This window comes from Pocillopora verrucosa, chromosome 3 (assembly GCF_036669915.1).
Source record: "Pocillopora verrucosa isolate sample1 chromosome 3, ASM3666991v2, whole genome shotgun sequence".
Taxonomy (NCBI): Eukaryota; Metazoa; Cnidaria; class Anthozoa; order Scleractinia; family Pocilloporidae; genus Pocillopora; species Pocillopora verrucosa.
In genome coordinates this window covers 8,574,247-8,644,387 of record NC_089314.1, presented here as the reverse complement: position 1 = coordinate 8,644,387, position 70,141 = coordinate 8,574,247, and the positions used below count along the sequence as shown (strand labels likewise).

At 37.8% G+C, this 70,141-nt stretch overlaps 4 protein-coding genes, 3 long non-coding RNA genes and 4 pseudogenes across 23 annotated transcripts in view; 7 read left to right on the top strand and 4 right to left on the bottom strand.

Annotated features, from left to right (window-relative positions):
• LOC131786769 (solute carrier family 15 member 4) overlaps positions 1-4,991 on the top strand; it is a 6,510-nt gene extending 1,519 nt beyond the window's left edge. For 4 of the 5 annotated variants that reach the window (XM_066163955.1, XM_066163953.1, XM_059103831.2 and 1 more), the window contains 4 exons: positions 1-218; positions 1,480-2,147; positions 2,881-3,268; positions 4,009-4,991. The exon at positions 1-218 is cut by the window's left edge. In XM_066163955.1, coding sequence (XP_066020052.1) covers positions 1-218; positions 1,480-2,147; positions 2,881-3,268; positions 4,009-4,343 — 1,609 coding nt within the window. In that variant the 3' untranslated portion in view covers positions 4,344-4,991. The remainder of the gene's footprint in view (positions 219-1,479; positions 2,148-2,880; positions 3,269-4,008) is intronic. The other variant, XM_066163956.1, reaches the window with a different exon arrangement.
• A 907-nt stretch (positions 4,992-5,898) lies between these two features.
• Positions 5,899-14,102, bottom strand: LOC131786782 (solute carrier family 15 member 4). Of its 3 annotated transcripts, none has more exons than XM_066164274.1 (5): positions 14,054-14,102; positions 12,216-12,522; positions 10,996-11,663; positions 9,831-10,218; positions 5,899-8,502 (listed from the first exon to the last, which is right to left on the bottom strand). In XM_066164274.1, exons 2-5 carry the CDS (start codon positions 12,499-12,501, stop codon positions 8,174-8,176), a joined length of 1,671 nt encoding a protein of 556 aa, XP_066020371.1. In that variant the 5' UTR covers positions 12,502-12,522; positions 14,054-14,102; the 3' UTR covers positions 5,899-8,173. The 3 variants fall into 3 exon arrangements, with proteins under 3 accessions (XP_066020371.1, XP_058959832.2, XP_058959834.2); XM_059103849.2 differs by lacking the exon at positions 14,054-14,102 and adding an exon at positions 13,248-13,319; XM_059103851.2 differs by lacking the exon at positions 14,054-14,102 and adding an exon at positions 13,248-13,271 and having other exon boundaries at positions 12,216-12,519.
• Positions 14,103-14,252: 150 nt separating this feature from the next.
• On the top strand, positions 14,253-22,516 carry LOC131786772 (solute carrier family 15 member 4-like). Its single transcript, XM_059103838.2, has 5 exons — positions 14,253-14,381; positions 17,383-17,680; positions 19,060-19,727; positions 20,098-20,485; positions 21,048-22,516. Exons 2-5 carry the CDS (start codon positions 17,395-17,397, stop codon positions 21,374-21,376), a joined length of 1,671 nt encoding a protein of 556 aa, XP_058959821.2. The 5' UTR covers positions 14,253-14,381; positions 17,383-17,394; the 3' UTR covers positions 21,377-22,516.
• Positions 16,853-23,156, bottom strand: LOC131786775 (uncharacterized). 7 transcript variants are annotated; one of them, XR_010716958.1, is made up of 6 exons: positions 22,534-23,156; positions 21,799-21,869; positions 20,934-21,279; positions 20,131-20,630; positions 19,921-19,989; positions 16,853-19,545 (listed from the first exon to the last, which is right to left on the bottom strand). It is a non-coding gene; the product is annotated as an uncharacterized lncRNA (long non-coding RNA). The 7 variants fall into 7 exon arrangements; XR_010716960.1 differs by having other exon boundaries at positions 16,853-18,630; positions 19,110-19,545; positions 19,921-20,630; positions 22,534-23,153; XR_010716959.1 differs by having other exon boundaries at positions 16,853-18,633; positions 19,110-19,545; positions 19,921-20,630; positions 22,534-23,152.
• Positions 23,155-27,802, top strand: LOC131786766 (solute carrier family 15 member 4-like; annotated as a pseudogene).
• Positions 27,803-28,706: 904 nt separating this feature from the next.
• On the top strand, positions 28,707-36,739 carry LOC136276939 (solute carrier family 15 member 4-like; annotated as a pseudogene).
• Positions 33,907-37,181, bottom strand: LOC136279745 (uncharacterized). The gene is made up of 4 exons (XR_010716965.1): positions 36,750-37,181; positions 36,154-36,224; positions 35,242-35,587; positions 33,907-34,041 (listed from the first exon to the last, which is right to left on the bottom strand). It is a non-coding gene; the product is annotated as an uncharacterized lncRNA (long non-coding RNA).
• Positions 37,182-41,672: 4,491 nt separating this feature from the next.
• On the top strand, positions 41,673-49,304 carry LOC136279743 (solute carrier family 15 member 4-like; annotated as a pseudogene).
• LOC136279744 (uncharacterized) lies at positions 44,835-49,846 on the bottom strand. Of its 4 annotated transcripts, none has more exons than XR_010716964.1 (5): positions 49,409-49,838; positions 48,813-48,883; positions 47,898-48,245; positions 46,284-46,713; positions 44,835-45,795 (listed from the first exon to the last, which is right to left on the bottom strand). It is a non-coding gene; the product is annotated as an uncharacterized lncRNA (long non-coding RNA). The 4 variants fall into 4 exon arrangements; XR_010716963.1 differs by lacking the exon at positions 44,835-45,795 and having other exon boundaries at positions 46,162-46,713; positions 49,409-49,611; positions 49,731-49,846; XR_010716962.1 differs by lacking the exon at positions 44,835-45,795 and adding an exon at positions 47,091-47,578 and having other exon boundaries at positions 46,162-46,713.
• Positions 49,847-54,626: 4,780 nt separating this feature from the next.
• On the top strand, positions 54,627-60,293 carry LOC131786774 (solute carrier family 15 member 4-like; annotated as a pseudogene).
• A 2,232-nt stretch (positions 60,294-62,525) lies between these two features.
• LOC131786773 (solute carrier family 15 member 4) lies at positions 62,526-69,926 on the top strand. 2 transcript variants are annotated; one of them, XM_059103839.2, is made up of 6 exons: positions 62,526-62,644; positions 63,041-63,123; positions 64,229-64,480; positions 65,885-66,567; positions 67,180-67,570; positions 68,344-69,926. In XM_059103839.2, the coding sequence occupies exons 3-6, from the start codon at positions 64,231-64,233 to the stop codon at positions 68,679-68,681; spliced, it is 1,662 nt and encodes a 553-aa protein (XP_058959822.2). In that variant the 5' UTR covers positions 62,526-62,644; positions 63,041-63,123; positions 64,229-64,230; the 3' UTR covers positions 68,682-69,926. The 2 variants fall into 2 exon arrangements, with proteins under 2 accessions (XP_058959822.2, XP_066020711.1); XM_066164614.1 differs by lacking the exon at positions 62,526-62,644 and having other exon boundaries at positions 62,954-63,123.
• Positions 69,927-70,141: the final 215 nt, after the last annotated feature.

Sequence of the window (70,141 nt, the reverse complement as noted above, 5' to 3'; positions counted from 1 at the left end):
TCACGGGCACCGTTGGAATGATGTGGAGACAGGTGCCTTCTTCCTTCATAGCAGCTTGAGTCGTCGGCAAAGGGTTGTGAACGCAATATGTATTCTAGTAATGAAGTTGTGTGAGCGCTTGACCCTCTTTGGAGTTGTTGCAAATTTGTTGTTATTTTGTAGGAATGTGTTAAAACTTGACTCGCCATGGCCGTCGACAATCGCCCTCTCGTTACAAGGTTGGTTCACGCTATCATCATAAAATTATTTAGAAGTTAGAGCGCCTTTCAATTGAGTGTCTTAAAACCAAACCAAACGAACCGATAAGAAGAGAGGAAAATACCCCAAAGAGGCAATGAGTAAAAACATCCAAACTACCTATAGTGCAGGAAAACGTGGACGACTAAGTCGTAATTGGTTTTAATTTTTCTTCGAATTGGTTCGGAAAGAGACGCGATTAGTTTTATGAACCAAGCACAGGGAATACCGAAGCAAAACCCAGAATACTTTTAACACTCAATTGAAAATTGCTGTAATGTCTCGGTTAAATCTGACTGTGCCAATGAAAGATTCAAATATTGCTATTGTTGTTGCTGTTTGATTTTTCCTGCGTTATACTGGTTTGAACCTAAGGGTAATGACAATTCATCGAGTAGTCTGATCTTCGATCAACACTTATTTAAGATGGTTAAACAGCGAACGAAAGGAGGAGAACGCTTATACTCCCTGATAGATCGATACTTACCAATCACGACCTATTTAGGCCACTCGAGTCTTCCAGCCGACAGGATCACGGTAGAACTGACTGATCAGTGAAAACGATCCAGGCTTAAAACAGTAAACTGTCTGACAACTCCTCACTGAACTCTGACGACAACTTCCCTAAAGGTTCTGGGAACGTCTGTCACCACTACCGACAACAGTCCTTCCTGGGACGATAAGGAAAATTTATGCTTTTTCGTCTCCCAAAATTGCTTGATGTCCCCTAACTTGTTTACCCCTTGGAGTATCCAACATCTTAGTTTTCCTTACATTAACACTAGCGAATTAAACATTGAGGTCTAAAGAATAAAGGTAAAGATCAATATTTTAATAAGCTCATGACTGTTCAGCAAGTTCTCCTAGTCACCTGAGAAAAGTACCAAAGGAAATGTATAGATAACAATTTAAAAACTTTCTATTCAAAAAGTTTTCGCGCCAACTAATTGACAATCAGAACTGTCTCTGTGTCGTATCATACAATTATCCTAGCCGTCAGGTGTGTTCATGTTGTCCTTTCTTCGTTTGATTTTCACGTACCTTTGTTTATTTGTTCGTTAAAATTTGAAAATCTATCGGTGCGTTCGCTACAACAATTACTGCACCCGGCCCTTCCGGACTGAACCTTCTTTAACGAGCTATCACCGGGGAAGGGAGGGGGAAAGTTTTAAAGAACAAGATTTTGAAAAGATGCCTTAAGGCATAGTTTCGACTGTCATTTTATTATTTTCCTTTTCATAGGAATGTGCTATCTTACTCCTTTACTCGGAGAATGGCTCGCTGACACTTACTTCGGTCGGTTTAACACCATTTATGGAAGCTCTTTATTGTATTTAGTTGGAGTCGTGCTTCTGGCTGCAGCATCAATGCCTGACGATCTACTGGGGGTAGAGTTTGATGAAACAGCGAGAACGGTGTACTTTGTCGTGGCCCTTGGGATTATAGCATTTTGCACGGGAGGAATCAAAGCCAATGTGTTAGCCTTTGGAGCAGATCAGTTGAAACAGGATGGTCCAAGAGCTGTCCAGACCTTTTATAGCTGGTTTTACTGGTTTATAAACATTGGAGCCTTAATAGCTTATACAGTAATAGTGTGGGTCCAGCAATCGGACGTTTTCTTTGGTTATGCCATCTTAATTGGTACAATATTCCTTGCTCTGGTTGCATTTGTTGCCCGTCGTAGCAAGTACGTGGTAAAGCCTCCACGTCGTAGCCAGCTGACGGAAACTGCAAAAATTCTATGGGAAGGTATAAAAAAACGAAGAAAGAACACAAGTCGCTGGATGGATGGAGCAAAGATAAGATTTGGCGGAAGTTTCAGTGATGCCCAGGTTGAAGACGTGAAGGCATTATTGAGAGTAGTACCAGTGTATTTTACATTCAGCGTCTACTTCGTAATTTTCTCTCAGGTGAGGTTTTTCTACCCTAACCCTCTATTCCCTAATGCATGCATTTACCATACTGTTCTCTATACATTTCCTAGGGCACTGACTAGGAGAATTTGCTAAACAATCAAAATCTTTGTTAGTTGGTGATCATTTCCTTGATTCTCTTGACCTTAATGAGTGATTCAGGGGTGACATTTTAAGGAGAAATAAGATGTTAACCACTCATAGGGGTCAAAGTGTTAACCATAACTATTTTGTATTTACTAATGTGGTCAGTCTACAGGTAGCTGGCAGTGTATACAACGATATCTTACATGCGCAGTTCATTTGAATTCAGCCATTCACTTAGTTTGGATCAGACTCAGCTTTCTTCATCCAGCTCTGATTGTAGAATGGGCAGAAGGACAGGGGGGCCGTCTGGAAGCATTCAGTTCATGGCTCTCTAAAGTTCATTGTTTCAAACATTATTATAGTGTCCCCCTTCCCCCCCCCCCCCCCGACTCTAAAATAGTGTCAGGTTTGACTCCAGGGTGAGAAGAGGCAATGCAAGAATATAGCATCCTTCTCAATACCTTTTTACTGGAAAATGTGCTGAGGTTTTAAGGAGATGTTTCGTCTTTGTCGCTGCCCATAGTAAAGGGGTTTTCTTTTTACCTACACCGTTCTTTCCTTCCAAATCGAAACATTGCATTTTCTTTTTCTTGCCTGGTATGCACGAATTCATTCGCATGATATCCTCTCTCTCTTTCTCTAGATGGGTACAACATTCCTTATCCAAGGTACCTTCATGAGGCTACAATTTGGAAGTTTTACCTTACCAGCAGCGTCTTTGGAGGTTTTTGACATAGTGATCGTTCTTGTACTAGCTCCCCTCATGGAACATGGTATCTATCCTCTTCTTGAGCGAGTTGGCATAAAGGTGACACCCCTGCGGCGCATAGGTGTGGGCTTCCTGTTATCAGCAGCGTCAATGCTTGTGGCTGGACTCGTTGAGACAAAACGACGGGAAGTATGGGAAGCTGGTGATGTTTGTAGACAGACCATTTTTGGGGAAGTTCACGATGCTTCATGTTTCAGTGTTTTCTGGCAGGCACCAGAGTTCTTGTTGATTGGAGTTAGTGAAGTGTTAGCGAACATCACAGGTTTGCAATTTTTTTTATCATTGTTATTGCTGAATAAATGTAGTCACCACAGTAGGTTGTAGAAACAGCTTACGCATTACGAAATTGACCCCATAAATGAATTTGTTTCATTTTTCATCTTACTCTTTTAAATGGATCATTTATTTTCTACAACAATTAAGTATCATGATCATATAAGTTGATACAGCGTTCGTCTACAAAAGAATCCTTCAGAATTAAAACAATCTAACCCCTTTGACTCCTTAGAGTGACTAGCATCTAATTTCTCCTGCCAAATCAACCCTAAATCAATCATCAAGGTCATGAGAATAAAGGAAATGATCACCAACAGGAGAGTATGAACTGAACTCAGTTTTTTTTTTCTCTTGTCACCGACTAAAGGAACTCTTGATTGTCAAACAATTTCTCTTTTCCAGCAACTTAGGACATTTATGGAGAGTACTATCGAAGATATGTTTGCTGATGTAAGAGCGAAAGGACTAAGCATTTTTGCTTCTCATGTCTACCCCATCTCATAGATTATGCAACTCCCTTTTCAATATCAAAGTGTAACTGCAAATGAAATGTAATTACAACCGCTTGGCCAAGGAAGGTCTGTGTACGAGACTAGTCCGCTTGGCCGTAGAAGGTCTGGGTACAAGACTAGTTTGGACCCATTTGATTCTCCCTCTGGCTCCACCACTGCTCAATATTTGTGGAAATGCAAAGTTCACCTTGAAATTTTTTTACTTGTTTTGCAGGACTTGAGTTTGCATACTCACAGGCTCCTGAGTACCTCAAGGGAGTTTTCATGGCCCTTTACATGGCTGCTTGGGGACTCGGAAGCTTCCTTGCAAACCTTCTTGTTGCTATCGTTACATCGGGAGGTAATAGTGATTGGTATCCTGAGAAAGATCCTAACAGAGGTCATTTTGAGTACTTCTTCTTTCTGGTAACTGTTCTGATGATGCTGGATTTTTTGTTTTTCCTGTTTATTGCATCTTCATACGAATACAAAGGATCGCCTCAACAAAGTGAGGAGACAGAAAAAGGCCAAGAATACAACGAATTAACTGTATCATCCGTGCGTGTGTAAGTGATGTGTCAGCATTTTCCCGTCATGCCGATTAAATTTGTTGTTGCTATGTCAGTAGCAATGACGTTTTTGGCGAATTGGGCTGAACTTTGAAAGTAGCGCAAATGCGGTTAAAGCATCTTTTTTAACATAATACTTCGGAAGTCAATAATTCAATTTAGTTTTTGGACATTGGCAGTTTTCGAAACCCCAGCTATATAAATAGTAAGAAGTAAATAATCTTAATAAGCAACAAAAAGGAATGAGCGTGAAATGAATACTGAGTTGGTGAGATTTTCTTCTGCTTCTACCTTCGAGGTAGTTTTTGAGGTCTTTAGCTTTCGATCCCTGAAAAGTGACTAGCATGTGAATTCTCTTTACAATATCAGCCCCAAATCACACATTAAGGTCACGAAAGTAAAGGAAAATGATCACCAACTGAAGAAGCTCTTGATTGTTAAACAAATTCTCCTTGTCGGCACCTCAGGATATGCATAGAGGACAGTATGGAGAATATGCATACTGATGTAACGAGTTGAGGTAATTCTAAAGGCGAGTATTTAAGGGGAGCTTCGTAAATTCCTGCAATCTAGTTTCTTTACAGTAACCAAGTTTTCGTTCGGCAAATACGACTGAAATCTAGTCATGATTCTGTCAACTGCTCCTTCAACGATGGTCTCCACATAGAATAAAGCAGAGCTCCATGATTGAGATTTAGTTTTGCATCATTATTTGCTTTCTAATTGCATTGTTGTATTACAAACGCCCGGTGAAAAATCTCACAGGTCGACAAACAATCTGGCTCTGGATGGTCAAATGATGAGTTGTCAAGACCTTCTGGATGTAATTGTGAACATGAGCTCAGTTAAACTAACTATCGAATACTGCTCAATATTCAGCAGCTTTATGTCTTTGTGACTGATCGCCTCATTTTGGTTTTTGTGGCCACATGTGGCAGCCATGATCAGCCACAGATGCCGGTGGTCTTTGACGCGCTCGTAGAAATTGGAGACCACCAAGCGGCAAAAGCGCACACAATATCTGCTATTAGATGCGAACAGTTGAGGCAGGCAATCATACTAAGCCTACTCAGCTAAATCCACTATGCACAGAATTAATCACAATAATCACAGCAACAACCACTTACCCTGAAAAACATAAACTGGGAAATTTCCAAAATGGAGGAATTTTTTTTTATTTTAGACATTGTCTCTACCGGAGATTTTTGTCGTATTGGTTGTTTCGGAAATTGAAACGGTTATGATTAATTGGTAACAGGACTTCTGTCGGTACTCATTCTCATGATTTAAAAATCGGTGAGCCAAGTAGCCCATCCAGCTGGAGCCCATTCCGCTTTCCCTGCCATGAAGGGATTAGTAATGCGTTTACTAACCCTTGCAAAGCAAGTCCATTGCTGGTTACCCCTAATTATGATACATTGCATATTTTTGCTCGCGCGTAATTGGTCTAAGCGCATTACGTGACTTAATTTAATTCAATATGACAGAAAATTTGATGGTTCTCGTCAAGAAGGGAAATATTTGTTTGTTCATATAGTTGTGCCAGAGAACACTGAAAAGAAAACACGCCTTGCAGCAAACACTACGAAAACATTTTTTTTTCTTCACACACGTTGCAAAATATTTGAAGGATAGAAAACACAATAAACTCTGTTTTCCCCGAAAGCATGCTATATTTGTCCTTGAGCATTATCTAGGTATGTTCCTCAAAGCTTACAGTCTTTCTCAAACCTCGCTCTCGGAAAACCGTTCCGATTACAGGTGTAGGATTACAGCCAACTGTACGATTACACTGTCCGATTACAACTGAGCAGAATGATTAGTGAAAAATAAAGCAGCTAATGCACCAATCACATTTTAGGAAACTATAATAGTTATGATTATAGTAGGAAGGCTTAATTGTGGGAAATAGTAGTAAAGTTCAAAATGACTTAAACGAAACACGCATGATTCCCTGTAACTCTAAGTTTCGTGCTTACGCACTCGTCAGACAGACTTAATGAAAAACATACTTGTAGGCTAATTTATATATATAAAAAAAGGTAGCAGTAGTAGGAAGGCTTATATTACTTCGCTCAGAGGTCTAGCCTTTACGAGAAAAGGGCAAAACTTCTTAAGCTTTTACTACCCACGCTCATCATTGCTGATCTTGATATGGCTTTGGCGGAGACAAAGAAGAAGTCATTGCTTCCACCATGAAATTACCATTGCACCCTTTAACTCCCAGAAGTGATTAACACATAACTTCTCCCAATAACATCCATACATTATTCCGCAAAAAGGTAATGAGAATACTCAGACTTATCAGGTTAAAGTTTTCATCTTGATCTAACACCAAATTCTCATAACTAATTTACAAGGAAATGCGTAGCAGCTAGAGGGGAGAATTAACAATCAGATCGTGGGAGTTAAAGGGTTAAATGTATAAAATAGGCCAGTTTTAATCACAAACCATGCTCAAATATGGAGTTTGAATAAAATTATGACAGTTTGACCGTCTTGGTAAAGATCTTTATAAGTTGGAAACTGAACACGTTCTGCCTCATGGAAACAAGTTCAAAAATTCGCAGGCGAATTGGCAACGCCGAGGCGAAGTTTTTGTTTTTAATAGGGCGAACTCGTAGACATAGAGGCAAAATTGTAATGGGTCGAAATCTTGACATACTGATATATAAGTTTCCAGAAGCAAGGCAAAAAAGAAAACTGTATGGGTGGACGTCTAGATGAATAGATGAAAAACCTCACCCATCTGCGGTAATTTTGTTAAATACTTCCCTGAAAAGAAAAAGGATTTTTCTAACCTAGTTTCGTACGGGAATGAATATGAAAGCGATCTTCGCAGTAATGACCACTACTTAAGCAGTAGTGAAAGTAAGGCCTGAAAAAAATTCAGGCCATTACGGGATTTGAACCCATTACCTATGCGATACCAGTGCATAATCAACTGAATTCACAAGCCATTATTGTCGCCGTCATTATGTTGGTTCGTCGTAAACCCGTGAGGTGATGAACCGATGACTGTGGATGTATGAAAATCATATATCATGGAACTACGGTTTATGGAATGGATATGAAAGCTATTTTCGCAGTAATGAACACTACCAAGGCAGTAGTGAAATTATATATATATGGGTTTTATGTTACAAAACTGAAATACTAACAATGGTCGACAAACATGTGGATGTACTTATCTTAGATGCATACTTCTTGTTTCAGGTGCTAAAACTGAAGTACTTTATCTAACTATTGATTTTTTTATGAAGTAGCTCATCAAGTAATGGGCTCCTGTTTATCCTAATTCATATTAATCTTTTGACTAAACCCTTACCGCAAATTGTACCTTCAGCCAAATTAATTACTTTCAAACACATAATGAGTAATTAGCCTTTATCACTGAAAAAAAGCAATACGAGTCCGATCGGTCTGCGTAGACTTTTTGCGATAGATGAAATAAATTCACACTATCACTTTTCTATTTAAACCTTCTTACATTTAGGGGTGCAGATCATGCAGAATCTGCGGCCACGTGGAGATGAGGAATTACCTTTGACTGTATTACCAGTTAATTTATCGCGCAATAGCAGTCCTGTTGATTGGTTATCAGACAGATGCGTCTCTTGAAATCTTCATCAAGTGACAAAAATCCACTTACAGTTCTTTAGAAAGACTTCTAGCGCTATTACCTATTATTTTTCTCACCCCTCGCATGGGAAGCTTCGCTTCCCGTTGGCGCTTTATTCGGAAAGGTTCGTTCGGTGAACAATGCGGAAATACAGACAAAACTAACTACTCTGCCCCTTAGCTTAGCTGAGGCATGCAGACATAAAGCGATCAGCATCGCATAGATTGAGTACTAACAGTTAGTTCATGCTCAAGCTGTTCTTTCTCACTCTCGTCACCTAGCTGAGCCGATACTTTGTACTTGTATGAAGACGCAATGTATAGGAATAACAGAAAATTTAGCATCATCAAACCAGACAACAGGAAGAAGAAGTACTCCATGTGGCCTTGGTTAGGATCCTTCTCAGGGTACCAATCGCTGTTGACAACAGCAACTAGAAGATTTGCAAGGTAACCACCAACACCGGTGGCTGCGAGGAACACACCCATGATCACTCCCTTAAGGTACTCGGGAGCCTGTGAGTATGCAAACTCAAGTCCTTCAAAAAAAAATATATAAACAAGTTTGAAGGTTAACTGCGCATTTCAAAAAATTATAATTTATACCACATGGAGGAGATTGCAAAGTCTGTAGATACTACAACTAATAACATTTATGATGGCGGACATAAATACGTTTTAGGACCGACTCAGACTAATTTTAGCCCGAGTCGCTCGGAAAGGGTTAATTCGTGCTTTAGGAACGGCCCCTGGACATAACAATGCCCACTTTGGAGGGAATTAAAAACATAAGAACCAAACATATGATAACAAAAAAAATCTGAAAAATGATGTGAGCATCTCTGGCTTTGTTAATACACCATCGAGCGAAGCTGGTGAGAAATATCGCCATTTGAATTTCAAAACATACGATAGGAAAATTCCATAAATGTCGGTGTCGAAATTAACTGTACAAGTATCGTTAAACTGACAGTTTGGCACAATTGGTTCAACTAAGCGTGTTTGGCTTGAAGCCGCCAAACCTACATGCACTTCGCCGACGACCACAGAACTTCTACAAGCGGCGTAATTTACAGAAGCCTCTCTTGAAAGAAACGGACGACTTTGAATGTTCGAACAAGCACATTTCACTGCAGCTGAGCACTTCTTTCCATAGGATATCAATCTTTGTTCGTTTTCATGCTTTCATGCGCAAATTTGCTTTTATTTTTTTCACCAAGGCTGCAGGAAAACGGCGCTAACGTAGCAATGGCTTCTCGATGTTAATTGACTGTACGATTGTTTGATTCTCACTTTTCATGGGTTTATCTCAGCGCGCTAAGAGCCTAATTCACCAAATTAGCCCCCAAAATGCGCCACAATGCCCGACAATGTGATAATAATTGGAGACTGACTTAGTGAACACTGACGTATCATGGAGAGTTAGTTCCTTCACTTTAAGAACGAAGTTATTTCTTTGTTTCCCCTCCTTTTAATAATTTTGGTGCTTTAATTCGTCTTTGATTACACACATTGTATATCACATTTCATTAACTTATATTTTTTGGTATATTACAAAAACATCCCTGCAAACGCAACTCTCCAGCCCCTCCAATGCGAATTCTATTGATCTTTTTCAGAAGAAGGCTGCTTGAAAAGCCGAAATATTGTACTGAGTTAAAAAAGCATTCTGCTTTACTTTGGTCTCTACTTTAAGATTTTTGTTCCCTTTACTTCACCCATTAAGTCGCCGCCTTAATTATACATAAACCAGCAGGATTATCTCCCCACTTAATCATGTCTTTCATACTTCAATCAAATTTTCGTGAAAATCTCTAGATTTGTTCAACATCACAACAAGGCACTGATATCATCAAAAATCTCATACCCGCAATAGCTGCAAGCACTTCACCGATTCCAATCAACATGAACTGAGGTGTTTGCCAGAAAATGCTGAGACAAGAAGCGTTGTGAATTTCCCCTAAAACCTCCTGTGTGCAGATATGACCATCTAGCCATAATTCTCGTCGCTTCATTTCAACCAGACCAGCAACAACCATAGATGCTGCTGATGACAGAAAGCCGGCACCAATGCGCCGCAAGGGAGTCAGCTTAATGCCCGTGCGTTCCATGAGAGGATAGACAACGTATTCTAGAAGAGGAGTTAGTCCAAGAACGAAGACAACAGTAACAGCCATTGACGACGTCGCTGGTATGGTCAAATTTTGCAATTTTAGGTTCATGTAAGCACCTTGAATAAGGAACGAAGTGCTGATCTGAAAAAGGAGAGAAAAGACCAGGATGGAATTAAAATCGTTAGTGTATAAAGCGGAAAAGTAAATGAGAACAACTCCTTTTATTTAATTTACAACTGTAGAGTGATTTCTTTAACATTGTCTTTCTCCATGGTGTGAATAAATTTGATTTACACAATAACACCTGCAGAGTATGATCTACAACATCATGATCACGTGCTGCGATAGGGGATCGATCTTTTTCTTGACAATACACAAGTAAAATTGGATGATATGCAAAATAACTGTACCAGTCACTATTTATCGTCTGTGATCGGGAGTCGGAGGTCGGAGGGTCGGAGGGTCAAGGGTCGGGGGTTGCATCACGATAAAATGCATCTGATCCTCCCAAAAGGCTCTATAATATTCTTATGGTCCACACCTCCCTAACTGGCAAGTAATTGGGAGTCAATACTCTGTACTGATTCTCCCCTTCAATACCCTATTGGCAACGGCCTATTCCCCCGTTCCCCCTGTAAACCACGCTCTGATAGCTTCCTGCATACTTTATAACAAAACCGAGTACAGTCAAGGCTTCTCTACTCGTTGATTCGACGTCATTTCCTCTTCTTGTTACACAATTAAATAGGTTTCCCGGTTCTTTTTCGAATACAATAATACCCTAAAAACGATCAAATCAAATGGTACGAAAAAACTTCAAAATGTTGAGTGTGGCAACTCTTATCACCTATAATGAATTTTTACCTAACTCACTTATTCTTGGATAGTATTGGCTAATACTGTTTTTATGATCCTTACCTGGAAGTAAATTGTAAAGAAAAAGATGAATGTGATGAACACTGGAAGTACTCTCAAGACTGCCTTGACATCTTCAACCTTTGCATGATTAAACTTTCCTCCAAATCTGCTCTTTGCTCCATCCATCCAGCCACCAGTGTTCTGTTTCCGATTTTTAATGGCATTGAGGGTTATTTTGGAAATTTCAGTCAGTTGACTACCCACCGGTGGCTTGACCAAGTACTTATTACGACAGGCAAGAAATGCAACCAGACCAAAGATAATTGAACCAGCATTTATAACATAACCAAAGAAAATGTTTGATTGCTGGATTCCCACTACAACTGTAACTGCTACTAAGCCTCCCGTGTTAATAAACCAGTAATACCAGCTATAGAAGGTCTGAACAGCCCTTGGACCATCCTGTTTCACCTGATCTGCTCCAAAGGGTGCTACGTTGGCCTTGATTCCTCCCGCGCAAAATGCTATCAACACAAGGGCAATAGTAAAATACACCAGTCTCGCTAATGTATCAAATTCTGAGGTCAGCATATCATCAGTAATTGATACCGTGGCAAGAAGCATGACCCCAACCAAATACCACAAACAGCATCCGTAAATAGTGTTGAAACGACCCAAGTAAGCATCCGCCAGCCAACCTCCAAGCAAAGGTGTAGCGTAACATGTCCCTATAAAAATAAAACCGATTAAAAAAATTATATTGTTGTTCAGCCTTCCCATACAGACAGTTCTACTTCTTCTTAAGCAAATCCAGACAAAATACAAGAATACAATTAACGCTCTGAAATCGAATTTTGAATTTCAATGCCTCTTTCTTGCATTCCCCTGTGTGCGTGTATGTGTGCGTTTTAGATATTTTCCGTCTGCGAACTTTTTTTTTTAATTGCCTTGCTTTTATGTTTTACCACGATCCTTCCTGCCGAGAACCATTTTTAAAGCTTATACCACTTTGTTCAAGATTGGTCCGAACAGAATTGTGAATAACTTGATTGGATTACCCGGTAGCCGACGTAGCTTGGTGGTTTTGTGTGCATTTTTAGGCGATGATACGCTAGGTCGGTCTCGAGTTTTTTTCTTTAGACGTATTCTGTCTAAATCAATCTTCGTTTCCACGCTTGACTCTCCAACGCGCATACAAAACTTTCCGGTACAGCTAGGCAGAGCTTCTGGCCCCAGTATTCTGTGCCTATGACAACCTCATGACAACACTACAAACTAACCTTGGAAGAAAAAAGTGATTGTTGATGGCCAAGGTGACTCAAGCTTTAAGACATTCTTAGAAAATAATACTAGATTCGCAGATGCTCCATAGAAGGTCAGGCGCTCACATGACTCTGTTACAAGAATGCACAATGCATTTAGGATTCTTTGCTGACGACTCAAAGCTCCATCGGACCGAGACACCAGGCAATTGGTATTTGTCTTTCCACGAGTTGAATGGCTCTTGCCGTATTGATCTTTTGAAATTAATGGTGCACGTTCACCTCCATCTTCAGTTGCTGACATTCTGCAGAAGTCCAAGAACTTCTAGACAAAATAAAGTAAGATAGTGGGAATAAATTTGTGTCCTGTGGAAATATCTTTTAGCAGGGGGCCACGTCTTGTACCCTCCGTGTTGTCTCGAGTGATTTTGCGCGGTTTTGTGACGGTTAGTTTCCCACTCTGCACTGACTCAAACTGACGCCCCTCCAAAGGCAAAGGAAAAACACTTGTGTTTATCTGACTGTCATTAAGCGGATTTTGGGATGAAATGTTACGATCTGCGGAATTTACGAAACATTTCTCGGGATCACTTGCGTCTTACCGAGATCGACCGTTGCAAATTACAAACAATGTAAGAGTTAAAATAGCGTATCAAATAGCTGAGTCACACGGCTTCAAACCCATAGTGTTGTCTGCATGTGGCACTCGGCATTGACCTCGATACGCTACATTATACCCAAAATTACGCTGACATTATTCATCTGACTTTACCCTAAGTTACTTCAAACCTTTTCAAGCCGCGGGTTGATTTACAAGTAAGCACTTATAAAACTCAGAAAAGTGAGTTTTACGAGGCCTGCTGGGCCAATTTTGGCCAATTCATCTCTAACTAAAATTTAGGGCTATGCAAAGCGAGGGGACGTCAAATTTTTCCGCTTCATCGGTTATGAATAATTAATAATGTTCACGCATTCTGCATTATGAAGATGGTCAAATACCATACGAGGACTGTTTCAGTAGGGCTTCACACCCTTGCTTGAATCACTCACCTTAACACACGGTCCACTGGAAAAACATCGATTGTATTTTAAAAATTTAGCCGAGTTATTTTACAATTTCTTAGAGCATAAATAATCACATATCATGTGAAATTCATAATGGTTGAGACCGGAAACGTGACGTCATTGACATACTCAAACGTGGTCCTATAAATTTTCACCTGGCAACGTTATCGCTGAATACTCATACATATAACCGCTAAAAATATATAATTTTTTAGCAAAGATGGAAAGCTGTAATTAACTTTCGTTAATTTTTGTTCCGCTCGCCTTCATTTATAACCGGTCTCTTTCCGTGATGGAAAGCGGAAATTGTCACGAGATCTTTTTCTTGAAAACTTAATCATCCCTTTCTTCAGAGAGGAATTTAACATCGAATAAGTGATTTATTATTCCACTATCACTTCATTTTCTAGTATTTTGGCTTCCAGTTTTCGAAACACTTCTTGCAGTTTTATCGGAGCATCGCATCATAAGACGTGCGAAGCAAAGGATGAAAACAACACATACAGAACCATTTTAAGATTTTTTTCTGTAGTTATAAAGAGCACCTCTAAAAGTATTCTCTACAACCAGCGGGAAAAAATGCGCTTAAAAATTCGTTGATCGAGAAGTCAAGCCTTCAAAAAAAAGTATCAAAGTTTGGATCAGTCAGTAAGGCACACGGTAATACCGTGACACGTTGGCAAAATTCGTGTTCCATTTCCCTAATACGGTAAATTGGCGCAAAGGTGGAATAACAAAACATGAGGATCCCGTGACAAGAGGGGTTGGTTTCCTTAATACAGTGTACTCACCGATCGAGTGGGCTGATTCTCAGCCAGTCCAAAGTCAAAGCTTTCTTCACTTTCCTAGAAACATGATAAATGTAACATACCGAATCATGTGTCAAGACGACCTTGTCAAATTATTTATAGAACAATGTTAATGATCCTGAGTCTCACATGATATGTAACCTCTGCCTCTGGATTTTTCTGTTTTAATTTTGATGTTTTCTTGATATTACTCATTTGTTGTTGGGCAAAGATTGTTCGGTTTGCTTTGTGTTCAGCATCTAACCCAGTTTGGCTTGCCAGCGATCTTCTGCAGAACGTTCTCAGGTGTAATTGTGCCCTATATTTCCCGGTAAGTATAAAAGTTCGTAAGGAGAGCAATGTACTTTATTTCTAGGTTTGCTTTCCTTTATTAATCGTTAAAATCATGTCGTGTTCAGCGATTTCCGACCACGCGCTCTTTGTTCAAATTTTAACAACCAGAAATGTTTGCGCTCAAAATACTATATTGGTTCCGTCTCCACTGCCCTCTCAAAATACTGAACATTCTTGTTCATTCTTAGTAAGATGGATTTTCAACCGTGTTCAGTTGCACTTTCTAATTCGAATCGACTCTATGTTTGAATTTTCAGTTGTACCTAACATTTCGAGTTTAGTTTGACTTTGAGTTTGATCCCCTAGTGCTTAGCTTTTTTAGTTGGTTTCCTTGAGCTTCATTAGGCACATATATTACAATAAGGTCATGAAGCATTTTGATGTAAGCCTTGTTTATTATTATTTTTTTTTTTGTTTTCTGTTTTTTTTGTTTGGAAAGAAAGAAAAAAACGGCCCCTGTTTATTGTGATTACCAAACAGATCGAACTGGTAACGCAGTATAATTTGGTTTTTATTAACTGAGTTGAATATTTAAATTTGCCACCGGAGAGAGTTTCGAAAACTGACGTTTCGAGCGTTAGCCCTTGTCAGATCGAATGGTAACGCAGTAGTTTCGGTTTCTTAGGATATCACGCAACGCTCCCCAGGGCGCTGCGTGACACGCCGCGGCTGTCTAACATAGATCCTTCTGCTTACTGTTACAGAAGCAATTTTTTCCGAGTCAAATGTTTCTTAAGAGGGAATTGATGAAATTCCATGTGATGCCACCGGTCCAATTTTTTTTCCCATCAATACCCAGTTTTCGACTTACTTTTGGGAAAAAGGATCCAAACATGCTACTTGTTGTCGTCCCAGTTTCGGCAGTTTGAGCCTCTGCAGGTACAGATCGCGGCTGAAAATGTGCTTTCATAAACGACGAACATTGAAAATGTCTCATAAAATAGGTACAGAGAATATACGAAAGTAAATAAATGAAAATCATATATGTGCACTGCAGTTGAAGAAACGTGCACATATATTATCTTCATATATTTACGGACCAACATAATGACTAGCTCCTAGTTGGCTTGTTAATTTAGCTGATATGGCGCTGTACCGGTATCGCAGAGGTCATGGGTTCAAATCCCGTAAGGACCTGAAATTTTTTTCAGCCCATACTTTCACTACTTCACATTAAGTAGTGTTCACAACTGCGTGGATCGCTTCTATAATCGTTTCTTAAACCGCAGTGCACATATATGATTTTCATATATTTATAGTCATGTATTCACCACTTGGAGGGTTTATTTGGAACCAACATAATGATCAGCTCCCAGTTGGCCTTTTAGCTCAATTGGTTTAGCGCTGCGTTATCGCTGAGGTAGTGGGTTCAAATCCCGTAAGGGCCTGGATTTATTTCAAGCCTTATATTCACTACTACTTAACAGGTAGTGCTCATAACTGTTCTATATTAGGTATAGAGAAATCTTCTCACATAATTCTGATGGCTTGCACGCGAATTATGAAGGCTGAGAATTTCAAGGTCAAAGTGATTAGGGTCTCTTAAAGTTACATCCCTTCAGGAATGATAGGCCTCTGTGGCTGTCTCTTTATATAGTTGTCAAAAGCGTGTGCTCTCTAGCATTTTCGTGCTCCTGTTTACTGCCGTTTACAACATCACCAACTAAGAAGAAGGGTGTTGTTCTTAGCTTCAGGGAGCTGTTCTTCTTGCATGAAAAACCTAGTGCAGTCACAAGCAGCCCAAGCTCCAGCTGTGAGGTGAACATCTTGCGCAATGAGAGTCATGGCGAACATATGAGAGTTTGAATGGGAATACCGCTTTTGGATGGGAAGACAACTTTTAGGAATAACAAAATATGACAAACTCTCAATAAAAATACCTCACCTTACTTTCACAGTGCATTGCTTGTTTTGTGACCGCTTGCTTTCTAGCAACGAGGCCATTTTAGCGAATATTCCATTTCTAGGTTTACTAGTAGTAAATCTAGAAATGGATATATTTTCGCTATGACTCTTACTACGCAAAATGTTCATCTCACAACCTCCTGTTGTGCACTGATAAGATCAGAGAATTTATATGAAGGCAATTAAGACTGGTACCAAATATAGCCTGGTCTTTTAACCCCTCCAGACCTAAGGGGGGAAGGAGGGGGGGGGGGAGAGAGAGTACCAGCATTTAATTTCTCCTTGCTATTTCACTTACCGAATCAAACATTAAGGTCGTGAGAGTGTAGGAAAGGTCATCAACTAGAAAAGCTGATGATTGTTAAACAAATTCCCCTTAATTGTCAGCACCATAAGAAATGTTTGGAGAACAGTATGGGGAGTCTGCATACTGATGATAATATAGCTCCAGGCGTCGAAACAACGTCGGAATGTCCCAAAGATACACAGGATTTAATGCGAGGACATCGAGCGAAATACTGATTCGAGACACCAAAGACCAACTATAATTCCAAACGTAGTTTATTCGTACTAATTGTGACTTGATGTCCAAAACCGTCAAACTAAAATACAATTAAAAAACCTAGTCTGAGCGATACTAAAGGACTGAAACTAAAATAACTATTTTATGACACGAATACATATCGATTACACGAGCGCAAACACAGCTAACAATGCAACATTCGGTAACAGGAAAAGAAAACAAGGAAATCAATACAATAATACGGTCGCTTACCGATTGTCCTCTCTGTAACGCCTGAATGAGTCGCAATGAACGCAGAAACACTCGCAATAAGCTCTCTTGTCTAAACTATCTACCGCAAACGACAACGCACGAGGTCTGACATATGATATCGAAGCGTCACTAATACAAAAACAAAGACTAATACGTAACAGAAATAATACTTAACTCGACAACAATTACAGATAAGGTTTAAATGATTAAGGCTCCTAGGCACCAGAATGAAGGTGGGGGGTAACATATGAAAGTAGGACTCCACTCTATTCTCACAGCTTGTTTTTAATTTGCTTAGAAATCCTGCAGCATGTCAGCAGCTCCAAATGGAAATGAAAATTCTCCGTTAATTCCAAAGGAGCCAGATGAACCACATTCCACACCTGGTAGGGTGACAAGTACGGCTACCAATTCATCTGACTCCAATAGTGCCTTGAGTCAACGACAGAGGGTCCTAAATGCAGTGTGTATTCTTGTCACAGAGTTATGTGAGCGCATGACCTTCTATGGAGCATCTGCAAATCTAGTTTTATTTTCCAAGAATGTGTTAAAGCTACAGTCACCTTGGCCATCAACAATCACTCTTTTGTTCACAGGTTTGTTTGTAGAGTTGTCCTAACATTCTTATGTGTTAATTCTCCTCTCTGGCTGCTACAAGTTTCCTTGTAAATCAGTTATAGGAATTTGGTGTTGGATCAAGATAACAACTTCTACCTGATGAGTTTGGGTAAACTCATTACCTCTGTGCTGGATAATGTCAGGATATTATAAGGAGAAGTTTCATGTTAATTAATTGTTGGATCATGCTTCTAAAAGAATGAAGCTACATTGTACATTTAAGTATTGATTACAACTGTTTCAAGAAAGGCTATTGAAAAAAACTGTAAAAGTACGTGCAACAACCTTGAATGCTAATGTAGGTAGTTTTCAGGTGCTTGACCTTGCAGGATTTCAGGAAAATCTGAGAACACATGACACTTTTATGATGAGGCATAGCAGGGTTGATTAATTTATACATTCATTTGACATATTAAAATTTATTGATTATGGGATGCCCACATTACCTTTCAAGATGGTCACAAGCACTTTTGACCTCTTTTTTGGACAACCTAAATCTTGAAATAGCTGTATACACTTGTTGAGACAAATTGTAGAAATGTTTCAAAATATATGGAAAATACTTTTTTGTTCCCCTATATTGTTCCTGGGCTCTCGTTAGTAAGACAATATCAACTATTGTATTGCCTCTCGTTGCATCATGCATGTAAAATGGAAAATAATAGTCTCAATACTTTAACTCTGAAGATCTGATTGTTCATTGTCCCCTATAGCTGATAAACAGTTTCTTGTAAATTAAATACAAAATTTGATGTAACATCAAGATAACAACTTTTACCTGATGAGTATGAGTATTCTCGTCACCTGTTTACTGGATAATGTATGCATATTATGGGGAGAAGTTACATGTTAATCTCTTTTGGGAGTTAAAGGCGAGTAGCCTCTACATTCCAATGCTTGTGCCAGGTACACAATTCAGAACATTCACCTGCTAAATGCCATTTGAAATACAAGTAAGCTAAACTAAAAGTTTTAACCATCAAACAACACCACTACTTTTACTCCAGGGCTCAAGCCAACAACAGAAATGAATAATTGCAAAAGTTACGACATGTAGCACAGTGTTAACCTTTAAACTCTTGAGAATGATAAGCATCTAATTTCTTCCATCAGTATCACCCTTGAGTCAAGTGTTAAGGTCATGAGAATAAAGGAAATGATCACAAGATGAAGAAACTTGATTATGAAACATATTCTCCATGCACGTACCATATGAAATGTATAGAAAACAGCATGGCTCAGCTTGCAAACTGATGTAAAGGTAGTGTAAAGGTTTGAAAAACTGGTTTGTCCATGAGCTGAGCTGTTCAACTGTATTAAAATTTAATTTCTTTTTTCCTTTTTTTTTTCCCCATAGGAACATGTTTTCTCAGCCCTTTACTTGGTGGGTGGTTAGCCGATTCTTACCTTAGTCAGTATAACACCATATATGGAAGCTCTTTGCTCTATTTTGTGGGAGTTGTGCTTCTAGCCACAGTATCAACTTCTGATAATTTGTTGAAAAGCATATTTAATGCATCGGGAAGAGTGGTGTTCTTTATCCTGGCCCTTGTGTTGATAGCATTTAGTGCAGGAGGAATCAAAGCCAATGTGTCACCCTTTGGAGCAGATCAGTTGAAACAGGATGGTCCAAGAGCTCTTCAGACCTTTTTCAACTACTTTTACTGGTTCATTAACATTGGAGCCTTCCTAGCTTTTACTGTGGTGGTTGCAGTCCAGCAAAAAGACATTTTCTCTGGTTATGCCATTGTAGTGGGTTCTATGTTGCTTGGAATCATTGTATTTCTCACCTGTCGCAATAGGTACTTGGTCAAGCCACCAGGTGGTAGCCAACTAACTGAAACTGCAAAAATAATTCACAATGCCATAAAAAATCGGAAACAAAACACTGGTGGCTGGATGGATGGAGCAAAGAGCAGATTTGGAGGAAAGTTTGGTGATGATCAGGTTGAAGATGTCAAGGCTGTGTTAAGACTACTTCCTGTGTTCATCACTTTCATCTTCTATTTTTCAGTTTACTCCCAGGTAAGCTTTGTCACCATGAAATCATAACAGTTATAAATGAAGGAATGTTTTTGTTTGTAATGAATTGAGAAAAAATTAAGGAAAAATGGCAATTCCATGCTATTTGTTGATGTTGCGATTGTTTTTTCATTACAAGTCATTGGATTTAACACAATTTAATTTTCTGTAACAACAATAAAATGTCTTAACTGACCTTACAATCTACTAAACTGAGCATCCTATATGGTACTTCAAAAATTCTGATTCACTTTCTGCAGCTTCACTAGTGTTTAGAAGAAGAGAAGAGGATCACAACCAAGATGTGAATTGTTAGAGGAAATTGAAACTTAAGGCAATATTAGCTTGAAACTTTTTCTTTCTTTTCTTTCAGATGTCCACGTCATTTCTCATTCAAGGTACATACATGAAGCTAAATTTTGATGGCTTTTCTGTGCCAGCAGCATCTTTGTCATTGTTTGATATAGTTATCATTCTGGTGCTTGTTCCCCTCATGGACCATGCAATTTATCCTCTTATTGAGCGCAGCGGGATCAAGTTGACATCCTTGCGGCGCATTGGTGTAGGGTTCGTTTTATCAGCAGCTTCTATGCTTGTAGCTGGGCTGATTGAAATAAAACGAAGGACAGTGTGGCAACATGGGGACATTTGCATACAGATGGTTTTTAATGAGAGTCACAGTGCCTCATGTTTCAGTATTTTCTGGCAAGCACCACAGTTCTTATTGGTTGGATCTAGTGAGGTGTTTGCAACCATTACTGGTAAGTGAATTTCACTGATGTTTTTCTTAAGCAATTGTCAAGTGGATGTTGAAAGTAATCTGGGATGGCTTCAGTTTTACTTAACTTTGCTCTGTCTGATTGGTCCAGGCATCTTGCGTCATCCTCTCAACAATCAGATGCAAAACTATAAAAACAATCACGACTTAACCATTCACATTTTTTCCATGCTTCAAGCAGTTTGCTTGTTGTCACTTTGAGTTCTTATTGGCAAATGATAATTAGACCTTTGTTCTGATTGATCACTGGGATAAGTTTCGTTTTAGTTTCTTGACACTGCTGCCCTAAGCCCTTGAAAATGTTAACCTTGCCTCCTTCTCTTCATTATGATTTTATGCAATGTTTCAGGAGACATGATGGGTAAGGGAAGGAGTAAGACATGGTTACTAATAGTCAGTTCAGGAACCTTTTTCAGAAAAAATTGTCTCACCTGTGTATTACATCCCCAGCCTTCTCTACATGAGAAATTTCAATGTTTTTCCATGAGGGGAATTTGTAGAAATCCACAATGATATATTTTTTTTCTGTCTCTTTGTATCTGCAGGTCTAGAATTTGCATATTCACAGGCTCCTGAATACCTTAAAGGAGTGATCATGGCCCTTTTTCTATCAGCCTCTGGCATAGGAAGCTATATTGCAAACTTTGTAGTTGCTATTGTCAGCAGCAATTGGTACCCTGAGAAGGATCCCAATCAAGGTCATATGGAGTACTTCTTCTTCATGATGGCTGGTTTGATGACACTTAATTTCTTGTTGTTTCTGTTCATTGCATCCTCCTACAAATACAAGGAATCATCCTCACAAAGTGAAGAGACTGAGGTGGACCAGGATGCCCATGAACTGACTATTAGTGTTTCATCTGTGCATGGCTGAGTAACATGTGTCAATTTGCTACTGAATGTGCAAAAACTGTGGTGTGCACCTGTCATGTAGGAAGTCTTTAGTGCATGGGCTTTGAGACAATGCCGGCAATCAAAGTGAAGGGATTGCACGACTGATGTAGTATAGAATATAGTTCAAGTGCAAATCATCTAAAAGCATACAGGAACTAACAAAAAAAGGAATCTCTATTTTTTCCAGTATGTGTTCTGACCATGATTAAGGTACAAAAGTTCAAGGAGTTTGGATTCTATTGCCAGGAGAGAATGTGAAAAGCAGATCCAAACTCTGTGGGAGCTAGTGGTGGAAAAAAATTAATGTTAAAAAAAAAAAGGAGACAAAAAAGTTGCAAAATAAATAAACTATTTGGCAAGTTTTTATCATTCAAGAATTCTACAATTTATATTACTACATACCACACATGAAAATCATGCTTCTAGTGTGCACTGATTGGTTAATGCGGAAGTGGATAGCAAGTGCTAGGCAGCTGATGAGACAAAATCGCACATCACAAGTTTAATTTCCAACTATTTTTCTGTAAATTTAAAGAATTTAAATTATTTTTTGGTATCTGTGTGGCATATACTAGAACACTAACTTGGCAAAATTTCTGCACAGCCCCATACTTCATTATGCATCCATATATGGGGCTTTATTATTCAGTCGGCTGTGCGGAAATTTTTCCCACGAACTCATCTGAGTGTTGGTAAACATTGTGGATATTTACCTTATTCACCATTATTCACCTCCATTTTTGTGAATAATTATTGTTAATTATATCAGTTTCTGGACAATTTTAGTTATTAAGCTTGCATGTTACTGTAGGTTGACTAAAAATATCTGAGAGCAAAATAATATTTTGATATATATTTGATATATTTAATATTTTGATTTTGTGTTTGTTAGCCTTATAAATGAGAGAACTTGAGTACTCTACTCCTTTCACATAATCTGCCACCTAGTTTTTAAAGAAATTAATTAAAAGTTTATTTTAAGATTAATATGACAAGCACTCTTGGATTAGATAGGAATATACAGTAGACCAGGGGGTTCTAGGACCAGAACCTTTGCTCTGAGCTGAGTCTCCTCTTCCTCTTCAATAACTAAATGAAATACTAGACATGACCAAACAGAAAAGAATATAAACTCACCTCAATCAGTTCCTTCCTGGCCTACAAATCACTTAACATTTGTAATGACTTCAGAAAGCGATCGTGATTGGAATATTTCCACACCAGAACTTATGATGATTGGGAACATTGATCTTAGTGACGACGCGAGAAACATGAGTTCCACGCACATAGTTAACATCTTGTAAAAGTTGAATTGATTTCCCCTCGCAGTATCAATACAATTAGAATCTAAAAGACAGGTGATGGGAATAATGAAAGATTATAAGTTTAAATAATACCTAGATTACAAGAATTGTATGGCAGACAGTAAAGGAGAGTGAAAACTCTCCTTGCTTTCCCGCTCCTCACTGATCGTCTTCCGACCACTTCACCATTACTTTCCTACTAAAGAGCGTCGGGCTTCAATTAATTTTCATTACAACTATTACCCATTTTCATCAACCTTTAGATTATGGTAAACCTTCCAAGTGTTCCTCTTGCCCGCCGACGCATCGTCTGTTTTTAAAAACTGATACCATCGAAAATTCTCCATACCTGCTGCTTGTCAAACGTGAAGTGTGATGAGGCAAGGTGCTCACGTGATATCTTGTGACAATAAAGACAACAGTCCCGTGACATTCTGGTCACGGAACTATCGTGACTTGCTATTTAAATCCCATACAGTGAATTTATTTCGTCAATATTCGAAGTTTACCTTTGCGTAATACAACTTGCTTTCGTCTAAAGATCAAAAGTCTAATACGTAGCTACGAAGTTGACCTTGAGCTATATATTTACCGCACCAGTGGCAATTTCCTGGAGGAACGCATATCTTTGGTGAGTTTTGTGTCTCAGTAGTTGCTGAAATAACACGAGGTCGACTGATCATAAGTTACTAATTTTTTGGCTATGCATTTAATTCATCAAGATTTTTCTTTATAAGATGATTTGAAAGCACTTCGAGTTTATCTTAGTGATAAAGGATAATAAAAGATATTGTTTTCCTAAAAGTTACATGGTGATGTGTAATAAGATGTGTGCAAATTCATAACTTGTCGACTTTAACCTGGGAAAAAAACGCTTTACGTAGGATTACCCTCAGAATTACCTTAAATAGAAATAGTATGGCGTAAATAAAGGAATAGATCAACGGTATGCAAGGTTTTGGAAGCTAAATTGGACCTCACTGCAATAATCCCCCCCCCACCCTTCCTTCCTGCTGTAAGGTTTAGTTGGGAAAGTTATGATTTTTCCTTCTTCAAAGAAACTAACAACATTCAGATTCCATGGAGACAATTTTTAAGGTACTGAAAAAAACTGTAATCCCCATATGACGTCTTACAATGAGAGGGAGGGGTCTTTTTTTAGAAAAAAGGAGAATCTTCACATAGCAACCTTATTGGAACAGAGAGAAGTGGTTGTCTTCTTGCAAATATTTCTTTTTTATTTATTACTTTATTGAAGCGTCATTTGCCAAATAAATGCAGTGTGACCTCAACCACTCTTACCAAAATAACTGAGAAACTATAAGTACCCTGTTGGTCATCCATTTATTGCACTATTATATCCATAGGAAATTAAAGTTTATTTCATAAAAGCAATATAATGCACTTTCTATTGGCTTACTGGCGTAATAACCCAGTTTTGGTGTTGGGAGGGTATGAGAAGAATGTGTAAATCACTTGCTTACAGCTCATGATGTACAAACTATTCTTATGTTCTCCCAAATCTTGCGTGGATTATTGTGCTGGTATTAACCATCAAAAGTGCTCTCTATAGCTCAAATAATTCATTCATTGGCCAGACCATTTCATGAAAAGAGTAAAAACAAATTAAATTTTACAGAGTTATTGGATGTGGTCTACAGAAGAAGCTCTTGCAACTGTATGATCTTTACCTCTAATTTAATTTTTAATCTTATCATAATATTCTTACTAAATCAAATCTCTTTTCACAAGCCAGCCATGAGAAATAAGAAAGATCCAGTGCTGGAGCTTATCTTCGATGGAGCCAGCAGAAGTAATGCATTAGTAGACTCTCATCCTGAGCACATTGGAAGAAGAACCAAGATCTTGTTGGTGGTGTGCATTTTATTTAGAGAGCTTTGTGAATGTCTAACATTTTATGGTATTGTGGCAAACCCTGTGTTGTACTGCAGAGACTACTTGAAGCTTGAGGCACCATTGCCCAGCAGTATCAGTCTTACATTTCAAGGTAGATTACAGTGATTTTTTTGTCTAATGAACTTTTTCTTTTACATCAGATGATAATTAAGTATTATCAATTGAGTTGATAACTTACATTGGCCACCTTTAAGAGTTTCAAAGCTGAGGATTTGAATGTTAGCCCCTTGTCAGAGCTAATGACAAAGGGCGAATGCTTGAAATGTCAGCGTTAAAACTCTTTAAGGTGACCAATTTAAGTTATCAACTGAGTTGATAATACTTAATTACCCTGTTATATCCTCCCACTGATGCAGCATTACAGTTTCTTTAGAAACTTACCCTTGTATTTTTTTACATGTCATTAATGACCTTGATTGCATGATTTCCTAACAAATTGACTTTGTGGTTGAACAATCAGAGATAAGCAGGATTCTTTTAAGGACAAGCAGTTTCTTTGTAAAGCCAGCCATGAGTTTCCTAGTGGAAATAGCACAAATAAGCCAGATCAGAGCCCTGAGGAAATGCAACTTCTGGGTTCTGATAGAAATTGGCATTTAAGAAGCATTATAATTGCCTTTCAAACAACTAGGGCCAGATCTTCTGGAATTAATTGGTTTTTTAGCTTAAAGTGAGACTAGCCTGTTTGATTGACAATGTGTTACAATTTCAAGCTTAGGAGAAGTTATTCATCAATCATTTGTAAATGATAGTATCTAAAAGGGTAAATTCTATAAATTTGACCTCCTATGTGATTTACCAATGACTTCTCTCTAACTTTTCAGTACATCATCTTGCTAAACAGGTGTTGCATGAATAAGACAAAAGAAAGATCTTAAACAGACAGAAAGATTTAAAACATACAGCACTGACTTCACTGCAGTTTAATATTCAAGTTCACTGTGTAGATACAGTGAAATGTGGCCATTTTGTTTTTTGTTTTCTTTTTTAAATATTTACTCCCAATATCTGATTACCAGATCACCTGTTTGCTAGAAAATAATTGTGGATATTATTGGGAGAAGTTACATGTTATCGTATTTGGGAGTTAAATGGTTAATGAAGATGTTTCACCAAAGATTTTCTATATAGTGGTCAGTTGTGACTTACCTTTTTAAATAATGCTAGTTTACCTGTCTTCCTAGAAATTGTTTTCCTGCTCAGTGCTGCAAGCTGATAATTAAAAAGGCATGCAAGAGAGAAAGTCGAAAATGAAATCAGAGTAAGTGGTCTCATTTTCCTGCTGGCTTTTTTTTATCACATGGGAGGTGAGCCACCCAATATAGGGCATTTCATGTTAGTCCCCAGTACTTTTCTGTCATTTGTGGTAAGGTGTATTTACCAACATGTAAAACAAGATGATTTGATTGAACTATTGCAGACTTTGATGAGATATCAGATTCAGATGCAGTTTTACATTGACTCAAGAATTTCCCTTGAAATCTAACTTAGTTCTTTTTTTCTTCAAGGCACCTCATTTTTTTCACCTGTGATCGGTGGCTGGGTGGCAGATACTTTTCTAGGGCATTACAACACCATATATGGAAGCTCTTTGCTTTATGTGGTAGGTGCTATTATTCTGGGTGCTGCTACATTTAACTATGGTGCTATATATGGACTGAGCACCGGAACTAGAGAGGCATTCTTAAAAATTGCGTTACTTCTCATTTTTATCGGAACTGGTGGAATCAAAGCCAGATCATGAATGAGGGGCCCATAATTGTCCAGTGGTTCTTCGACTGGTTTTACTGGTTCATTCAGTTAGGACTTTTTTTTAGCTTACACCGCAGTCGCTTTGGTGCAGCAAGAGGTGTCGTTCTTCTATGGTTACGTCATAACCGCTCTTTCAATGTTCTTGGCAGTCATATTACTCGTATGCGGTAGAAAATACAACATTACTCGTGAGCATAAAGAAAGCTACCTTTCTGAAACACTGAAGATAATATGGCTGGGATTAAAGAAGATTCGATGTGAGGGAAGCGCACGAGTTGGGTCCCACTGGCTAGACCAGGCTAAAGAGAGTCTGGGAGGAACTTACAAAGATCAGAGAGTCGAAGATGTCAAGTCAGTGCTGAGAATAGTCCCAATATTCCTTACATTTATCCTAAACTGGACAATTTATGGACAGGTAAGCGTTAAGAGATGGATACTAACTGAGGGGTCTCATTCAAATTATTTTAGTGGTAGAAGTAATGATTCTCTGCAGGTTGACTCAGATACCGTCTTGTGAAAAGGTTTTTTATTCAAGAAACTGACCGCTACACCAGATGTTACTTCGCTACGCCCCTCCACATAAGACACCAGATATTTGCAATGTTTGCATGAACGTTGTGCTTACATCACCTTTAGTGGGGATAAGGGGCTGATATGGGCGATGTTTGTACCTTTGAGGCGCAGAATAGTGAAATTGTGCTATTTCGGCGGTTCGATTGCGCTTAAAATGCTGTTAAAAATGCTACACATTTATTAGCGTATAATCCTCAGGGCAAAGGGATACTAAATTCCTTCTCCATGAACAATAGTACACTGTGTGTAGAATATATAGTGCTAACTTTGAGGCTGTTGACAAATATTATAAGCTTTTAACTCCGTCGTACCAACAACAACAACAAAGATAAGGCACTGCGAAAGCCACACGCACAAACGTTATTTTTCCTACCCTTATAATGTCTATAATAACCTTGGTGATCTTGCCGGTATTCTGATAAGGGAGCTTGAGTGACGTCTACAACTTTTCTTGCTTTTCCTCCTAGGGCTAAACAAGCTACCTCCTTCAAGGTTCTTTCAAGAAACTCAAACTGTCCGAGCACTTTACAATGCCGGCGGCCTCTCTGTATCTCTTCGAGATCACCATGCTATTAATCCTCATACCGATTGTGGATCGCATTATTTACCCATCCCTCCGTTACTTCGGCATCAACTTCACCCCCCTGAAGAAAATGGGTGTCGGAACGTTGTTTGCCATGGGGTCTGTCCTCATGGCAGGGTTTATGGAGATCGAAAGAAAAAAATACATTCACACACATGGTTATTTTAAACAGCGTCAGTTCGACACTCACAAATGCCTCACAAATGAACATCTTTTATCAAGTTTCTCAATACGTGCTCCGGGGAACTGGGGAAGTATTGACCTCGATTCCAGGTAAGCTGTGAGAGTGAGTGGAAGGATGTCCAGCCAGCGTGGTCTGGATATTTTTCCAAATGACCTGATAGCAAAGGAGTTGCCACTGTTGTCATAAAGGAATGATAATTCACGTTATTAAATTTAAATAATTATCAAAGCTTCGAAAATTTTTTGTACTCGTGTTATGAAGAAGTTTATTCGAAGTTTCTGTTCGCTATTCATTATCGTCATCATCGTATCACAAATCCATCTCAAAATCTGTTAGGTACTGACCTGCTGGTTGACCACCTTGAACGGCGCCGTCTTACAGGTTACCAGGAACGTTTGCAGAGGGAGAGATGTTTACCATATCCAAAGCACAAAATTGATAGCCGGATTCGAATTGACTTGAAATCGGCGCATGTTTGAAACAAACAAAAATAGATATAAAATTGCCTTACCGTTGATCGTGACTTCTTTTTTTCTCTTTCTTGCTTTTACCTCTTGCGAAAAGCGAGTAGACACAACCTCAAAAAAGATAACCACCAAGCAACTTCCACGCGAATCAAACGTCAAATGATGCCATAACAGGGCATTTGACAGAAAACCTATCTAGCTGTCATTCTGTGAAGTTGTCTTCCAACTCGAAACACTTCCGGCCGGAAGTTTCGCCAGGAGACTTTTTGCGTCTCTTGTAGTTTTCACCTTCATATCGTTGATTTCACTTAAAAAAAAGCTTCTGAAGATATATCAGAAAATACAAAAATACATAACTAAGACAACTGAATAAGAAAGTGGTATTTATTATTCCATTGGCATCGACAACGCGATTCATTATTCCCGAGGTTTCGAAACCCAATTATTCATTATTTATTTTTAACTTAAACCCGTTATTCAATATTCATTATTCAGCTTTCAACCCAGAAGAATTATTTATAGTACATTGCTAACATGATATGTTGCCTCTACCCCTGGTTTTCCTGTTTCAGTTTTCATTTTTTTTATATATTACCGATTTGTTGTTGAGCAAAGATTGTTCGGTTTGCTTTGTGTTCAGCATTAACTCAGTTTGGCTTGCAAGCGATCTTCTGCAAAACATTCTCAGGTGTGATTGTGCCCTTTATTTCCCGGTAAGTACCAAAGTTCGTAAGGAGAGCAATGTACTTTATTTCTAGGTTTGCTTTCCTTTATTAATCTTTAAAATCATGTCGTGTTCAGCGATTTCCGAGTACGTGCACTTTGTTCAAATGTTAACAACCAAAAATGCTTGCGCTCAAAATACTATACTGACTCTGTCTCCCCTGCCTCCTCAAAATACTGAACATTCTTGTTCATTCTTAGTAAGATGGATTTTCAACTGTGTTCAGTTGCACTTTCTAATTCGAATAGACTCTATGTTTGAATTCTCAATTGTGTTTACCATTTCGAGTAGAGTTTGACTGTGGGAATAGATATAACGGCGTAATATGGGACTAACACAGTCTATATACTGTAAGATTTTACGCCACTATCTCAGTCGGTAGATTAATTATAATAAATTAATTTATAATCAAATTATATTACTCGCGTAAAATTTACATTATATATATAACCGACTGGAAGAAATTACGCCGTTAGTTACTGGCGTAAAATCTTACATATTTACATCACTGGAAGGAATTACGCTGCTAGTTACTGGCGTAAGATATTAAATATAAACACTACCGACTGGAAGAAATTACGCCATTAGTTACTGGCGTAAAATCTTTACTGGGGTAAAATCTTACATACGTGGTCGCACGAAGTATAGTACAACTGATTGTGATTGGATAATACCGCTTATGTCGGGGGGACCGAGGAACCTACCCGTTTGTTATGAAATAAACTGTCTTTAAAAATGACTCCATCTTTAACACTTTTGTCGTTAATGTACTATGAAGTTTTAAGCCGAAGTAAAGGCGTAAATATAAATAGTTATCCCTTGTCAGCTTTTTTGCGGCCAATTTACCGGATCAAATCTTTTAGTCTCCCCAAAGTGTTTGTTCTACATTAGGGACTTGTCAGAAATTAGTAGGGGGGGAGGGGGGGTGGAAACAGAGGGGGGGTCACAACTTTTTGAGCCTCAGAAAAGGGAGGGGTCATGAAAAATGGGCAGTTAAAAGGGGGAGGGTCATGCAAATATATGCCCGTGATCATGTAGAGGTTCACCCACAGAAGAAAAAGGAAGTTCTTTATTTGGAAGAGGTGGATGATCATGATGAATGTGAGGTAGATGAAGGGGATGAGGCATTACCCACTTGTTCTAGTGATGAAGACTTTGTATTGGGAGAAATAGGAGAGTCGAGTGATCAGTCGGACTCTTAATGCTGTCATCGAAAATGTATGTATGTAGCATGACAAAGAACAGATTAGAAATATATTTTGAGTTTTCATAATACTGACGCACCCTAGTGTATTGCAAGAACTAGATTTTATCATTTATACAAGAGGGGGAGGGTCATGATATTTTAGACCAAGCTCAAGGGGAGGGTTAGCAAATTTCACTCCCATTGCAGGGATGGGTCACTTAATTTCCGAACCCAAATTTAAAATTCTCACCCCCCTCCCCCCCTGCTAATTTCTGACAAGTCCCTTGGTGGAGGGGTACAGGGGAGCGAGCGCCCGGGAGAACAGGGGACTGGAGCCGCAGGAAGCGGGAGCAGAAATGGAAAACGCAACCTTTAAAAAGCCGAACCCAGCAAAGTTTTTTGACTTCCATTTAATGCCCACCCAGAAGGAAAATTTCCCATTCGTTTCTTTATTACGTCAAAGGTCATAGATGAGATGTCATGAAAAATCTACAAATTTGTCGGTGTCTTGCAAGCTGTATCAGTAGAAAATTGTCCAGCGACCAAAGCGAATCAAATGCCTTTGTTAATCAGCCTCATTATTTTAGGCGTCGAAACGGAAAATCAGTCCATATATGACCTTGTTTCTGTAATTGACAATCACATAGCTAAATTTTAGCGATGTAGAAATCTATCAATGCACGTATGTACAACAATTCAACCTTTCCACAGAGGTTTAAAGGAGATTTCAACTTCTCGAAGAAATCTGAATAATTATGTAATGTGATAGCAGCCGGACAGACAGTAATGTACAATAATGCTCTACCAGAGCTGAAAATAAACGCTCAAAGTGCAAATGGTTGTACACTTCCTGTGCAGTGATACGAATCACTCATTGAATCTAGCTTTCAAATTGCTCACGACAATAGCTACTTCCGAAGATAAGCAAAAATTAAACGCGATGGGTATTCAATTAGCTGAATTAGAAGCAGGGCTAGTCCGTAAAAAATTCATTCTTATTACGAAAAATATTCATTTCACAACTTCCTATTGCGCACTGATGAGATTGAAGCAATTAAGACTGGTACCAAATACAGCCTGGTCTCTTAACCCCTCCAGACCTAGGGGGATAACCAGCATCTAATTTCTTCTTGCTATCTCACTTGCTGAATCAAACATTAAGGTCGTGAGAGTATAGGAAAGGTCATCAACTGGAAAAGCCCATGATTGTTAAACAAATTCCCCTTAATTGTCAGCACCATAGGAAATGTTTGGAGAACAGGATGGAGAGTAAGCATACTGATGATAAGGTTTAAATGGGTAAGGCTCTTAGTCACCAGAATGAAGGTGGGGGGTGCCGTATGAATGTAGGATTCCACCCTATTCTCACGGCTTGTTTTTAATTTTCTTAGAAATCCTGCAGCACGTCAGCAATTACAAATTAATTCCGTTAATCAATTTGTTTTTAATTTGCTTAGAAATCCTGCAGCATGTCAGCAACTACAAATGGAAATGAAAATTCTCCCTTAATTCCAAAGGAACTAGATAAACCACATTCCACACCTGGTGGGGAGACAAGTGTAGCTACCAATTCATCTGACTCCAATAGTGCCTTGAGTCAACAACAAAGGGTCCTGAATGCAGTGTGTATTCTTGTTACAGAGTTATGTGAGCGCATGACCTTCTTTGGAGCAGCTGCAAATCTAGTTTTATTTTCCAAGAATGTGTTAAAGCTACAGTCACCTTGGCCATCAACAATCACTCTTTTGTTCGCAGGTTTGTTTGTAGTGTTATCCTAACATTCTTATGTTTTAATTCTTGTTAATTCTCCCCTCTAGCTGCTATAAGTTTCCTTGTAAATTATTAATAGGAATTTGGTGTTAGATCAAGATAACAGGTATACTTATTACCTATTTGCTGGATAATGTGAGGATATTATAAGGAGAAGTTTCATGTTAATCACTTGTAGGATCATGCTCATTAAAGAACGAAACTATACTGTATATTTAAGTATTGACTACAGCTGTTTCAAGAAAGGCTGTTTAGAAAAAGTGTAAAAGTAAGTACAACAACCTCAAATGTAAATTTTGGTAGTTTTCAAGTCCTTGACCTTGCAGGATTTCTGGGAAATCTGAGAACATAACACTTTTAGGATGAGGCATAGCAAGATTGATGAATGTAGACATTCATTTGACATATTAAAATTAATTGATTACAGGATGTTCACATTACTTTTCAAGATGGTCACATGCACTTTAATTTGACCTTTTTTTGGACAACCTAAGTCTTGAAACAGCTGTGTACAATTGTTAAGGCAAATGTAGAAATGTTTCAAATATATGGAGTACTTTTTTGTTCCCCTTTATTGTTTCTGCTTAGTAAAATAACTTCAAATAGCTACAGGACTCTCATTGCTTCTAGTTGCATCATGCATGTAAGATGGTTTTAAAGAAAATAATCATCTCAATCCTTTAACTTTGAAGATCTGATTGTTCATTGTCCCCTCTAGCTGATAATGAAGAAATGTAAAATGGTTTCCGTGTTTACATAGCCTGATGTAAACAGGCGGGAGGTTGGGAGAACACGAGATAAGCGTAGGAAACCACGACGCGAAATGGAGTGGTTTCCAGCTTATCGAGTGTTCTCCCAACTTCCCAAGTGTTTACATCAGGCTATGTAAACATGGAAACCATTTTACATTTCTTTTATAAAATAACTAATGAAAGAGGAACGAAAACTGTGTTTACATACGCTCCTGTAAAATGGTTTTATGGCCAATCCGAGCGCGCGTACTATTTGAATTATTTTATAAATAGTTTCTTGTGAATTAAATACAAAATTTGGTCTTAGATCAAGACAAAGACTTTTACCTGATGAGTTTGAGTATTCTCATAATCTGTTTACTGGATAATGTTTGCATATTATAGGGAGAAGTTACATGTTAACCACTTTTGGGAGTTAATGGGTTATGTTTACATGGATTCATTATATAAGAAACCTTGCGAGTAACTCCTACATTCCAATGCTTGTGCCAGGTACACAACTCAGAACATTCACCTGTTAAATGCCATTTGAAATACAAGTATGCTGAACTAAAAGTTTTAATCACTGAAAAACAACACTACTTTTACTCCAGGGCTCAAGCCACCAAGAGAAATTAAAAATTGCAAAAGTTATGATATGTAGCACAGTGTTAACCCCTTAAACCCATGAGAGTGGTAAGCATCTAATTTATCCCATCAGTATCATGCTTGCATGAGGCAAGTTGTAAATTAATGAGAATAAAGGTAATGATCGCAAAGTGTAAAAACGTTTGATTATTAAACATATTCTCCATGTACATACCATCGAAATGTATAGAAAACAGCATGGCTCAGCTTGAAAACTGATGCAAAGGTAGTGTAAAGGTTTGAAAAACCAGATTGTTGATGAGCTGAGCTGTTCAACTCTTTTAAAATTTAATTTATTTTTTCCTTCTTTTTTTTTTTTCCCATAGGAACATGTTTTCTCACCCCTTTACTTGGTGGGTGGTTAGCCGATTCTTACCTTGGTCAGTATAACACCATATATGGAAGCTCTTTGTTGTATTTTGTGGGAGTTGTGCTTCTAGCTACAGTATCAGCTTCTGATAATTTGTTGAAGAGCATATTTAATGCATCAGGAAGAGTGGTGTTCTTTATCCTGGCCCTTGTGTTGATAGCATTTAGTGCAGGAGGAATCAAAGCCAATGTGTCACCCTTTGGAGCAGATCAGTTGAAACAGGATGGTCCAAGAGCTGTTCAGACCTTTTTCAACTATTTTTATTGGTTCATTAACATTGGAGCCCTCGTAGCTTTTACTGTGGTGGTTGCTGTCCAGCAAAAAGACATTTTCTCTGGTTATGCCATCCTAGTGGGTTTTATGTTCCTTGGAATCATTGTATTTCTCACCTGTCGTAATAGGTACTTGGTCAAGCCACCAGGTGGTAGCCAACTAACTGAAACAGCAAAAATAATTCACAATGCCATTAAAAATAGGAAACAAAACACTGGTGGCTGGATGGATGGAGCAAAGAGCAGATTTGGAGGAAAGTTTGGTGATGATCAGGTTGAAGATGTCAAGGCTGTGTTAAGACTACTTCCTGTTTTCATTACTTTCATCTTTTATTTTTCAGTTTTTTCTCAGGTAAGGCTTTGTCATCTTGAAATCATAACAGTTATACATGATATATATATGTGTTTAGAAGAAGAGAAGAGGATCACAACCAAGATGTGAATTGTTAGAAGAAATTGAAACTTAAGGCAATATGAGCTTGAAACTTTTTCTTTTCTCTTCTTTCAGATGTCCACCTCATTTCTCATTCAAGGTACATACATGAAGCTAAATTTTGATGGCTTTTCCGTGCCAGCAGCATCTTTGTCATTGTTTGATATAGTTATTATTCTGGTGCTTGTTCCCCTCATGGACCATGCAGTTTATCCTCGTATTGAGCGCAGCGGGATCAAGTTGACATCCTTGCGGCGCATTGGTGTAGGGTTTGTGTTATCAGCAGCTTCTATGCTTGTAGCTGGGTTGATTGAAATAAAACGACGGACAGTGTGGCAACACGGGAACATATGCACACAGACGGTTTTTAATGAGAGTCACAGTGCCTCATGTTTCAGTATTTTCTGGCAAGCACCACAGTACTTATTGGTTGGATCTGGTGAAGTGTTTGCAACTATTACTGGTAAGTGAATTTCATTGATGTTTTTTTAAGCAATATTATTGTCCACTGGATGTTGAAAGTAATCTGGGATGGCTTCAGTTTTACTTAACTTTGCTCTGTCTGATTGGTACAGGCATCCTGTGTCATCCTCTCAACAATCAGATGCAAAACTATAAAAACAATCATGACTTAACCATTCACATTTACCCATGCTTCAAGCAGTTTGCTTGTTGTCACTTTGAGTGTTCTTACTGGCAAATGATAATTTGTAGACCTTTGTTCTGATTGATCACTGGGATTTTGTTTTGTTTTGGTTTTGGTTTTTTGACACTGCTGCCCTAAGCCTTCGAGAATGTTAACCTAGTCTCTTTCTTTTCATTATGAATTAACCATTTTATGAAATGTTTCAGGAGATATGATGGGTAATGGAAGGAGTAAGACATGGTTACTCACAGTCACTTCAGGAACCTTCAGAAAAAATTGTCTCACCTGTGTCTTACGTCCCCAGCCTTCTCTACATGAGAAATTTCCATGTATTTCCATGAGGGGAATTTGTAGAAATCCACAGTGATATATTTTTCTACTGTCTCTTTGTATCTGCAGGTCTGGAATTTGCATATTCACAGGCTCCTAAAAACCTTAATGGAGTGATCATGGCCCTTTTTCTATCAGCCTCTGGCATAGGAAGCTATATAGCAAACTTTCTAGTTGCTGTTGTCAACAGTGATTGGTACCCTGAGAAGGATCCCAATCAGGGTCATATGGAGTACTTCTTCTTCATGATGGCTGGTTTGATGACACTTAATTTCTTGTTGTTTCTGTTAATTGCATCCTCCTACAAATACAAAGAGTCATCCTTACAAAGTAAAGGAGTACCAGGATGCCCATGAACTGACTGTTAGTGTTTCATCTGTGCATGGCTGAGTGACATGTGTCAATTTGCTACTAAATGTGCAAAAACTATTGTGTGCACCTGCCTGTAGGAAGTCCTTAGTGCATGGTCATGAGACAATGCCAGCAATCAAAGTGAAGAGGTTGCACTACTGATGTAGTGTGGGTAGTTTTTAAGAATATAGGTCAAGTGTGAATCATCTAAAAGTATGTAAAAATTTTCTGGCTATTAAACTACATTTGATAGGAACTAACAAAAATAGGAATTTCTATTTTTTCCAGTACATGTTATGACCATGTATCAATTAAAAAAGTTCAAGGAGTTTGGATTCTAGTGCCAGGAGAGAGCAACCTGCATTAGTCTGCAGAAGCAGATCCAAAATCTGTGGAAGCTAGTGGTGGAAAAAAAAATGAATGTTAAAAAAAAAGGAGACAAAAAAGCTGAAAAATCAATCAACTCTTGGCAAGTTTTTACCATTTAAGAATACGACAATTTATATTACTACATACCACAAGTGAAAATAGTGCTTCTTGTGTGCGCTGATTGGTTAATGTGGAAGTGAATAGCAAGTGCTAGGCAGCTGATGAAACAAAATCACACATCAAAAGTTTAATTTCCAACCATTTTCCTGTAAATTGAAAGAATTTTAATTATTTTTTGGTATCTGTGGCATATACTAAAAAAATAACTCATCTGAGTGTTGGTGAACATTGTGGATATTCACCTTATTCACCTCTATTCACCTCCATTTTGGTGAATAATTGTTAATTATATCAGTTTCTGGACAATTTTAGTAATTAAGCTTGCATGTTACAGTGGGTTGACTCAAAATATCTGATAGCAAAAATTTTAATTTTGTGTTTGTTAGCTGTAGAAATGAGAGAACTTAAGCATTCTACTCCTTTCATGCAATCTGCCACCTAGTTTTTAAAGAAATTTATTAAAAGTTTATTTAAGATTAATATGACCAGCAGTCGTGGATTAGATAGGAATATACGGTAGACCAAGGGGTTCCAGGACTTTGCTCTGAGCTGAGTCTCCTCTTATTCTTTAATAACTAAATGAAACATTAGCCATGACCAAACAGAAAAGAATATAAACTCACCTCAATCAGTTCCTTCCTGGCTTACAGATCACTTAACATTTGTAACTACTTCAGAAAGCGATCGTGATTGGAAAACTTCCACGCCAGAACTTATGATGATTGGGAACATTGATTTTACTGACGCGAGAAACACGTCACGCACATAGGTAATATCTTGTAAAAGAATTGAATTGATTTCTCCTCTCAGTATCAATACAATTATAATCTAAAAGACGAGTGATGGGAATAATGAAAGATAATAAGTTTAACCAATAGCTAGATTACAAGAATTGTATGGCAGACAGTAAAGGAGAGTGAAAATTCTCCTTGCTTTCCCGCTCCTCACCGATCGTAGATTATGATAACCCTTTCGAGTAATCTTCTTGCCTGTTGACTCATCATCTATTTTTTACAAACTGATACCATCGAAAATTCTCCATACTTGCCGCTTATCAACCCTGTAGTTTGGTGACGTAAGGTGTTCACGTGATATCTTGTGACATTTAAGACAACAGTCTCGTGACATCCTGGTCACGCAACTATCGTGACTAGTTTACCTTTGCGTAATACGATTTGCTTTCGTCTAAAGATCAAAAGTCTAGTACGTAGCTACGAAGTTGACCTTAAGCTATATATTTACCGCACGAGTGACAATTTCTTGTCTGGATGAACGCATATCTTTGGTGAGTTTTGTGTCCTAGTCGTTGCTGAAATAACAAAAGGTCGACTGATCATGAGTGACTAATTTTTTGGCTATGCATTTAATTCATCAAGATTTCTCTTTAGAAGATGATTTGAGAGCACTTCGAGTTTATCTTAGTGATAAAGGATAATAAAAGATACTGTTTTCCTCAAAGTTACATGTTGATATGGAATAAGATGTGTGCAAATTCATAACTTGTCGACCGTAACCTGGGAAAAAAAACGCCTAACGTAGGATTACCCTCAGAATTACATGAAATAGAAACAGTATGGCGTAAATAAAGGAATCGAGCAACAGTATGCAAGGTTTTGGAAGTTAAATTGGACCTCACTGCAATTACTTACCTGGCTCCCTCTCCCTCCTTCCTTCCTGCCGTAAGGTTTAGTTGGGAAAGTTTTGATTTTTCCTTCTTCAAAGAAACTAAGAACATTCAGATTCCATGGAGATATCTTTTTAAGTAATGAAAAAAACAGTAATCCTTATATGACCTCTCACAGTAAGAGGGAGGGGTCTTCCAAAAAAAAAAAAAATATTCACAAAGTTACCTCATTGGAACAGAGAGAAGTGATTGTCTTCTTGCAATTATTTCATTTTTATTTATTATAATTTTATTGAAGCATCATTTGCTAAATAAATGCAGTGTGACTTAAACCACTGTTACGAAATAACTGAGAAACTATAAGCACCTTGATTGGTCAAAAACCTGTCATTTATTGCACTAGTAAATCCATAGAAAATTGAAGTTTATTTTATAAAAGCTATATAGTGCACTTTCTATTGGCCTATAATAATAACCCAGTCTTGGTGTTGGGAGGGTATGAGAAAAATGTGTAAAGCACTTGCTTCCAGCTCATGATGTACAAACTATTCTGACATGTTCTCCCAAATCCTGCATTGATTATTGTGCTGGTATTAACCATCAGAAGTGCTCTCGATTGCTCAAATAATTAATTCATAAGGCCAAACCATTTCATGAAAAGAGCGAAAACCAGTCAAATTTTGCAGAGTTATAGGGTGTGGTCTACAGACGAAGCTCTTGCAACTGTGTGATCTTTACCTCTAATTTAATCATTAATCTTATCTTAATTATCTTACTAAATTAAACCTCTTTTTACTAGCCAGCCATGGGAAATAAGAAAGATCCAGAGCTGGAGCCTATCTTTGGTGGGGCCAGCAGAAGTAATGCATTAGCAGACTCTCATCCTGAGCACATTGGAAGAAGAACCAGGATCTTGTTGGTGGTGTACATTTTATTTACAGAGCTATGTGAACGTCTTACATTTTATGGTATTGTGGCAAACCTTGTGCTGTACTGCAGAGACTACTTGAAGCTTGAGGCTCCACTGCCCAGCAGTATCAGTCTTGCATTTCAAGGTAGATTTCTGTGACTTTTTTTGTCTAATAAACTTTTTTTTTTTACATAATAATTAAGTATTATCAACTGAGTTTATAACTTAAATTGGCCACCTTTAAGAGTTTCAAAGCTGATGATTTGAATGTTATTCCTTTGTCAGAGCAAATGACGAAGGGCTAACACTTGAAATGTCAGCTTTAAAACTCTTTAAGGTGGTCAATTTAAGTTATCAACTTAGTTGATAACACTTAATTGCCCTGCTATTTCCTTCCACTGATGCAGCATCACAGTTTCTTTAGAAACTTACCCCTTTATTTTTTTACATGTTAAAGTAAGGATCTTGATTGCCTTATGTCCTAACAAATCAACTTTGTGGTTGAACAATCAAAGATATGCAGGATTCTTTTAAGGACAAGCCGTTTCTTTGTAAAGCCAGCCATGAGTTTCACTGTAGAAATAGCACAAATATAGCCAGATCAGAGCCCTGAGGAAATACAACTTTGGGTTCTGATAGAAATTTGCATTTAAGAAGCATTATAATTGCCTTTTAAACAACTGGGGCCAGATCTTCTGGAATTAATTGCTTTTTTAGCATAACGTGAGCTAGCCTGTTTGATCGACAGTGTGTTAAAATTTCAAGCTTAGGAGAAGTTATTCCTCAATCATTTGTAAATGATAGCATCTAAAAGGGTATAACCTGTAAATTTGACCTCCTATGTGATTTACCAATAACTTCTCTCTAACTTGTCATTACATCATCTTGCTAAACAGGTGTTGCATGAATAAGACAAAAGAAAGATCTTAAACAGACAGAAAGATTTAAAACAGACGGCACTGACTTCACTGCAGTTTAATATTCAAGTTCACTGTGTAGATACAATGAAATGTGGCCATTTTTTTTTTAGTTTTCTTTTTTAAATATTTACTCCCAATATCTGATCACCAGATCACTTGTTTGCTAGAAAATAATTGTGGATATTATTGGGAGAAGTTACATGTTATTGTATTTGGGAGTTAAATGGTTAATGAAGATGTTTCACCAAAGATTTTCTATGTAGTGGTCAGTTGTGTTTAGTTTACCTTTCCTGCTCAGTGCTGCAAGCTGATAATTAAAAAGGCATGCAAGAGAGAAAGTCAAAAATGAAATCAGAGTAAGTGGTCTCATTTTCCTACTGGCTTTTTTTTTATCACATGGGAGGTGAGCCACCCAATATAGGGCATTTCATGTTAGTCCCCAGTACTTTTCTGTCATTTGTGGTAAGGTGTATTTACCAACATGTAAAACAAGATGATTTGATTGAACTATTGCAGACTTTGATGAGATATCAGATTCAGATGCAGTTTTACATTCACTTTTTTTTTCACCTGTGATCGGTGGCTGGGTGGCAGATACTTTTCTAGGGCATTACAACACCATATATGGAATATATGGGGATAAGGGGCTGATATGGGCAATGTTTGTACCTTTGAGGCGCAGAATAGTGAAATTGTGCTATTTCGGTGGTTCAATTGCGCTTAAAATGCTGTTAAAAAATGCTACACATTTACTAGCGTATAATCCTCAGGGCAAAGGGACACTAAATTCCTTCTGCATGAACAATAGTACACTGTGTGTAGAATATATAGTGCTAACTTTGAGGCTGTTGACAAATATTAGAAGCTTTTAACTCCATCGTACCAACAACAACAAAGATAAGGCACTGCGAAAGCCACACGCACAAACGTTATTTTTCCTACCCTTATAATGTCTATAATAACCTTGGTGATCTTGCCGGTATTCTGATAAGGGAGCTTGAGTGACGTCTACAACTTTTCTTGCATTTCCTCCTAGGGCTAAACAAGCTACCTCCTTCAAGGTTCTTTCAAGAAACTCAAACTGTCCGAGCACTTTACAATGCCGGCGGCCTCTCTGTATCTCTTCGAGATCACCATGCTATTAATCCTTATACCGATTGTGGATCGCATTATTTACCCATCCCTCCGTTACTTCGGCATCGACTTCACCCCCCTGAAGAAAATGGGCGTCGGAATGTTGTTTGCCATGGGGTCTGTCCTCATGGCAGGGTTTATGGAGATCGAAAGAAAAAAATACATTCACACACACGGTTATTTCAAACAGCATCCGTTCGACACTCTAGTAAATGCCTCACAAATGAACATCTTTTATCAAGTTTCTCAATACGTGCTCCGGGGAACTGGGGAAGTATTGACCTCGATTCCAGGTAAGCTGTGAGAGTGAGTGGAAGGATGTCCAGCCAGCGTGGTCTGGATATTTTTCTAAATGATCTGATAGCAAAGGAGTTGCCACTGTTGTCATAAAGGAATGATAATTCACATTATTAAATTTAAATAATTATCAAAGCTTCGAAAATTTTTTGTACTCGTGTTATGAAGAAGTTTATTCGAAGTTTCTGTTCGTTATTCACTATCGTCATCATCGTATCACAAATCGATCTCAAAATCTGTTTGGTACTGACCTGCTGGTTGACCACCTTGAACGGCGCCTTCTTACAGGTTACCAGGAACGTTTGCAGAGGGAGAGATGTTTACTCTATCCAAAGCACAAAATCGATAGATTCGAATTGACTTGAAATCGGCGCATGTTTGAAACAAACCAAAATAGATATAATATTGCCTTACCGTTGCTCGTGACTTCTTTTTTTCTCTTTCTTGCTTTTACCTCTTGCGAAAAGCAAACGTCAAATGATGCCATAACAGGGCATTTGACAGAAAACCTATCTAGCTGTCAAGCTGTGAAGTTGTCTTCCAACTCGAAACACTTCCGGCCGGAAGTTTCGCCAGGAGACTTTTTGCGTCTCTTGTAGTTTTCACCTTCATATCGTTGATTTCACTTAAAAAAAAAGCTTCTGAAGATATATCAGAAAATACAAAAATACATAACCAAGACAACTGAATAAGAAAGTGGTACTTATTATTCCATTGGCATCGATAACGTGATTCATTATTCCCGAGGTTTCGAAACCCAATTATTCATTATTTATTTTAAATTTAAACCCCCAATGCAATATTCATTATCCAGCTTTCAACCCAGAAGAATTATTTATAGTACTGATTTGTTGTTGAGCAAAGATTGTTCGGTTTGCTTTGTGTTCAGCATTAACTCAGTTTGGCTTGCTAGCGATCTTCTGCAAAACGTTTTCAGGTGTGATTGTGCCCTTTATTTCCCGGTAAGTATAAAAGTTCGTAAGGAGAGCAATGCACTTTATTTCAAGGTTTGCTTTCCTTTATTAATCGTTAAGATCATGTCGTGTTCAGCGATTTCCGAGTACGTGCACTTTGTTCAAATGTTAACAACCAAAAATGCTTGCGCCCTCTCAAAATACTGAACATTCTTGTTCATTCTTAGTAAGATGGATTTTCAACCGTGTTCAGTTGCACTTTCTAATTCGAATCGACTCTATGTTTGAATTTTCAGTTGTACCTAACATTTCGAGTTTAGTTTGACTTTGAGTTTGATCCCTTAGTGCTTAGCTTTTTTCTTGCAAGCTGTATCAGTAGAAAATTGTCCAGCGACCAAAGCGAACCAAATGCCTTTGTTAATCAGCCTCATTATTTTAGGCGTCGCAACGGAAAATCAGTCCATATAAGACCTTGTTTCTGTAATTGACAATCACATAGCTAAATTTTAGCGATGTAGAAATCTATCAATGCACGTATGTACAACAATTCAACCTTTCCACAGAGGTTTAAAGGAGATTTCAACTTCTCGAAGAAATCTGAATAATTATGTAATGTGATAGCAGCCGGACAGACAGTATTGTACAATAATGCTCTACCAGAGCTGAAAATAAACGCTCAAAATGCAAATGGTTGTACACTTCCTGTGGACAGCGATACGAATCACTCATTGAATTTAGCTTTCATATTGCTCACGACAATTAAGCTACTTCCGAAGATAAGCAAAAATTAAACGCGATGGGTATTCAATTAGCTGAATTAGAAGCAGGGCTAGTCCGTAAAAAATTCATTCTTATTACGAAAAATATTCATTTCACAACTTCCTATTGCGCACTGATGAGATTGAAGCAATTAAGACTGGTACCAAATACAGCCTGGTCTCTTAACCCCTCCAGACCTAGGGGGATAACCAGCATCTAATTTCTTCTTGCTATCTCACTTGCTGAATCAAACATTAAGGTCGTGAGAGTATAGGAAAGGTCATCAACTGGAAAAGCCCATGATTGTTAAACAAATTCCCCTTAATTGTCAGCACCATAAGAAATGTTTGGAGAACAGAATGGAGAGTAAGCATACTGATGATAAGGTTTAAATGGGTAAGGCTCTTAGTCACCAGAATGAAGGTGGGGGGTGCCGTATGAATGTAAGATTCCACCTATTCTCACGGCTTGTTTTTAATTTGCTTAGAAATCCTGCAGCACGTCGGCAATTACAAATTAATTCCATTGATCAATTTGTTTTTAATTTGCTTAGAAATCCAGCAGCATGTCAGCAACTACAAATGGAAATGAAAATTCTCCCTTAATTCCAAAGGAACTAGATAAACCACATTCCACACCTGGTGGGGAGACAAGTGTGGCTATTAATTCATCTGACTCCAATAGTGCCTTGAGTCGACAACAAAGGGTCCTGAATGCAGTGTGTATTCTTGTTACAGAGTTATGTGAGCGCATGACCTTCTATGGAGCATCTGCAAATCTAGTTTTATTTTCCAAGAATGTGTTAAAGCTACAGTCACCTTGGCCATCAACAATCACTCTTTTGTTCGCAGGTTTGTTTGTAGTGTTATCCTAACATTCTTATGTTTTAATTCTTGTTAATTCTCCCCTCTAGCTGCTATAAGTTTCCTTGTAAATTAGTAAGAGGAATTTGGTGTTAGATCAAGATAACAGGTACCGTATTTACCCGTGTATAATGCGCACTTTTTTTTCCATAAAAACAAGCATCAAAATCGCGGTGCGTATTATACACGGATTCTATTGTTTGTCAAGCACGTCCTAATTTGCATACGTTTAAAACGCAACAAAGAAAGTAAAAGTGCACGGATCGGTGGCCTGGGGAGGAGAAAGAGCTTGCTTGTTTACGACTCATTTGAAGCTCACATGACAGATACTGGGAACACTTCCTTCAAACGCGAACTTCCCTTCTCCAGTCGCTCGATGTATCTTTGAACAAACCATTTAGAGATGGAGTCCGAAAGGAGTGGATGGCTGATGGAATTCACGAACTTACTGGACGACAAAAAAAGGCTTCGGAGGAACTGATCTGTTCGTATATTTCACAAGCGTAGGAAGGCATTCCATCAGAAATGATCGCTGCCTCTCTCTGAAGTGTGGGATCACAAACAATTCGAATGGATCACAAGATGAATTGGTTTACAATTCAACTGAGATCACTGATGAACTTGAGGATTCAGTCATCGAAAACCTATTCGAATCGGACTGTGAGTCGGTTTAAAGACACTGAACATTTTACTTAAATCACGCAATGGCAATGCAGTAATTATATTCAAGCTACCAGCAGTACTGTGAGTAGAAATAATGTTTATGAACGGCTGTTATGATAATAATTCAAGTTGTGAATTTAGGTATATTAGTAAGGACTTCAAGTTACAACATTTATAAAACGTTTGACTCTTACTGAATAGAAAAGCTTGTAAATAGGTGCTCGGTGCGTTCGATATTTGTAGTAGCAACTAGTTAGAAATTGTTGTAAACGTATTATTGATGAATTCCCAGCTCTTGTTAATTAAGTGAAAAAATGAAAGTTTTAATTCTTGGTATTTGTCATGAAATCTTTTTTTTCGGAAAAAAAGGTCAAAAATTAGGATGCGTATTATACACAGGCGCGCATTATACACGGGTAAATACGGTATACTTATTACCTCTTTGCTGGATAATGTGAGGATATTATAAGGAGAAGTTTCATGTTAATCACTTGTAGGATCATGCTCATTAAAGAACGAAACTATACTGTATATTTAAGTATTGACTACAGCTGTTTCAAAAGAGGGTGTTTAGAAAAAGGGTAAAAGTAAGTACAACAACCTTGAATGTAAATTTTGGTAGTTTTCAAGTCCTTGACCTTGCAGGATTTCTGGGAAATCTGAGAACATAACACTTTTAGGATGAGGCATAGCAAGGTTGAGGAATGTAGACATTCATTTGACATATTAAAATTAATTGATTACAGGATGCCCACATTACTTTTCAAGATGGTCACATGCGCTTTAATTTGACCCTTTTTTGGACAACCTAAATCTTGAAACTGCTGTATACACTTGTTAAGGCAAATGTAGAAATTTTTCAAATATATGGAGTACTTTTTTGTTCCCCTTTATTGTTCCTGCTTAGTAAAATAACTTCAACTAGCTACAGGACTCTCATTGCTTCTAGTTGCATCATGCATGTAAGATGGTTTTAAAGAAAATAATCATCTCAATCCTTTAACTTTGAAGATCTGATTGTTCATTGTCCCCTCTAGCTGATAATGAGGAAATGTAAAATGGTTTCCATGTTTACATAGCCTGATGTAAACAGGCGGGAGGTTGGGAGAACACAAGATAAGTGTAGGAAACCACGACGCGAAATGGAGTGGTTTCCAGCTTATCAAGTGTTCTCCCAACTTCTCAAGTGTTTACATCAGGCTATGTAAACACGGAAACCATTTTACATTTCTTTTATAAAATAACTAATGAAAGAGGAATGAAAACCATGTTTACATACGCTCCTGTAAAATGGTTTTATGGCCAATCAGAGCGCGCGTACTATTTGAATTATTTTATAAATAGTTTCTTGTGAATTAAATACAAAATTTGGTCTTAGATCAAGACAAAGACTTTTACCTAATGAGTTTGCGTATTCTCATAATCTGTTTACTGGATAATGTTTGCATATTATAGGGAGAAGTTACATGTTAACCACTTTTGGGAGTTAATGGGTTATGTTTACATGGATTCATTATATAAGAAACCTTGCGAGTAACTCCTACATTCCAATGCTTGTGCCAGGTACACAACTCAGAACATTCACCTGTTAAATGCCATTTGAAATACAAGTATGCTGAACTAAAAGTTTTAATCACCGAAAAACAACACTACTTTTACTCCAGGGCTCAAGCCACCAAGAGAAATTAAAAATTGCAAAAGTTATGACATGTAGTACAGTGTTAACCCCTTAAACCCATGAGAGTGGTAAGCATCTAATTTATCCCATCAGTATCATGCTTGCATGAGGCAAGTTGTAAATTATTGAGAATAAAGGTAATGATTACAAAGTGTAGAAACTTTTGATTATTAATTTATATTCTCCATGCACATACCATCTGAAATGTATAGAAAACAGCATGGCTCAGCTTGCAAACTGATGCAAAGGTAGTGTAAAGGTTTGAAAAACCAGATTGTTGATGAGCTGAGCTGTTCAACTCTTTTAAAATTGATTTATTTTTTCCTTCTTTTTTTTTTCCCATAGGAACATGTTTTCTCACCCCTTTACTTGGTGGGTGGTTAGCCGATTCTTACCTTGGTCAGTATAACACCATATATGGAAGCTCTTTGTTGTATTTTGTGGGAGTTGTGCTTCTAGCTACAGTATCAGCTTCTGATAATTTGTTGAAGAGCATATTTAATGCATCAGGAAGAGTGGTGTTCTTTATCCTGGCCCTTGTGTTGATAGCATTTAGTGCAGGAGGAATCAAAGCCACTGTGTCACCCTTTGGAGCAGATCAGTTGAAACAGGATGGTCCAAGAGCTGTTCAGACCTTTTTCAACTATTTTTATTGGTTCATTAACATTGGAGCCCTCGTAGCTTTTACTGTGGTGGTTGCTGTCCAGCAAAAAGACATTTTCTCTGGTTATGCCATCCTAGTGGGTTTTATGTTCCTTGGAATCATTGTATTTCTCACCTGTCGTAATAGGTACTTGGTCAAGCCACCAGGTGGTAGCCAACTAACTGAAACAGCAAAAATAATTCACAATGCCATTAAAAATCGGAAACAAAACACTGGTGGCTGGATGGATGGAGCAAAGAGCAGATTTGGAGGAAAGTTTGGTGATGATCAGGTTGAAGATGTCAAGGCTGTGTTAAGACTACTTCCTGTTTTCATTACTTTCATCTTTTATTTTTCAGTTTTCTCTCAGGTAAGGCTTTGCCATCATGAAATCATAACAGTTATACATGATATATATATGTGTTTAGAAGAAGAGAAGAGGATCACAACCAAGATGTAAATTGTTAGAAGAAATTGAAACTTAAGGCAATATTAGCTTGAAACTTTTTCTTTTCTCTTCTTTCAGATGTCCACGTCATTTCTCATTCAAGGTACATACATGAAGCTAAATTTTGATGGCTTTTCCGTGCCAGCAGCATCTTTGTCATTGTTTGATATAGTTCTTATTCTGGTGCTTGTTCCCCTTGTGGACCATGCAGTTTATCCTCGTATTGAGCGCAGCGGGATCAAGTTGACATCCTTGCGGCGCATTGGTGTAGGGTTTGTGTTATCAGCAGCTTCTATGCTTGTAGCTGGGTTGATTGAAATAAAACGACGGACAGTGTGGCAACACGGGAACATATGCACACAGACGGTTTTTAATGAGAGTCACAGTGCCTCATGTTTCAGTATTTTCTGGCAAGCACCACAGTACTTATTGATTGGATCTGGTGAAGTGTTTGCAACTATTACTGGTAAGTGAATTTCATTGATGTTTTTTTAAGCAATTGTCCACTGGATGTTGGGATGGCTTCAGTTTTACTTAACTTTGCTCAGTCTGATTGGTACAGGCATCCTGTGTCATCCTCTCAACAATCAGATGCAAAACTATAAAAACAATCACAACTTAACCATTCACATTTACCCATGCTTCAAGCAGTTTGCTTGTTGTCACTTTGAGTGTTCTTACTGGCAAATGATAATTTGTAGACCTTTGTTCTGATTGATCACTGGGATTTCGATTGGTTTTGGTTTTGGTTTTTTGACACTGCTGCCCTAAGCCTTTGAAAATGTTAACCTAGTCTCTTTCTCTTCATTATGAATTAACCATTTTAAGAAATGTTTCAGGAGATATGATGGGTAATGGAAGGAGTAAGACATGGTTACTCACAGTCACTTCAGGAACCTTCAGAAAAAATTGTCTCACCTGTGTCTTACGTCCCCAGCCTTCTCTACATGAGAAATTTCCATGTTTTTCCATGAGGGGAATTTGTAGAAATCCACAGTGATATATATTTTTCTACTGTCTCTTTGTATCTGCAGGTCTGGAATTTGCATATTCACAGGCTCCTAAAAACCTTAATGGAGTGATCATGGCCCTTTTTCTATCAGCCTCTGGCATAGGAAGCTATGTAGCAAACTTTCTAGTTGCTGTTGTCAACAGTGATTGGTACCCTGAGAAGGATCCCAATCAGGGTCATATGGAGTACTTCTTCTTCATGATGGCTGGTTTGATGACACTTAATTTCTTGTTGTTTCTGTTCATTGCATCCTCCTACAAATACAAAGAGTCATCCTTACAAAGTAAAGGAGTACCAGGATGCCCATGAACTGACTGTTAGTGTTTCATCTGTGCATGGCTGAGTGACATGTGTCAATTTGCTACTAAATGTGCAAAAACTATTGTGTGCACCTGCCTGTAGGAAGTCCTTAGTGCATGGTCATGAGACAATGCCAGCAATCAAAGTGAAGAGGTTGCACTACTGATGTAGTGTGGGTAGTTTTTAAGAATATAGGTCAAGTGTGAATCATCTAAAAGTATGTAAAAATTTTCTGGCTATTAAACTACATTTGATAGGAACTAACAAAAATAGGAATTTCTATTTTTTCCAGTACGTTATGACCATATATCAATTACAAAAGTTCAAGGAGTTTGGATTCTAGTGCCAGGAGAGAGCAACCTGCATTAGTCTTGTAAAAAGCAGATCCAAAATCTGTGGAAGCCAGTGGTGGAAAAAAAATAAATGTTAAAAAAAAAAGGAGACAAAAAAGCTGAAAAATCAATCAACTCTTTGGCAAGTTTTTACCATTTAAGAATACTACAATTTATATTACTACATACCACAAGTGAAAATAGTGCTTCTAGTGTGTGCTGATTGGTTAATGCGGAAGTGAATAGCAAGTGCTAGGCAGCTGATGAAACAAAATCACACATCAAAAGTTTAATTTCCAACCATTTTCCTGTAAATTGAAAGAATTTTAGTTATTTTTTGGTATCTGTGGCATATAATAAAAAAATAACTCATCTGAGTGTTGGTGAACATTGTGGATATTCACCTTATTCACCTCTATTCACCTCCATTTTGGTGAATAATTGTTAATTATATCAGTTTCTGGACAATTTTAGTTATTAAGCTTGCATGTTACAGTAGGTTGACTCAAAATTTCTGATAGCAAAAATTTTAATTTTGTGTTTGTTAGCTTTAGAAATGAGAGAACTTAAGCATTCTACTCCTTTCATGCAATCTGCCACCTAGTTTTTAAAGAAATTTATTAAAAGTTTATTTAAGATTAATATGACCAGCAGTCGTGGATTAGATAGGAATATACGGTAGACCAAGGGGTTCCAGGACTTTGCTCTGAGCTGAGTCTCCTTTTACTCTTCAATAACTAAATGAAACATTAGCCATGACCAAACAAAAAAGAATATAAACTCACCTCAATCAGTTCCTTCCTGGCTTACAGATCACTTAACATTTGTAACTACTTCAGAAAGCGATCGTGATTGGAATACTTCCACACCAGAACTTATGATGATTGGGAACATTGATTTTACTGACGCGAGAAACACGTCACGCACATAGGTAATATCTTGTAAAAGTTGAATTGATTTCTCCTCTCAGTATCAGTACAATTATAATCTAAAAGACGAGTGATGGGAATAATGAAAGATAATAAGTTTAACCAATAGCTAGATTACAAGAATTGTATGGCAGACAGTAAGGAGAGTGAAAATTCTCCTTGCTTTCCCGCTCCTCACCGATCGTAGATTATGATAACCCTTTCGAGTAATCCTCTTGCCCGTTGACTCATCATCTATTTTTTACAAACTGTTACCATCGAAAATTCTCCATATTTGCCGCTCCATATCAACCCTGTAGTTTGGTGACGTAAGGTGTTCACGTGATGTCTTGTGACATTTAAGACAAAAGTCCCGTGACATTCTGGTCACGCAACTACCGTGACATTGTCATTATTCGAAGTGTACCTTTGCGTAATACGATTTGCTTTCGTCTAAAGATCAAAAGTCTAGTACGTAGCTACGAAGTTGACCTTAAGCTATATATTTACCGCACGAGTGACAATTTCTTGTCTGGAGGAACGCATATCTTTGGTGAGTTTTGTGTCCTAGTAGTTGCTGAAATAACAAAAGGTCGACTGATCATGAGTGACTAATTTTTTGGCTATGCATTAATTCATCAAGATTTCTCTTTAGAAGATGATTTGAGAGCACTTCGAGTTTATCTTAGTAATAAAGGATAATAAAAGATACTGTTTTCCTCAAATTTACATGTTGATATGGAATAAGATGTGTGCAAATTCATAACTTGTCGACCGTAACCTGGGAAAAAAACGCCTAACGTAACTGGATTACCCTCAGAATTACATGAAATAGAAATAGTATGGCGTAAATAAAGGAATCGAGCAACAGTATGCAAGGTTTTGGAAGTTAAATTGGACCTCACTGCAATTACTTACCTGGCTCCCCCTCCCTCCTTCCTTCCTGCCGTAAGGTTTAGTTAGGAAAGTTTTGATTTTTCCTTCTTCAAAGAAACTAACAACATCCAGATTCCATGGAGATATCTTTTTAGGTAATGAAAAAAACAGTAATCCTTATATGACTTCTCACAGTAAGAGGGAGGGGTCTTCCCAAAAAAAAAAAAAGAAAATATTTACAAAGTTACCTCATTGGAACAGAGAGAAGTGGTTGTCTTCTTGCAATTGTTTCATTTTTATTTATTATTATTTTATTGAAGCATCATTTGCTAAATAAATGTAGTGTGACTTAAACCACTGTTACGAAATAACTGAGAAACTATAAGCACCCTGATTGGTCAAAAACCTGTCATTTATTGCACTAGTAAATCCATAGAAAATTGAAGTTTATTTTATAAAAGCTATATAGTGCACTTTCTATTGGCCTATAATAATAACCCAGTCTTGGTGTTGGGAGGGTATGAGAAAAATGTGTAAATCACTTGCTTCCAGCTCATGATGTACAAACTATTCTGACATGTTCTCCCAAATTCTGCATCGATTATTGTGCTGGTATTAACCATCAGAAGTGCTCTCGATTGCTCAAATAATTAATTCATAAGGCCAGACCATTTCATGAAAAGAGCGAAAACCAGTCAAATTTTGCAGAGTTATAGGGTGTGGTCTACAGACGAAGCTCTCGCAACTGTGTGATCTTTACCTCTAATTTAATCATTAATCTTATCTTAATTATCTTACTAAATTAAACCTCTTTTTACTAGCCAGCCATGGGAAATAAGAAAGATCCAGAGCTGGAGCCTATCTTCAGTGGGGCCAGCAGAAGTAATGCATTAGTAGACTCTCATCCTGAGCACATTGGAAGAAGAACCAGGATCTTGTTGGTGGTGTGCATTTTATTTACAGAGCTATGTGAACGTCTTACATTTTATGGTATTGTGGCAAACCTTGTGCTGTACTGCAGAGACTACTTGAAGCTTGAGGCTCCACTGCCCAGCAGTATCAGTCTTGCATTTCAAGGTAGATTTCTGTGACTTTTTTTGTCTAATAAACTTTTTTTTTTACATAATAATTAAGTATTATCAACTGAGTTTATAACTTAAATTGGCCACCTTTAAGAGTTTCAAAGCTGATGATTTGAATGTTATTCCTTTGTCAGAGCAAATGACGAAGGGCTAACACTTGAAATGTCAGCTTTAAAACTCTTTAAGGTGGTCAATTTAAGTTATCAACTTAGTTGATAACACTTAATTGCCCTGCTATTTCCTTCCACTGATGCAGCATCACAGTTTCTTTAGAAACTTACCCCTTTATTTTTTTACATGTTAAAGTAAGGATCTTGATTGCCTTATGTCCTAACAAATCAGTGGTTGAACAATCAAAGATATGCAGGATTCTTTTAAGGACAAGCAGTTTCTTTGTAAAGCCAGCCATGAGTTTCACTGTGGAAATAGCACAAATATAGCCAGATCAGAGCCCTGAGGAAATGCAACTTCGGGTTCTGATAGAAATTTGCATTTAAGAAGCATTATAATTGCCTTTTAAACAACTGGGGCCAGATCTTCTGGAATTAATTGCTTTTTTAGCATAACATGAGCTAGCCTGTTTGATCGACAGTGTGTTACAATTTCAAGCTTAGGAGAAGTTATTCCTCAATCATTTGTAAATGATAGCATCTAAAAGGGTATAACCTGTAAATTTGACCTCCTATGTGATTTACCAATGACTTCTCTCTAACTTGTCATTACATCATCTTGCTAAACAGGTGTTGCATGAATAAGACAAAAGAAAGATCTTAAACAGACAGAAAGATTTAAAACAGATGGCACTGACTTCACTGCAGTTTAATATTCAAGTTCACTGTGTAGATACAGTGAAATGTGGCCATTTTTTTTTTGTTTTCTTTTTTAAATATTTACTCCCAATATCTGATCACCAGATCACCTGTTTGCTAGAAAATAATTGTGGATATTATTGGGAGAAGTTTCATTTTATCGTATTTGGGAGTTAAATGGTTAATGAAGATGTTTCACCAAAGATTTTCTATGTAGTGGTCAGTTGTGACTTACCTTTTTAAATAATGCTAGTTTACCTGTCTTCCTAGAAATTGTTTTCCTGCTCAGTGCTGCAAGCTGATAATTAAAAAGGCATGCAAGAGAGAAAGTCGAAAATGAAATCAGAGTAAGTGGTCTCATTTTCCTGCGGGCTTTTTTTTATCACATGGGAGGTGAGCCACCCAATATAGGGCATTTCATGTTAGTCCCCAATACTTTTCTGTCATTTGTGGTAAGGTGTATTTACCAACATGTAAAACAAGATGATTTGATTGAACTGTTGCAGACTTTGATGAGATATCAGATTCAGATGCAGTTTTACATTGACTCATTTTTTTCACCTGTGATCGGTGGCTGGGTGGCAGATACTTTTCTAGGGCATTACAACACCATATATGGAATATATGGGGATAAGGGGCTGATATGGGCAATGTTTGTACCTTTGAGGCGCAGAATAGTGAAATTGGGCTATTTCGGCAGTTCGATTGCGCTTAAAATGCTGTTAAAAAATGCTTCACATTAATTAGCGTATAATCCTCAGGGCAAAGGGACACTAAATTCCTTCTGCATGAACAATAGTACACTGTGTGTAGAATATATAGTGCTAACTCTGAGGCTGTTGACAAATATTATAAGCTTTTAACTCCGTCGTACCAACAACAACAACAACAACAACAAAGATAAGGCACTGCGAAAGCCACACGCACAAACGTTATTTTTCCTACCCTTATAATGTCTATAATAACCTTGGTGATCTTGCCGGTATTCTGATAAGGGAGCTTGAGTGACGTCTACAACTTTTCTTGCTTTTCCTCCTAGGGCTAAACAAGCTACCTCCTTCAAGGTTCTTTCAAGAAACTCAAACTGTCCGAGCACTTTACAATGCCGGCGGCCTCTCTGTATCTCTTCGAGATCACCATGCTATTAATCCTCATACCGATTGTGGATCGCATTATTTACCCATCCCTCCGTTACTTCGGCATCGACTTCACCCCCCTGAAGAAAATGGGTGTCGGAATGTTGTTTGCCATGGGGTCTGTCCTCATGGCAGGGTTTATGGAGATCGAAAGAAAAAAATACATTCACACACATGGTTATTTTAAACAGCATCCGTTCGACACTCCAGTAAATGCCTCACAAATGAACATCTTTTTTCAAGTTTCTCAATACGTGCTCCGGGGAACTGGGGAAGTATTGACCTCGATTCCAGGTAAGCTGTGAGAGTGAGTGGAAAGATGTCCAGCCAGCGTAGTCTGGATATTTTTCCAAATGATCTGATAGCAAAGGAGTTGCCACTGTTGTCATAAAGGAATGATAATTCACATTATTAAATTTAAATAATTATCAAAGCTTCGAAAATTTTTTGTACTCTTGTTATGAAGAAGTTTATTCGAAGTTTCTGTTCGCTATTCATTATCGTCATCATCGTATCACAAATCGATCTCAAAATCTGTTAGGTACTGACCTGCTGGTTGACCACCTTGAACGGCGCCTTCTTACATGTTACCAGGAACGTTTGCAGAGGGAAAGATGTTTACTCTATCCAAAGCACAAAATCGATAGATTCGAATTGACTTGAAATCGGCGCATGTTTGAAACAAACCAAAATAGATATAATATTGCCTTACCGTTGCTCGTGCCTTTTTTTTTTTCTCTTTCTTGCTTTTACCTCTTGCGAAAAGCGAGCAGACAACCTCAACAAAGATAACCACCAAGCAACTTCCACGCGAATCAAACGTCAAATGATGCCATAACAGGGCATTTGACAGAAAACCTATCTAGCTGTCAAGCTGTGAAGTTGTCTTTCAACTCGAAACACTTCCGGCCGGAAGTTTCGCCAGGAGACTTTTTGCGTCTCTTGTAGTTTTCACCTTCATATCGTTACCTTCATTTCACTTAAAAAAAAGCTTCTGAAGATATATCAGAAAATACAAAAATACATAACCAAGACAACTGAATAAGAAAGTGGTATTTATTATTCCACTGGCATCGATAACGTGATTCATTATTCCCGAGGTTTCGAAACCCAAACCCATATTCATTATTTATTTTAAATTTAAACCCGCAATGCAATATTCATTATTCAGCTTTCAACCCTGAAGAATTATTTATAGTACTGATTTGTTGTTGAGCAAAGATTGTTCGGTTTGCTTTGTGTTCAGCATTAACTCAGTTTGGCTTGCTAGCGATCTTCTGCAAAACGTTTTCAGGTGTGATTGTGCCCTTTATTTCCCGGTAAGTATCAAAGTTCGTAAAGAGAGCAATGTACTTTATTTCTAGGTTTGCTTTCCTTTATTAATCGTTAAAATCATGTCGTGTTCAGCGATTTCCGAGTACGTGCACTTTGTTCAAATGTTAACAACCAAAAATGCTTGCGCTCAAAATACTATATTGGTTCCGTCTCCACTGCCCTCTCAAAATACTGAACATTCTTGTTCATTCTTAGTAAGATGGATTTTCAACCGTGTTCAGTTGCACTTTCTAATTCGAATCGACTCTATGTTTGAATTTTCAGTTGTACCTAACATTTCGAGTTTAGTAATTGACTTTGAGTTTGATCCCTTAGTGCTAATAGCTTTTTTCTTGCAAGCTGTATCAGTAGGAAATTGTCCAGCGACCAAAGCGAATCAAATGCCTTTGTTAATCAGCCTCATTATTTTAGGCGTCGCAACGGAAAATCAGTCCATATAAGACCTTGTTTCTGTAATTGACAATCACATAGCTAAATTTTAGCGATGTAGAAATCTATCAATGCACGTATGTACAACAATTCAACCTTTCCACAGAGGTTTAAAGGAGATTTCAACTTCTCGAAGAAATCTGAATAATTATGTAATGTGATAGCAGCCGGACAGACAGTAATGTACAATAATGCTCTACCAGAGCTGAAAATAAACGCTCAAAATGCAAATGGTTGTACACTTCCTGTGGGCAGCGATACGAATCACTCATTGAATTTAGCTTTCATATTGCTCACGACAATAGCTACTTCCGAAGATAAGCAAAAATTAAACGCGATGGATATTCAATTAGCTGAATTAGAAGCAGGGCTATTCCGTAAAAAATTCATTCTTATTACGCAAAATATTCATCTCACAACTTCCTATTGCGCATTGATGAGATTGAAGCAATTAAGACTGGTACCAAATACAGCCTGGTCTCTTAACCCCTCCAGACCTAGGGGGATAACCAGCATCTAATTTCTTCTTGCTATCTCACTTGCTGAATCAAACATTAAGGTCGTGAGAGTATAGGAAAGGTCATCAACTGGAAAAGCCCATGATTGTTAAACAAATTCCCCTTAATTGTCAGCACCATAAGAAATGTTTGGAGAACAGTATGGAGAGTAAGCATATTGATGATAAGGTTTAAATGGGTAAGGCTCTTAGTCACCAGAATGAAGGTGGGGGGTGCCGTATGAATGTAAGATTCCACCCTATTCTCACGGCTTGCTTTTAATTTGCTTAGAAATCCTGCAGCACGTCAGCATTTACAAATTAATTCCGTTAATCAATTTGTTTTTAATTTGCTTAGAAATCCTGCAGCATGTCAGCAACTACAAATGGAAATGAAAATTCTCCCTTAATTCCAAAGGAACTAGATAAACCACATTCCACACCTGGTGGGGAGACAATTAGTGTGGCTATCAATTCATCTGACTCCAATAGTGCCTTGAGTCGACAACAAAGGGTCCTGAATGCAGTGTGTATTCTTGTTACAGAGTTATGTGAGCGCATGACATTCTATGGAGCATCTGCAAATCTAGTTTTATTTTCCAAGAATGTGTTAAAGCTACAGTCACCTTGGCCATCAACAGTCACTCTTTTGTTTGCAGGTTTGTTTGTAGTGTTATCCTAACATTCTTATGTTTTAATTCTTGTTAATTCTCCCCTCTAGCTGCTATAAGTTTCCTTGTAAATTAGTAAGAGGAATTTGGTGTTAGATCAAGATAACAGGTATACTTATTACCTCTTTGCTGGATAATGTGAGGATATTATAAGGAGAAGTTTCATGTTAATCACTTGTAGGATCATGCTCATTAAAGAACGAAACTATACTGTATATTTAAGTATTGACTACAGCTGTTTCAAAAGAGGGTGTTTATATTATAGGGAGAAATTACATGTTAACCACTTTTGGGAGTTAATGGGTTGTTTACATGGATTCATTATATAAGAAACCTTGCGAGTAACTCCTACATTCCAATGCTTGTGCCAGGTACACATATCAGTACATTCACCTGTTAAATGCCATTTGAAATACAAGTATGCTGAACTAAAAGTTTTAATCACCGAACAATACTTTTACTCCAGGGCTCAAGCCACCAAGAGAAATTAAAAATTGCAAAAGTTATGACATGTAGCACAGTGTTAACCCCTTAAACCCATGAGAGTGGTAAGCATCTAATTTATCCCATCAGTATCATGCTTGAGGCAAGTTGTAAATTAATGAGAATAAAGGTAACGATTGAAAAGTGAAGAAACTTTTGATTATTAAACATATTCTCCATCCATGTACCATATGAAATGTATAGAAAACAGCATATATAGCTCAGCTTGCAAACCGATGTAAAGGTAGTGTAAAGGTTTGAAAAACCGGATTGTCCATGAGCTGAGCTGTTCAACTGTATTAAAATTTAATTTCTTTTTTCCTTTTTTTTCCAGGAACATGTTTTCTCACCCCTTTACTTGGTGGGTTGTTAGCCACTTCTTACCTTGGTCAGTATAACACCATATATGGAAGCTCTTTGTTGTATTTTGTGGGAGTTGTGCTTCTAGCTACAGTATCAGCTTCTGATAATTTGTTGAAGGGCATATTTAATGCGTCAGGAAGAGTGGTGTTCTTTATCCTGGCCCTTGTGTTGATAGCATTTAGTGCAGGAGGAATCAAAGCCAATGTGTCACCCTTTGGAGCAGATCAGTTGAAACAGGATGGTCCAAGAGCTGTTCAGACCTTTTTCAACTATTTTAATTGGTTCATTAACATTGGAGCCCTCCTAGCTTTTACTGTGGTGGTTGCAGTCCAGCAAAAAGATATTTTCTCTGGTTATGCCATCCTAGTGGGTTTTATGTTCCTTGGAATCATTGTATTTATTACCTGTCGTAATAGGTACTTGGTCAAGCCACCAGGTGGTAGCCAACTAACTGAAACTGCAAAAATAATTCACAATGCCATAAAAAATCGGAAACAAAACACTGGTGGCTGGATGGATGGAGCAAAGAGCAGATTTGGAGGAAAGTTTGGTGATGATCAGGTTGAAGATGTCAAGGCTGTGTTAAGACTACTTCCTGTGTTCATCACTTTCATCTTCTATTTTTCAGTTTACTCCCAGGTAAGGCTTTGCCATCATGAAATCCCAACAGTTAATTACATGAAGGAATGTTTTTTGTTTGTAATGAATTGGAAAAATGGAAATTCCATATTATTTGTTGATGTTGCAATTGTTTTTCAAAACAAATCATTGGATTTAACATAATTCAATTTTCTGTACCAACAATAAAATTTCTTAACTGACTATACAGTCTACTAAACTGAGCATCCTTTATGGTACTTTTTCTTTTCTTTTCTTTCAGGTGTCCACATCATTTCTTATTCAAGGTACATACATGAAGCTAAATTTTGATGGCTTTTCTGTGCCTGCCGCATCTTTGTCATTGTTTGATATAGTTATTATTCTGGTGCTTGTTCCCCTTGTGAACCATGCAATTTATCCTCAAATTGAGCGCAGTGGGATCAAGTTGACAGCCTTGCGGCGCATTGGTCTAGGGTTCATGTTATCAGCAGCTTCTATGCTTGTAGCTGGGCTGATTGAAATAAAACGACGGACAGTGTGGCAACAGGGGAACATATGTATACAGACGGTTTTTAATGAGAGTCATAGTGCCTCATGTTTCAGTATTTTCTGGCAAGCACCACAGTACTTATTGGTTGGATCTGGTGAAGTGTTTGCAACTATTACTGGTAGGTGAATTTCACTGATGTTTTTCTTAAGCAATTGTCAAGTGGATATTGAAAGTAATCTGGGATGACTTCAATTTTACTTAACTTTGCTCTGTCTGATTGGTCCAGACATCTTGTGTCATCCTCTCAACAATCAGATGCAAAACTATAGAAACAATTATGGCTTGATCATTCACATTTTCCCATGCTCCAAGCAGTTTGCTTGTTGTCACTTTGAGTTCTTATTGGTGAATGATAATTTGTAGACCTTTGTTCTGATTGATCACTGGGATAAGTTTTGTTTTGGTTTTTTGACACTACTGCCCTAAGCCTTTAAAAATGTTAACCTAGTCTCCTTCTCTTCATTATGAATTAACCATCTTATGAAACGTTTCAGGAGGCATGATGGGTAATGGAAGGAGTTTGACTTGGTTACTTATAGTCACTTCAGGAACCTACGGAAAAAAATTGTCTCACTGTGTCTTACATCCCCAGCCCTCTCTACATGAGAAATTTCCATGTTTTTCCATGAGGGGAATTTGTAAAAATCCATAGTGATTTCTGTCTCTTTGTATCTGCAGGTCCGGAATTTGCATATTCACAGGCTCCTGAATACCTTAAAGAAGTGATCATAGCCCTTTTTTTCTCAGCCTCTGGCATAGGAAGCTATATTGCAAACTTTCTAGTTGCTGTTGTCAGCAGCGATTGGTACCCTGCGAAGGACCCCAATCAGGGTCATATGGAGTACTTCTTCTTCATGATGGCTGGTTTAATGACACTTAATTTCTTGTTGTTTCTGTTCATTGCATCCTCCTACAAATACAAGGAATCATCCCCACAAAGTGAAGGAGGACCAGGATGCCCAAGAACTGACTGTTAGTGTTTCATCTGTGCATGGCTGAGTGACATGTGTCAATTTTCTGCTGAATGTGCAAAAACTGTTGTGTGCACCTGCCATGTAGGAAGTCCTTATTGCATGGTTTTTGAGACAATGTCAGCAATCAAAGTGAAGAGGTTGCACCACTGGTGTAGTTTTTAAGAATATAGTTCAAGTGTGAATCATCTAAAAGTATGTTAAAATGTTCTGGCCATTAAACTACATTTGATAGGAACTAATGAAAAAAGTAGTTCTATTTTTTTCCAGTAAGTGTTCTGACCATAGTTCAGGTACAAAAGTTCAAGGAGTTTGGATTCTATTGCCAGGAGAGAGTGTAAAAAGCAGATCCAAACTCTGTGGGAGGTAGTGGTGGAAAAAAATTAATGTTAAAAAAAAGGAGACAAAAAAGCTGCAAAATAAATCAACTCTTTGACAAGTTTTTACCATTTAAGAATACTACAATTTATATTACTACACACCACATGTGAAAATAGTGCTTCTAGTGTGCACTGATTGGTTAATGTGGAAGTGAATAGCAAGTGTTGGGCAGCTGATGAAACAAAATTGCACATCACAAGTTTAATTTCCATCCATTTTCCTGTAAATTGAAAGAATTATTTTTTGGTATCTCTGGCACACACTAGAACAATAACACATCTGAGTGTCAGTGATTATTGTTACTTCAGGAACCTACTTCAGAAAGCGATCGTGATTGGAATATTTCCACACCAGAACTTATGATGATGGGAACATAGATCTTACTGACGACGCGAGAAACATTAATTCTTCGCATATAGGTATAATTATCCTGTAAAAGTTGAGCAAATATCTCAGATTTCCTCACAATATCAATAAAAATAATAATCTAAAGGACAAGTGATGGGAATAATGAAAGATAGTTACTAGTAGATTATAAGTTAAACCAATACCTAGATTACAACCCTTGCGAAATGGCTTTTGGAATTCCTAGGAATTCCTAGGAATAAAGGTGTGAATTTTCACGGTAAATTCGGACTGGGAATTCCTAGGAATTCCTAGGAATTTCCAACCATAAAAACTCTTGTTCTAAAGACCTAGAAATTCCTAGAAATTCCCAGAAATTCCCAGAAATTCCAAGTTTATAGCCAACAGGAATTGAATTCCTAGGAATTCCAACTCAGAGAACCAATGACTTTCCCTGAAAAGCTGTAAATCTAAAAAATTCCTGGGAATTTCTGGGAATTTTTGGGAATTTTTAGGAATATTTAAGAATTACTGGGAATTTTAAGCAAAAATTTGAGGCTAATGATATAAAATAAATACTTTAAATTAAAAAACCCAGCTAAAATTCAAGTATTCAATGAAATTTATTTAGAAGCTCTTAAGGCTTACATGTAAAATATTTTTGATTCATTATTAACATCAATGTGTGGTAATATTAGGATGGAATTTGATTTTTCTTTTCTTGAAAACTTCATAAGGATTAATCCTCAATTACAGCTATTCATATAAAATAGTCCTAATCAATCATTAAATTTGGTTTGACACAAATTGTGAATAAAATCTGTTGATTCTTTTCCATAAAATACAATATCTTAAATTATATTTGAAAACCTAGCACTTGTAGGAGTGAAGGGGTTAATTACAGACAAATAAAATTGATTTTTTGATTAAAATCTTGTTGTAACTGTAACAATAAATTAGAATGAAGTTATCCTAAACTGCAAACTTAGCTGCTGTTTGTATTTTTTTCCTGGGCTCACAATGAGTTGGCCTTGAATGAGGTTGTCAACAAGAAGGTTGACCATTTTGTATCTGGGTTCCATGCCATCTGAATTTGAAAAAAATATATATTTAAATATAACTAACTGCAGACAGTACTGTTTCGGCCTTCTGGGCCTCATCAGTGCAGTGCTGACGCTAGGATGGAGGTAAGGCTATTTAGCCACCCCAAGTGATCTCACACGTGTGGTATCATCTAAGCCATGCCAGAGTGCTCAAACTAGATAAACTAGTGAGCATGCATAATATTTATTATATATATATATTTATTTATATATTTAAAGCTCAGACCAGGCCTTTAAGATGGCTATGAGGAAAAGGGCATTCATTGGATTCTCAAATTGAGAAATCTCTGTTATATTGAGTGACTTTTATATTGGAGTTAGTACATCTCTCTCATAGATTTTACTAAAAAAGGGCTGAATACATTATTTTGATTTTACCAAGGAGGGCTTCTTTATGTTATAAGGTTTGTTTAATAACAGTTCCTATTATGAATCTTGAATGTTCCCAAACGTGACTAAAGGAATCTTGAAACCTTACTGATAGGTTTATTTCATTGTTTATCAATAAAGGGCAAAATTACTGAGCGCTGATTGGTTGAGAGAGAGGGCATTTTTTCTTAATTGAGGGCATTTTTAGTAATCAAGAGAGGGCATGATTACCTGTTAATGATTGGCTAATCCGTTGCATAGCAACCGTTCGTTATCTTGAAATTTTTTAAAAATAGACTGCGCGCGTGATTTTCCTTCGTATAAATTTTGCCCTTTATTGATAAACAAGTAATCCCATGAGACCTCGTACTATTAAGGATTAATTGCACTTGAATTTTCAAAATTTTCCAAAACTCTCGTGCAATTAATCCTTAATAGTACTTGACCTCATGTGATTACATATACAAAGCATAAGCTTAAGAAACTGCGGCATGCAAGTGACCGATTCGATTCTCAGAATTATTCTAGTTTCATTTGCGCCGAGCGTTATGTAAGCTTAATTCAACCCGTTACATCTATTCTTTTATAAGATTTTGATCACGTAACGAATATCGCAATTTTTACTCACCACAAACTTTCAAAATCGTAGCTTTACAGATGGCCACTCGACCCTTGTTTGTACCGGTCAATATGTCAACTGTTGTCCCTTCTTTTAACTCCACGGCGCCAACGACTTTCTTTTCTTTTACAACACTCACGCTGTTCTCGTTTTCCCATTGAACCACAATAAAAGCTATCTTTTATAAATGTTATATTAAGCAAAACAGTTGAGAAAAGCGATCAACCGATGAAAAGTACATACAAAGATGAGCGCCTAATGGAGTCTTCTTTGTTTCCGATCACGGGCATGATCACGTGGATCGTTTAGGACTTGTCATTGGCTAGCAAAGTGAATCCGCTGGCTTGCTGATTGCATTGTGAGGAGAAGCGCACAACTTTAATCTGACTTCTCCGACCGGTTCTCTGCTTCTAGACGATTGAGAATTCCTAGGAATTCCTAGGAATTCCTACCAATTCCCAGGAAACTGGGAATTCAGTTTGCAAGGGAAGAATTGTAAGGCAGACAGTACCCCCTGATCGTCTTCCACCCACTTCACCATTACTTTCCTGCTAAGAGCGTCGGGCTTCAATTAATTTTCATTACAACGTATTACCTATTTTTATCAACCTTTAGATTATGATAAGCCTTTCAAGAGCTCTTGCCCGCTGACACATCGTCTGTTTTTTAAAAACTGATACCATCGAAAATTCTCCATACCTGCCGCTTCTCAACCTCGAAGTTTGATGAGGCAAGGTGCTCACGTGATATCTTGTGACAATTAAGACAACAGTCCCGTGACATTCTGGTCACGAAACTACCGTGACTTGCTATTTAAATCGCACACCGTGAATTTATTTCGTCATTATTCGAAGTTTACCTTTGCGTAATACGATTTGCTTTCGTCTAAAGATCAAAAGTCTAATACGTAGCTACGAAGTTGACCTTAAGCTATATATTAACCGCACGAGTGACTGGAGGAACGCATATCTTTGGTGAGTTTTGTGTCTTAGTAGTTGCTGAAATAACACAAGGATCGACTTATCACGAGTAACTAATTTTTTGGCTATGCATTTAATTCATCAAGATTTCTCTTTAGAAGATGACTCGAAAGCACTTCGAGTTTATCTTAGTAATAAAGGATATTAGAAGATACTGTTTTCCTAAAAGTTACATGTTGATATGCAATAAGATGTGTGCAAATTCATAACTTGTCGACCTTAACCTGGGAAAAAAACGCCTAACCTAGAATAACCCTCAGAATTACCTTGAGTAGAAATAGTATGGCGTAAATAAAGGAATCGAGCAAGGGTATACAAGGTTTTGGAAGTTAAACTGGACCTCACTGCAATTACTTACCTCTCCCCCCTCCATTCCCCCTTCCTTCCTCCCCTAAGGTTTAGTTGGGACAGTTTTCTTTTTCCTTCTTTAAACTAAGAAACTAACACCATTCAGATTCCATGGGGATATTTTTTTAGGTACTGAAAAAAACAGTAATCCTTATATGTCATCTTACAATGAGAGTGAGGGGTCTTCAGAAAAAAAAGGAAAATCCTCACAATGCTACCACATTGGAACAATGAGAAATGGTTGTCTTCTTGCAATTATTTCATTTTTATTTATTATTATTTTATTGAAGCATCATTTGCTAAATAAATGCAGTGTGACCTCAACCACTCTTACCAAAATAACTGAGAAACTATAAGCACCCTGATTGGCCAAAAATCGTTCATTTATTGCACCAGTAAATCCATAGAAAATTGAAGTTTATTTTATAAAAAGCTATATAGTGTGCTTTCAATTGGCTTACTGGTGTAATAACCCAGTTTCATGATGTACAAACTATCCTGACATGTTCTCCCAGATCCTGCGTAGATTATTGCACTCAGGTATTAACCATCCAAAGTGCTCTCTATTGCTCAAATATTTCATTCATAGGCCAGACCATTTCATGAAAAGAGCAAAACCAAATCAAATTTTACAGAGTTAGTGGGGTGGTGTACAGAAGAAGCTCTTGCAACTGTCTGATCTTTACCTCTAATTTAATTGTTAATCTTATCATAATATTCTTACTAAATCAAACCTCTTTTTATGAGCCAGCCATGAGAAATAAGAAAGATCCAGAGCTGGAGCCTATCTTTGGTGGGGCCAGCAGAAGTAATGCATTAGTAGACTCTCATCCTGAGCACACTGGAAGAAGAACCAGGATCTTGTTGGTGGTGTGCATTTTATTTACGGAGCTATGTGAACGTCTCACATTTTATGGTATTGTGGCAAACCTTGTGTTGTACTGCAGAGACTACTTGAAGCTTGAGGCTCCATTGCCCAGCAGTATCAGCCTTGCATTTCAAGGTAGATTACTGTGATTTTTTTGCCTAATAAACTCTTTCTTTTACATGATAATTAAGTATTATCAATTGAGTTGATAACTTACGTTGGCCACCTTTAAGAGTTTCAAAGCTGACAATTTGAACATTTGCCCCTCGTCAGAGTGAATGACGAAATGTCAGCTTTAAAACTCGTTAAGGTGGCCAATTTAAGTTATCAACTCAGTTGATTATACTTAATTACCCTGAGATATCCTCCCACTGATGCAGCACCACAGCTTCTCTAGAAACTTAATCCCCTTATTTTTTGCATGTTAGTAATAATCTTGATTGAATGATGTCCTACAAATTGACTTTGTGGTTGAACAATCAGAGATAAGCAGGATTCTTTTAAGGACAAGCAGTTTCTTTGTAAAGCTAGCCATGAGTTTCTCAGTGTAAATAGCACAAATAAGCCAGATCAGAGCCCTGAGGAAATGCAACTTTGGGTTCTGATAGACATTTGCATTTAAGAAGCATTGCAATTGCCCTTCAAACAATTAGGGCCAGATATTTTGGAATTAATTTCTTTTTTAGCATAAAGTGAGGCTAGCCTGTTTGATTGACAGTGTGTTAAAGTTTCAATCTTAGGAGAAGTTATTCATCAATCATTTGTAAATGATAATATCTAAAAGGGTAAAACCTATAAATTTGACCTCCATTGTGAGTTACCAATAACTTCTCTCTAACATGTCATTACATAATGTTAAACAGGTCTTGTATTAACAAGACAAAAGAAAGATCTAAACAGACAGAAAGATCTAAAACAGGCAGCACTGCCTTCACTGTTGTTTGATGTTCAAGTTTACTGTGTCGCTACAGTGAAATGTCAACATTATTTTTTTTGTTTTCTTTTTTAAACGTCTACTCCCAAGATCTGATCACCAGATCGCCTGTTTGCTAGAAAATAATTGTGGATATTATAGGGAGAAGTTACATGTTAATCATTTTTGGGAGTTAAATGCTTGATGAAGATGCTTCACCAAAGATTTTCCATGTTGTGGTCAGTTGTGACTTACCTTTTTAAATAATGCTAGTCTACCTGTCTTCCTAAAAATTGTTTTTCCTGCTCAGTGCTGCAAGCTGTTAATTAAAAAGGCATGTAAGAGAGAAAGTCGAAAATTAAATCAGAGTAAGCCCTCATTTTCCTGCTGGTTTTTTTTGTGGCCCACCTCCCATCACATGGGAGGTGAGCCACCCATTATAGGGCATTTCATGTTAGTTCTCAGTACTTTTGTGTCATTCATTGGAAGTTATATGTACCAACATGTAAAACAAGATGATTTGATTGAACTATTACGGATGTCAATGAGATATCAGATTCAGACGCAATTTTACATTGACTCAAGAATTTCCCTTGAAATCTAACTTAGTTCTTTTTTTCTTCAAGGCACCTCATTTTTTTCACCTGTGATCGGTGGCTGGGTGGCAGATACTTTTCTAGGGCGTTACAACACCATATATGGAAGCTCTTTGCTTTATGTGGTTGGTGCCATTGTTCTGGGTGCTGCGACATTCGACTATGGTGCCATATATGGACTGAGCACCGGAAGTAAAGAGGCATTCTTGGGAATTGCGTTACTTCTCATTTCTGCTGGAACCGGTGGAATCAAAGCCAATGTATCCCCTTTAGGGGCAGATCAGATCGAGAATGAAGGGCCCATAATTGTCCAGCGGTTCTTCGACTGGTTTTACTGGTTCATTCAGTTAGGATCTTTTTTAGCTTACACCGCCGTCGTTTCGGTGCAGCAAGAGGTGTCGTTCTTCTATGGTTACGTCATAACCGCTCTGTCAATGTTCTTGGCAGTCATATTATTCGTAAGTGGTAGAAAATACTACATTACTCATGAGCATAAAGGAAGTTACCTATCTGAAACACTGAAGATAATATGGCAGGGATTAAAGAAGATTCGATGTCAGAGAAGCGCGCAAGTTGGGTCCCACTGGCTAGACCGGGCTAAAGAGAGTCTGGGAGGAACTTACAAAGATCAAAGAGTCGAAGATGTCAAGTCAGTGCTGAAAATAGTTCCAATATTCCTTACATTTATCTTATACTGGACGATTTATGGACAGGTAAGCGTTAAGAGATGGATACTAACTGAGGGGTCTCATTCAGATTATTTTAGTCATATAAGTAATGATTCTCTGCAGATTGACTCAGATGCCAACTTGTAAAAAGGTTTCTTATTCAACCAGATGTTACTTCGCTACGCCCCTCCACATAAGACACCAGATATTTGCGATGTTTGCATGGACGTTGTGCTTACATCATATTTAGGGGATAAGGGGCTGATATGGGCGATGTGTGTACCTTTAAGGCGCAGAATAGTGAAATTGTGCTATTTCGGCGATCGAATGCGCATTAATTGCTGTTTAAAACACTACACATTTATTAGCGTATAATCCTCAGGGCAAAGGGATACTAAACTCCTTCTGCATGGACAATAGTACGCTGTTTGTATAATATATAATGCTAACTTTGAGGCTTTTGACAAATATGATAAGCTTTCACCTCCGTCATACTAACAACAACAACAACAACGACTACAACAAAGATAAGGCACTGCGAAGGCCATACCCACGAACGGTACCTTTCCTTCCCTTATAATAACCTTGGAGATCTTGCCGGTATTCTGATAAGGGAGCTTGAGTGACGTCTACAACTTTTCTTGCTTTTCCTCCTAGGGCCAAACAAGCTACCTCCTTCAAGGTTCTTTCATGAAACTCAAACTGTCCGAGCACTTTACAATGCCGGCGGCCTCTCTGTATCTCTTCGAGATCACCATGCTATTAATCCTCATACCAATTGTGGATCGCATTATTTACCCATCCCTCCGTTACTTCGGCATCGACTTCACCCCCCTGAAGAAAATGGGTGTCGGAATGTTGTTTGCCATGGGGTCTGTCCTCATGGCAGGGTTTATGGAGATCGAAAGAAAAAAATACATCGACACACATGGTTATTTTAAACAGCATCCGTTCGACACTCCAGTAAATGCCTCACAAATGAACATCTTTTATCAAGTCCCTCAATACGTGCTCCAGGGAACTGGGGAAGTACTGACTTCGATTCCAGGTAAGCTGTGAAAGTGAATGAAAGGATGTCCAGCGTGGTCTGGATATTTTCCAAATAACCTAATAGCAACGGAGTTGTCACTGTTGTTGTCATAAAGGAATGATAATTCACTTAATTAAAATTTAATAATTATTAAAGCCTTAACGTGTTAGGATGGTTTTTTGTTTTGGTTTTCGAATGTTTTAACATGTCATCTGAAGATGAACTGGAACAAGTAGGCCTGAGACATTTTTCCAACGCTAAAGTGCACCTTGTCAGTAAACAATGCGTTACAGACACCACAAAAGCAAAACGATCCGTGCCGATGTACCGTTTGCGGTGTACGATCGCGTGATATGGATTGTGCTATTTCCAAGAAGGAGGGGGGGGAGGGAAAGTAATTTGCACCAAAGCAATTCTTGTGGGGTTCTCTTGGATAACAATCATGTGACTGAAAGGGTTACACTGTTTGAGATGCTTCTAGTTGTAACCTTGATTCACCCCCTTTACAGGTTTTTAGGGAGGGAGGCGAAGTCACTACTTTGGCTTCAGTAAATTAAGCAACGGAAAGTTAGCCAACAACTGATTTACAACATTGCCTCATGCTCTCCGAAAAGAAAGCGCCTACACAACTGAAAGATAATCGTAGATGTTATCCTCTAGAACTGGGAATAATGACTTGAAAATCATTCACTTTAAAGTAACTTATTGTTTAGAGTAAGTTATAACCTGCTATACTAAACCATACTAATTTCTTGGAAAGATTAACTTTTCGCTTTCTTTCCTCATTCTAGGGCTGGCATTTGCTTACTCCCAGTCCCCTCTCTATCTTCGCGGAGTGATCATGGGCCTTAACCTGGCCACCATTGGAATAGGCTTCTATGTTGCTGGGGCTCTGGCAGCGATAGCGAAAAATGCTAGTGACGGCTCTTGGTACCCGCAGGATTTGAACGCGGGCAAACTAGAAAACTATTTCTTTTTCCTCGCTGCTGTGATGTTCGCGAATTTCCTCCTTTTTATTTTCCTTGCTAGAAAGTACGAATACGTTGAATCCCCAAATACTGTCACAGTTCAAGAGGATCATGGGCAATCACTAATTAATACCTCGACATCTAATTTAGAAAAAGTTTAAGATGCTGTCGGTGAGAGTTGCCTTAGCTGCGTTTGTTTTTCTTCTACCAAATACGAGCTCGTTGGATTTTAAAACACAAGTTTCTTTGAGAGTTGCTCCTTTTATGCAAATACCATGGAAATATTTGAGGGAAGAGCACTTTACCATCTTCCTAAAGTTATTTTGCCAAAGAGGCTTTCGGAAGTCTTTAGATCAAGAACTTTTACCGCTTTTGTTCTCGAGCTGACCAAAAGATAGGCAAGCAACAAGGGATTTTTTACTACATGTTAACTGATTTTCCTGGACTGGGCAGTCAGATATTATTGAGTAATACCTTTTATCTCTTAATTTTACTTGGCTGCCAAACTGTCCGATAGCAAGCAGCTTCTAATCAGATCAGACAGTTCTGGTGAAGCATCAAAAAAATTAAGCGATTAAAAGGGCTGTTAAGAACAATCAATTTTTAGAATTTTTTTCGCATACGTAGTTGAGGATATGATAGGTTTTAAAATGGTTCATGGCAAACCTGTTTTTTCAACGGTTTGTTTTAGCCGCTTTTTTCCTGATTCAGCTGGTACTCTTTACAGAGAAAGGGACTCAATTGTTCAGAGTTGCAATGATACCTAGTTGAATTCAGATAACTCAGTGACTTGAGGGAAATGTCAGAATTTTAATAATATGTATTTGAAGGACAATCAAAAACGAATATTGCGAAGTCACAAGAAAAATATAGATAACTGGTGGAAATGGTGAATATGTTATTGTACGGCAGACGAAAATTAATATTTATAAAAATTGATATACAAAATTATTACATTTTTTAAATACAAAGCCGTTAGTTTTTCATGAAATTAAGTCTGTCTCTGAATACCATGAGAGAACAAGATAGAGAGGAACATCCCTAGGAGTGATAAGTATCTAAATTCTCCCAGCAGTATCACCCCTGAATCAAACATTAGGGTCATGAGAATAAAAAAAGAAAGATATCTAACTTAAGAAGCTCTTGATTGTTAAGCAAATTCTCTTTTGCACCTTAGCAAACCTATATAGAACAGTGCGGAGAACTTGGAAACCAATTTCGGGATGTAAAGGGCTAAGTAAAATGTAGCTATGTCGAATACTTAAAACGTTTACCCAATGCGGCATTTGTGAACCTTTTTTTGAAGAGAGATAGGTGGGGGCAGCAAAACCTTATCTGAACAACCGATAAAAACTGAACGAAACTGAACAAATGATAAAAAGATGACTCGGAAATAGTGATTTATTGAGCATGGACAAAATAAGTAACGTTTCCATTGAAAATTGCGCCTTATATAGAATGATCAAAATGGCCCCAAAAAAGTTCATATCTAAACTCGTTAAGTGCTGCAACTGCGTTTGGTGACTGCACGTAATAGTTAGGATCTCTAAAATTATTGAAAAATAAGATAAAAGAGCTCTCTAGGATATGAAAGTATTTAATTTATACGGTGCAAAAGCCT

Excerpts from the sequence above, each read along its gene's own strand:
- LOC131786782 (XM_066164274.1), bottom strand. The coding sequence starts at position 12,501 with ATGTCAGCAACTGAAGATGGAGGTGAACGTGCACCATTAATTTCAAAA. Across the intron at positions 11,664-12,215 it reads AATCACTTTTTTCTTCCAAG|GGACATGTTACGCTACACCT; the intron begins GTTAGTTTGTAG and ends TTATTTTTATAG. Across the intron at positions 10,219-10,995 it reads TCTTTACAATTTACTTCCAG|ATCAGCACTTCGTTCCTTAT; the intron begins GTAAGGATCATA and ends CTCCTTTTTCAG.
- LOC131786772 (XM_059103838.2), top strand. The coding sequence starts at position 17,395 with ATGTCAGCAGCTCCAAATGGAAATGAAAATTCTCCGTTAATTCCAAAG. Across the intron at positions 17,681-19,059 it reads AATCACTCTTTTGTTCACAG|GAACATGTTTTCTCAGCCCT; the intron begins GTTTGTTTGTAG and ends TTTTCCCCATAG. Across the intron at positions 20,486-21,047 it reads GGTGTTTGCAACCATTACTG|GTCTAGAATTTGCATATTCA; the intron begins GTAAGTGAATTT and ends TTGTATCTGCAG.
- LOC131786773 (XM_059103839.2), top strand. The coding sequence starts at position 64,231 with ATGAGAAATAAGAAAGATCCAGAGCTGGAGCCTATCTTTGGTGGGGCC. Across the intron at positions 64,481-65,884 it reads TATCAGCCTTGCATTTCAAG|GCACCTCATTTTTTTCACCT; the intron begins GTAGATTACTGT and ends TTTTTCTTCAAG. Across the intron at positions 67,571-68,343 it reads AGTACTGACTTCGATTCCAG|GGCTGGCATTTGCTTACTCC; the intron begins GTAAGCTGTGAA and ends TCCTCATTCTAG.